At 42.0% G+C, this 72,089-nt stretch overlaps 2 pseudogenes; one reads left to right on the top strand and one right to left on the bottom strand.

Annotated features, from left to right (window-relative positions):
* Positions 1-31,246: 31,246 nt before the first annotated feature.
* On the top strand, positions 31,247-41,492 carry LOC109558344 (sorting nexin-6-like; annotated as a pseudogene).
* A 1,549-nt stretch (positions 41,493-43,041) lies between these two features.
* LOC139182978 (uncharacterized) lies at positions 43,042-71,067 on the bottom strand (annotated as a pseudogene).
* Positions 71,068-72,089: the final 1,022 nt, after the last annotated feature.

The raw sequence follows: 72,089 nt of genomic DNA, 5'->3' as shown, positions 1-72,089 counted from the left end.
GCTGCATGCCTTTTTGGTTTCTCAAAAAAACTTTTTTTTTTTTGCTTTTCTAATTCAGAGATAGAAAACCTTGAGGAAAATGAAGATGAAGTTTATTCACCTAGATGTGCACATGGAATTTTGTGATCAATTCTGATATGATTTTCATATCTAGATGATTAATCAAGGTGAATTTTCATATAGACGTTGGGTAAAGTCTTTATTCCTGATTTGTGGATTATCCACTTGGTGGGTTTTTGCAGACTCCATACTTGCACTGCCTTGGGTTTGGCAGAAACAGTGTGTCAGAAAGAACATCAGGGGGACTTCCCTGGTGGCCCAGTGATTGAGAGTCAGCCTTGCAGTGCTGGAAACATGGGTTTGATAATCCCTGGTCAGGTTACTAGGGCTTCCCTGGTAGCTCAGCTGGTAAATAATCTGCTTGGAATGCAGGAGACCTGGGTTCGATCCCTGGGTTGGGAAGATCCCTTGGAGAAGGGAACGGCTACCCACTCCAGTATTCTGGCCTGGAGAATTCCATGGACTATATAGTCCATGGGGTTGCAAAGAGTTGGACATGACTGAACAACTTTCAGGGGAACTAATATCTCACATACGGCGGAGCAATTAGGCCCCACAACTGGAGAGTCCATGCACTGCAACGAAGATTCCCGCATGCCACGACTAAGACCCAAGGCAGCCAAATAAATGAATTTTAAAAGCAAAGGAAAGACCATGAGGGGTAGACACAGATGGTATGTTTGCAAGTGTTTGTATGTGAGCAACTTTATGTAGATAAAGTAATATGCATATATTTCACTCACTTTTTTTGGTAATGTTAATTACATTTTGAGCTTATATATTTATTTGGGAGTCTGTTTAATAGTGGCCTCTACCCCTAGATGGTAAGCTTCGTGCAAGACTTATATTTATTTCATGCACCCTTTCACACTCAACATTTGTCACAGGACTGAGCACATAGTAGCCAGTCAACAAATGAAAGAATTCCGTATGCCTCTGCTCTTATCTACTGGTTTGGATAATGAGAAGTGCCTTTCCAGGGGCTGGGAGGAATCTGTACTATGGCAAGTGGAGGAATCAGAGATGAGCCACAGACTGAGATCAGATCTCTTCAGGTGAGGCTGGCAGCCCGAGGGCAGATCCCTTGTTGACATCCTCTGCCCATCACTGACTGCATCTTGTGGTAATACCTAGGGCACAGGCCAGGGAGTGATCCAGGGCTATCAGAATAGACATCTTATTCCAGCTGCAATTGTTTCAGATGTAGCAGGGTTCTCAGCCCACTGACCTGTTGGGCACTGGGGGTGGGGAGGGGGGGGGGGTTGGTGGCATGAGTCAGAGAGGAATGTGGGGCTGGTTGTTTGGGAGTTTCGCTCTGTGAGGAGAAGCTGGTTCCCCATGCTTGTCAGTTCTCTAATGGCATCCCCAGGGCAGAGCCTAGAAACAATCAGTTGAAGAAGACAGACTGAGCAGCCACACTCTTCTGAATCCCCCAGGATGTTGACAGGAGAAGAATTTAAATGGATATTAATGGGCAGAGGACAATCCATAGACCATGAAAGTATCATCAAGTGTTTCAATGGAAAGAATGCTTGAGAGCTCATCTTATCTATACTTCTGACTTCATCCCAGATAAATAAAAATCTTTTTCCCTTGAAGATTTTTTTGGCCTATAACATGGAGGCCTTACCAGGGCAGTGGGAGCTTGGTGTAAATTCTCCCAGGTCCCATTTCCTCTTCGCCCTGCTGGGACTGCATGAATGCACCAGACAGATCCTCACATCTACTCCCCACCTCTTCACACGGCATGCAGCGGTGGGCCATGGCTGCAGGTGTGGAGAGGCCCTGGTTCTTGGGTCTTATTGGAGAGGGGACCTATGAATCTTGTAAATGTGATGACATCGGCAATGACAGACTCTTCAGCCGCCTGCTAGTCTGTAATTGAAGCCAAGAATTCAGCACACGCTCGGACACACCCAGCCTTCGAGGCGGGTTCCCAGAAGCGGGTTCCTGCACAGCCACCAGGCTAGGAGGACCCTCACTGAACCAATGCTCCCTGACAAGCTCCAGGGCCTCAGAGCTGCCTCCTAAATCCCCAAACCAAGCGATAATCTTATCCCTCTTTCTGTTTCCATTCCCAATGGTGCCTAAATTGTTGCAAGTTATTCCCAGTTGTTAAATCCCCAATAAATGAGATTCAATCTCTGTGATAGCATCATGGGGTGTTCTTTCACTTTGATTTAGCTGAAAATTTTTTTGTTATAATCAGAGCCTAAAATTGATCAAGCCAGAAAGCATCTACACTGCTTTGAAGCCCCAGGCAAATAGGTTGGGGATTTTTCCTGCTGTTCTCCACCTCTCTCCATAATGAGATGCTTTGTTTCAGTGAATGAATCGGCCTTGATCCAGACTTTCAGACTCTATGACAGGACATTTCAACCCTCCCTCTGCCTCTAGGCAGGACTGAATTTAACCCATCCCAGACTGAAGGCTGTCTCCTCTAGACCTTGTTTCAAGATTTCCTCAATTTTCAGCATCTTCTGGTTGAACGTGCACAGCTCTTTGCCTTTGCTGTCTAATTTCAATTTCCTTTGGCAATTCTAACCCATACTTGTCACTGTGAAAAGGGAGATCCAGGGAATTCCCTGGCAGTCCAGTGGTTAGGAGCTGGCACTTCCACTGCTGGGGGCCTGGGTTCCATGCCTGGTTGGGTAATTAAGATCCTGTACGATCGCCTGGCGTACCCTGCCCACCCCCGCTCCGGCCACCCAAAAAGGGAGATCCAAGTGTCTCTTAGAACTTTTCGGCTGAAAGTTCTCAATTCTTTTATAAGGCTTCTCAAATGTTAGTGTAGTTTCATGTCTGTCTTCCTTGTACCAGAAGAAGAAGAGGAACGTTGTTTGAATGTTGCCTCACGACCCTGAGCACTGTCGACCTGAGCCGGTGGTCCTCATTTCTGTCACTCTGTCATTGTGGCCCACCCCAATATATCTTATCCTTTCTTTGGACTGAGGCCTCAGATGGAGTTTTCTCTGTCCGGGATGCCTTTCCATGTCTCATCATTCCTGACTTTCTGTGACTTTAAGGCCCTGTTCCATTTTCTCTCTCTCTCCCTATCAATTGCCTTTCCTAAGCACATCTGTGCTCCAAGTCCTTCTGATTCCCTCTCTCAGCAACGTGAGGAACTTCATTCAGCTGGCCTCAAGATCTGTGCTTGTCTTTACTGTCTTTAATACGAAGACAATATTGTCTTTCAGTTCATTGTCTTTAATATGAAGTCCAGATGAAAAAAGTCCTGAGGAGCAGACAGGGGACCGGTAGCAGAGTATTACAGGGGTGTAGAATAACACAAAAGTCAAGAACCGACCCGGGCTTCTCGTGTGGGTCTGTAACTCTGGGCAACTCATAACCTCTCTGGCCTTTCAGTTAACTGTTTGGACAGGGAAGTGTTGCATTAGGTCATCTCTGAGACCACTTTAAATATTATGAATTTGTGTTTTCCTTTCCTTCTTGGTCTCCTCCACAATTATTGACAGAACTCTACAAGCAGGGAAATCAGAGAATAAAAGAAACATAAATTCAGAGACATGATTGGAACTCACAGAGAAAGAACCATGTGAGGACCAAGGAGAAGATGGCCTCCTGCAAGCCAAGGACAGAGGCCACAAAAGAAGTTAACCCTGCCAACACCTTGATCTTGGACTTCCAGCCTCCAGAACTAAGAAATGAGTTTCTATTTTAGACAGGAAAAAAAAAAAAAAAGGACCAAGAGAGATACCTAACTAATAGGGATTTGAAAAAGCCATTTTAGCGTGTAAGTAGAGCTGGTGGTAATGACTGGGAATTTGTAGCAAGGACCAGGGAGGGCAATCTTGTATATAGAAATACCTGGGATATGTTTTAGAGGGTAGGGAAATGGCTTTGGCCTAAGCCTTACATCCTTTGTACAGTGACCCTGTATCCTAGAAATATGCTTATTCTACCTCAGGAAGATGGGCCCACCTTCACTAGAGTCACTAAAAAAGACTACATGTAGTTCTTACTCATTTCTTTCTTAGAAACCCCCAAGTCCTATGTGAGTAAATAAAGAAGACTAGTTCTTATCTGGAGCTAAAAAAAAATCTTCATTTTCTAAATGGAACTCAAATTTCTTCTATGTTATATTGGCTGTTATGCTTCATAACAATCCCTGTAAAATAAAAGAGCATAAAACCCAGTCATTTATAAGGTTATGTGGCTGTGTGTGTGTGTAATCCACGTGATTACTACTGTTGACTAGAAGAGGCCTAGAAAATGTCACACTGACCATGTCACTTACCCTAAGCAGAGACAGACCGACATTAGTTTAAATAACTGAACCACTTAGATATTTTTAAAGGGGATCCCTGAAGAGCTAAAGGAGTTGGGGGGAGATGAATATTTATGAAATACCTACTCTATGCTGGGTATTATTAAAAACTCTTTATATACCATTTTGGCCTAAATATAAGGTGAAGTTGTATCTTCCCAAAATAAGTTCCCAGAAAAGAAGTTGGTTTATATATGAATCCTCATAAAATAAAGTCTCATATTGTACAATATGTTTTTAATTTCTTGAATTTGAGAAATTAGGTTCTTTTTTGGGGAAGACACATCAGCCAGAAAAAACAACAAACAACACTCCCTCCCTCCCTCCCCCCCCAGATAAAAACAGAATCAATGCTACTTTGAATTGCTTATAGAGGCTATTGAATGAAATCTGTTAAAACGGACAAAACAAAACAAAAACCACTTCAGTTTCTGGAAACATGACAGGCTAGGTTATTTGAATCAAATTTCCTGCTGAAAACAACTAAAAATGCTAGATGAAATATTTAAAACATCTTAAAAGCGTCAAAAAGCTGACAAGATAGTAAGGAAATATTAGGCCAAATTTAATGAAAGGTGAAAATTCAAAGTGGTAAGTGGAATAAAGAGGCAAGTTCTGACCAGAAGGTATTTGCTGATAAAGGCAAACTCAACTCTGGTCTCAGAAGTTAAAACTCAGGATTGGCTAACACGGGGAGTCTGATAGGAAACCTTTCCTATAACATACTGAAGAATCAAAGGGTTACATCCTTAGGGTAAGGGTGAAACAGAAGTGCACCTACTTTTTCTTCTACCTCCTGAAGGACTGCAAGAAAGTGTCCCTGGTGCTGAACACAGCAGGGGGGAAATTCTGAGCAAGCCGGATTTGTAGCCAAATTTACATTACCTAGGTAATCAAAGAAAACCTCAAACCTTGAATTTTACAATAATGCCAAACAAGTATTTCCCTAGGCATCTGGCAAAGGTAAAACGCAAATCCTCCCTTGGTGAAAACACGTTAATCCTAACCTTCAAAACTGTCCACAAGTTATTCTTCAAAGGCAATGAATAAGCAAGCACAGGGGAGGGAAGGCACCATAAAAGAGAATCAGCAATAACCAGACAACAGAAACAGATTCATGACGACTTCAGATGCTGAAATTCTCAGGAATACAAGACAAGTCAGAAAACAGTTACAGGGAAAATATGAAAAGTGACCTAGTGGACTTGAAACAGAATTAAGTACAGTAAGTACCCTACATACAAATGAGTTTTGTTCTGAGAGTGCTTTCGAAAGTCCAATTTGTTCATAAGTCCAACAAAGTTAGCCTAGGTATCCAACTAACACAATTGGCTATATAATACTGTGCGTAATAGGTTTATAATACTTTTCACACAAATAATACATAAGAAACAAACATAAAAAATAAAGAAAACATTTTATTTATTTTTATTTTTGGTTGCACTGGGTCTTCGTTGCTCCACACAGGCTTTCTCTGGTTGCTGCAGGTGGAGCCCACTCTTCATTGCAGTGCACAGGCTTTTCATTGCAGTAACTTCTCTTGTTGTGAAGCATAGGCTCTGGATACAATGGCTTCAGTAGTAGTGGCGTGTGAGCTCCATAGTTGTGGCTCACGGGTTTAGTTGCTCTGTGGTGTGTGGAATCTTCCTGGACTAGAGATCAAACTCGTGTCCCCTGCACTGGCAGGCAGATTCTTATCCACTGTACCACCAGTTCAGTTCAGTCGCTCAGTCGTGTCCGACTCTTTGCGACCCCATGAATCGCAGCACGCCAGGCCTCTCTGTCCATCACCATCTCCCGGAGTTCACTCAGACTCACGTCCATCGAGTCAGTGATGCCATCCAGCCATCTCATCCTCTGTCGTCCCCTTTTCCTCCTGCCCCCAATCCTCCCAGCATCAGAGTTTTTTCCAATGAGTCAACTCTTCGAGTGAGGTGGCCAAAGTACTGGAGTTTCAGCTTTAGCATCATTCCTTCCAAAGAACACCCAGGGCTGATCTCCTTTAGAATGAACTGGTTGCATCTCCTTGCAGTCCAAGGGACTCTCAAGAGTCATCTCCAACACCACAGTTTAAAAGCATCAATTCTTCGGCGTTCAGCTTTCTTCACAGTCCAACTCTCACATCCATACATGACCACTGGAAAAACCATAGCTTTCATTAGACAGACCTTTGTTGGCAAAGTAATGTCTCTGCTTTTGAATATGCTATCTAGGTTGGTCATAACCTTTCTTTCAAGGAGTAAGCGTCTTTTAATTTCATGGCTGCAATCACCATCTGCACTGATTTTGGAGCCCCCCAAAATAAACACTGTTTCCGCTGTTTCCCCATCTATTTGCCATGAAGTGATGGGACCAGATGCCATGATCTTCGTTTTCTGAATGTTGAGCTTTAAGCCAACTTTTTCACTCTCCTCTTTCACTTTCATCAAGAGGCTTTTTAGTTCCTCTTTACTTTCTGCCATTAGGGTGGTGTCATCTGCATCTGAGGTTATTGATACTTCTCCTGGCAATCTTGATTCCAGCTTGTTGTTCTTCCAGCCCAGCGTTTCTCATGATGTACTCTGCATAGAAGTTAACTAAGCAGGGTGACAATATACAGCCTTGACATACTCCTTTTCCTATTTGGAACCAGTCTGTTGTTCCATGTCCCGTTCTAACTGTTGCTTCCTGACCTGCATATAGGTTTCTCAAGAGGCAGGTCAGGTGGTCTGGTATTCCCATCTCTTTCAGAATTTTCCACAGTTTATTGTGATCCACACAGTCAAAGGCTTTGGCATAGTCAATAAAGCAGAAATAGATGTTTTTCTGGAACTCTCTTGCTTTTTTGATGATCCAGTGGATGTTGGCAATTTGATCTCTGGTTCCTCTGCCTTTTCTAAAATCAGCTTGAACATCTGGAAGTTCATGGTTCACGTGTTGCTGAAGCCTGGCTTGGAGAATTTTGAGCATTACTTTCCTAGCGTGTGAGATGAGTGCAATTGTGCGGTAGTTTGAGCATTCTTTGGCATTGCCTTTCTTTGAGATTGGAATGAAAACTGACCTTTTCCAGTCCTGTGGCCACTGCTGAGTTTTCCAAATTTGCTGACATATTGAGTGCAGCACTTTCACAGCATCATCTTTCAGAATTTGAAATAGCTCAACTGGAATTCCATCACCTCCACTAGCTTTGTTCGTAGTGATGCTTTCTAAGGCCCACTTAACTTCACACTCCAAGATGTTTGGCTGTAGGTGAGTGATCACATCATCGTGGTTATCTGGATCATGAAGATCTTTTTTGTATAGTTCTTCTGTGTATTCTTGCCACCGCTTCTTAATATCTTCTGCTTCTGTTAGGTCCATACCATTTCTGTCCTTTATTGTGCCCATCCTTGCATGAAATGTTCCCGTGGTATCTCTAATTTTCTTGAAGAGATCTCTAGTCTTTCCTGTTCTATTGTTTTTATTTATTTCTTTGCATTGTTCACTTAGGAAGGCTTTCTTATCTCTCCTTGCTATTCTTTGGAACTCTGCATTCAGATGGGTATATCTTTCCTTTTGTCCCTTGCCTTTCACTTTTCTTCTTTTCTGAGCTATTTGTAAGGCCTCCTCAGACAACCATTTTGCCTTTTTGCATTTCTTTTTCTTGGGGATGGTTTTGATCACCGCCTCCTGTACAATGTCTCAAACCTCCATCCATAGTTCTTCAGGCACTCTATCAGATCAGCTAGCATCGAATGAACAGACCAGAAGAGTCTGACTTGAGGAGGGAGAGGAAGTGCGAGATGGTTGAACTGAAGGATCATCAGCAATAGGAGACAGAGGGCAAGCTGCAATTTTACTCACATCTGACGTTGATGGAACACGTTCTTATCTTTGAAAATTCACAATTGAAGGTTCACATATAGAGGACTTAGTGTAGAATGAAACTAACAGCAGATTGGATCATCCAATTGAAGAGAGAACTGGCAAACTGAGAGATAAGTCAGAAAAAGTCCAGAATGCAGCAGAGAGACAGAGACAAAAATATGAAAATATAGAAGAGAGTTGAGTGATATGGAAGATAGAGTGAGAAGACCTGCCATATATTAATTTAAGTCCCAAAACAAAAGGAGAGAAACGACAGAGCAGAGGCAATATTTGAAGAGTTAATCACCCTACAGAATTTTCTAAAACTGCTTAGTCGCTAAGAAGCCTAATGAGTTCCAAGCAAGTTAAATAAAGAAACTCCATACTTAACTAGTGTCAGTGAAACTACAGAATATGAAAAATGAGAGTAAAAGAAAATAAGAAGCCAGGTAAGAGGACTGCTTACAAGGAAAGAGCTGATTTGGAACGTATTCTCCCATTGTAAACACCTAGAAAATGCACATGAAAAGATATTCTCAAATACTGAGCCCAGAAGTGATGCAGGACTGTGATACCTGAGAGAGGGAAACAAACAAGGTGGGCCCTATCATCACCCTGGATTCCAGCCTGGAGGCAATTTGGAAACAGTAGCAGCAGAGACAGTAGGCATCAAGCAGAGTATGGGGGTCACGCCAAGTTGAGGTAGAAACTGGAGTTCAGGGAAGCTGAGACAGCTAGAATTGGTGGGTAAGAAGACTTTAGAGGAGGAGTTATGCAGAGAAAGAGCTCCAGAAGTCTGCCTACAACTTCCTGGAATTTTTTGGATTAATACTAATCTGTGCCTGGGTAGGGTAAAACTCCATGATGCTGAGCAAAGAACAACAGCAGATAAGTGTAAGTTGGACAGTTCTTAGAATTTACATGGGACTGGGAAACATTCAGATTCCATTCACTTAGACATCATTGAACACCTGGAGTAATCAGTGGAAATTCCAGAAGGATGATGCCTTAGTACCAAGGCTAAACTAACCCAGATTTATCCCTAACAGTGCATGTATGTTCCACAAGGACTTGAACACCAATTGTTCACAGCAGCCTTATTCTAATAGAGCTAAAACTGTCAACAACTCAAAAGTCCATCATCTGGTAAATGGATCACAAGTTGTGGGATACACACAATGAGATACCTCTCAGCAACAAGAAGGAATAAACTCTCAACACATGCAACTTCAGAATACTGGGAAGTGTACATTCATATCTGAGTTTCCTTACATTATTCAACTAGAGTTGTTACGCTTTCTTTATTTATTTTCAGGAGTCTCTTGCAAAGTCTAGATATATGCTACTCAGAGTGTGGCTCATGACCACAGCATTGGCATTACCCAGACCTTGGAAGAAATGGAGAATGTCAGCCCTGCGTTGGACCTACTGAATCAAGACCCACATTTTAACAAGATTCCCAGGTGTTCTTTTATGTATTAAAATGTGCCCCTTGACCCATTACTTCATGATTTAGTAAATATGATTATAGTAAATCATATCCTTCTTGACTTAAAATTTTTCATTGTATCCTTACCCAGCCAAATTTTATCTTTGTAAATAAAAATCACTATTGGCATCAGTCAGTCCGGAATTTCTTCCCTGGGCCATCCTTGACTTCATTTTGTCTTAGGGAGGAGAATCTAGGAGTGGATTCTTATCCTATGTGTGGCCACACCATTGTTTTATACAAAATCACATCTGAATGGTGTTCTGTAAGCATTCTAGTATTCTTGTGCTTCTAGTGCCAAGGAGCAGAGTTCTGCCCTCTGATGACAGGGATATAAAAGTACAAATGCACATGCACACTACTGATGCAATACATAAAATAGTGGCTCAGCAGTAAAGAATCTGCTTGCAATGCAGGAGACGCAGGTCAGGAAGATCCCTTAGAGGAGGACATGGCAACCCACTCCAATATTCTTGCCTGGAGAATCCCATGGATGGAGGAGTCTGGCAGGCTACAGTCCATAGGATTGCAAAGAGTCAGATACGACCGAGAACAAAAGCACAAAATGAGAACATGTATACCGCACAGGGAACTCTACTTAATGTACTGTGGTGACCTGAACGAAAAGGAAATCCAAAAGGGAGGGGATATATGGATGCGTATGGTCGATCCATTTTGCTGTACAGTAGAAACTAATACAACGTTGTAAAGCAACTACATCTCAATAAAAATTAATTTTAAAAAGTATAAACTTACTTTTCTAAAAAACAGAAGTAGAGTTACAGATGTACAAAAGAAACGAAGAGGTAAGGGGGAAGAGATAAATTGAGAGGTTGGGACTGATATATACACACTGCTATATATAGAATAGATAACTAACAAGGATCTACTGTATAGCACAGGGAACTCTACTCAATACTCCGTAATGGCCTATATGGGAAAAGAATCTTAAAAAGAGTGGATGTATGTACATGTACAATTGATTCACTTTGTTGTACACCTGAAACTAACGTAACACTGTAAATCAGCGTGTACACACTGCTATATCCACAAATGGACACTCAACAAGGACCTACTGCACTGCACATGGAACTCTGCTCAAGGTTGTGTGCCAGCCTGGGTGGGAGGGGGACTGTGGGGAGAGTGGATACATGTATGTGTATGGCTGAGTCCCTTTGCTATTCACCTGAAACCATCACAAATTCTTAAGGCTATACCCCCATACAAAATAAAAAGTTTAAAATTTGGAAAAAACTATGCTCCAACAAAAATTATTTTAAAAAAGAATAAACCAAATGATTAACAAGAAAGTCATGGAGTCAGTCTCTGACTTTGGGGATTTCCCAGTTTAAGGTCTAGTTTGGGAAAGTGCTCTCTCTCTCTCTCACACACACACACACACACACACACACACACACACGCGCGCGCGCGCACACACACACACACACACACACAGAGCAATAAAAGACTTAAGAACACTTAATAAGGTAATGTTTCAAAAGAGGCAAAGCAGCATAATGAAACTGTATTTGTAACTGCTGAGCAGTCACAGAGCAATAGAGTTGTCACTACTGGGATGAGTTAACGAGGGAAGTCTTCCTGCAAATAGGAAGTTTTATGTGGAGTTTAGGCAAACCAGAGTTTAAGTCATTACCGGGCAGTTTATTAGCCAGATAATCATGGGCAAAATGCCTAATCATTCCAAGTACCAGTTAACTCTTTTGTAAAATGTGGATAATTATACTACTTGCCTTAAAAGTTCTTTTAAAAATGTTGACTGAAGATGACATATGCAAAACCTTCAGCACAATGCCTGGCACATAGTAAGCATTAAGAAATCTTAGTTGTCATTATTTTTATGAGGAGAGGAATTTACATTACTGGAGAAGAGCATTTTTGACATGAAGTCCTAAGGTTTTGCATGAGTGTGTCAGATACGAAAGAGAGGAGGCAGGGGACTTGAACCAGAGAAGAGATTCCATTTAGAAAGCCATTAGACGGAGGGAGAGGGCTGAAGCAGCACAAGGGGTGAATTAAGCCCCAAATGAGGAGATTTGATTTGATGTGATGAACAATAGTAGCTACTGCATAACAAGGAGACCCTATTAAAATAATTTTTATGGATTTTTTATTTCTTACCAGTAACTGATTAATTGAAAGAAGGGAATATTACTCAGCCATAAAAAAGAATGAAATAATGCCATTTGCAACAATGTAGATGAACCTGGAGATAATCAACTAAGTGAAGTCAGTCAGAGTAAAACAGATATCATATGATATTGCTTCTACATGGAATACAAAAAAAATGATACAGATGAACTTACCTACAAAACAGAAATAGATTCATAGACATAGAAGACAAAGAGGATAGAGGGAGGAGGGATAAATTAGGAGTTTGGGATTAAAATATATATACTACTGTATATAAAGCAGATAATCAACAAGGACCCACTGTATAGCACAGGGTTCAGTATCTTGTAATAACCTATAATGGAGAAGGATCTGGAAAAGAAATATATATGTATAGCTGAATTACTTTGCTGTATACCTGAAACTAACACAACATTGTAATTCAACTTTGTTTCAATACAAATTTAAAAAATAAAGAAGGGAAAGACTAGACACAAGAAAACATGAAAGATGGCTAGGAGTCTGTTGAGATAGTCCAGACAACCAATTTGGTTCTAGACCAGGTTTAGGACTATAAACATGATAAAGGAGTATGCCAGATTCAGCCTCTGGCAGGGGTGTCTGTTGTTGCTGGGAGTTCAGGGAGTTCAGTCCCAGTGAACAAGGTCCCTCACATAACTTGCAGACACGCCCAGACTGGCCCACCTTATACCCATGCTCTACGTCTTTTGTCCCCTACCCTGGGGCTTCCATGCTGCTATTGATGCTTAAGAGGCTTGTGCACAGCGCACGCGCGCACACACACACACACACTCACATACATGAGATAGTAAACACCTCAAGGGACAGAAATTTAATAATGTGAGCTACAGTTAAATGTTTTCCTTCTTTCCCCTAGATAGACTGGGGATACAGTTGCTTCACATGGCTCATTTGAAGACAACTTCCCATGTGAAGCTACAACTTTTCCAGAAGCCGTGGTAAGCTATATAACGCAATCCTTTTATTTAACGTTTACTTTTTAAATGTATTGATTGGCTGTATCAGGCCCCAGTTGTGGCACGCCGGATCTTTAGTTGCAGCATGTGGGATCTAGTTCCCTGACCAGAGATTGAACCCGCGCCCTCTGCATTGGGAATACAGAGTCCCAAGCCACTGGGCCACCCTGGAAGTCCCAACACAATCCTTTTGATTTGCTCCTTCTTTCGCTTTGCTTTCCCCATCCTTCACTCTTGCTTTCCTGGAATCGTACTCCTCAATAAAATGTTATCACAGAAACTTCTACTTCAGGCTCTGATGTCTAGAGCCAAGAAATCAGAAGAGAAGAGCAGAACCTGAGAGAGAAAAAGGTGGAAGAACGTGAGAGGTTTGGTAATGGTTTGATTGTATAAGGCAAAGATTAGGGGGAATTTAAAAATTAGCTCCACATTTCCACAAACTGGAGGGAGTACTCTTCCTAGCAGTGAGGAAATGGGGGGAAGAGTTACTCTACTGCTTCATATGTGGGAGCATAAGGGGTCTCTACCACAAATAGATGGCTCCAAAGTCTCTGGTCTCAGGTCAGATTGTCTCCCTGTGACCTCTTAGCACTATTTGATACGTGTACATTTGCTATGGGGGTGGGACAAGCTGGGCTTGTCTCCCGATCCATTTTTATGATATAAAGTAATAGACTAAAATAGTAGTAATGCAGTCATGGTGACAGACTTAGGAAACCATCTACCCTAACTTCAGTTTAATATAGTTTGACAACTTAAAAACCTAGTGAATAGATACAACCAGGACTATTTCAAAAAAGGAAAAAAAGAGAGCAGACTGAAATAGCAAAGCTACATTCGTCTAAACTGGTCTATACTGGGTCCAAAGACACATGCTGCCCCCAATAAATTAGCAAGTTGTGAGGGAGGAGGTTTCTCTTGAAGAGCCTTCAAATATTTTTCCCCAGCCCATTAATCAACAACAAATATTAGCCCCAATTGTGAGTGGACCCCATCTGAGGTTCTCTGCAGATGGATACTAAAGAAATGTTAGACATCATGTATCATCTGAGGACATGAAATATGGTAGGAGGTTAAGGGTAGAGTAACTCTTCCCCCCATTTCCTCACTGCTAGGAAGAGTACTCCCTCCAGTTTGTGGAAACGTGGAGCTAATTTTTAAATTCCCCCTAATCTTTGCCTTATACAATCAAACCATTACCAAACCATTACATTAGCATGAAATAAAACAGAATACACAGAGTAGGCAAGGCTAGAACAGACTGATGTATCCAGCCACTGTCCACTCCCAAGTGGCTCATATTTTTCAAAATTCAAATTGGCCACCTAATGGGAAGAGCCAACTCATTAGAAAAGACCCTGATGCTGGGAAAGATTGAGGGCAGGAGAAGGGAGTGACAGAGGATGAGATGGTTGGATGGCATCACCAACTCAAAGGGCATGAATTTGAGCAAACTCCAAGAAATAGTGAAGGATCAGGAAGCCTGACACGCTGCAGTCCATGGGGTCACAAATAGTCAGACGCCACTCAGCAACTAAACGATGTCAACACCCATTTATTTATTTATTTATTTGGGTGCACCAGGCCTTAGCTGCGCCATGTGGAATCTAGTTCCCTCACTATGGATCAGTCCCAGGCCCCCTGCCTTGGAAGCACAGTCTTAGCCACTGGAACACCAGGGAAGTCCCCCAGGTAGCTCAAATTTAATGTGCTCAAAAGTAGAACTCATCTACTTTCTCTAAACTGCTCTATCTTTTGTAGACCCCCCTTCAGTTGGGGGCATCCAGTTGCCTCTACCAGAAGCCTGGTCACCTTTATTGACTCCTTCCTCTTCTTATCCCTCTCCACAACTGTTTAAATTACCAAATCCTTTCCTTTTAAACTCTTCTCAAACCTACCTCTAGAGCAGCAGACTTTTTGACAAAAGTCTAGGCTAACAGTCTTTCAGTTTAGAGATCACCATGAGGAGTCCTTTCAGACTCACAGTCCTTTTCTAGGTCAGTGACTACCTTGATTTTCAAACCTGACAAAACCAGAAGCTGATCTTCACCCATCCATCTACAGGAAATTAACATAGGCTTTTAAAGATTTTCCAGTAGTCATATACGGATGTGCGAGTTGGACCATAAAGAAGACGAGCATCGAAGAATTGATGCTTTCAAATTGTGCTCTCGGAGAAGACTCTTGAGAGTCCCTTGGACTGCAAGGAAATCCAACCAGTCCATCCTAAAGGAAATCAACCTTGAATATTCACTGGAAGGACTGATGCTGAAGCTGAAGCTCCAGTACTTTGGCCACCTACTGCAAACACCCAGCTCATTGGAAAAGATCCTGATGCTGGGAAAGATTGAAGCAAAAGGAGAAGGGGACAGCAGAGGATGAGATGGTTAGATAGCATCACTGACTCAATGGACATGAGCCTGAGCAAACCCCAGGAGATAGTGAAGGATAGGGAAGCCTGGCGTACTACCATCAATGGACACGACTTAGTGACTGAACAACAACTTAAAGATAGCTGTGTATGTCAAACCACATGGCAGATGGAAAAGATGGTTGAGGGGCCCAAAGGTCCTGCCTGATGTCCATACAGCTGCATTTTATTGGATATTTTTAGATTTTCCAAGACTCAGTGCTGCATATGTTGGTCTTAGGATAGTCAGCTGCCAGGCTGTGGGGAGCAGAAAACTGGAGAGATGAGCTTGATACTCAAGTAAAGTAGTTTGACACCTAAATTACCGAGATAATTGCCTCTTTGCGGTCTAGGGCTACCTGGCCCCCTTACTCCTGGAGCCACAGGAAATCTGAAAGTCATAATTGTCTGTGAGAAACCGAGTGGGGCGTCTGACAGGGGTGTCTGCCAGCATAGGAAACGAAAACAGACTGTTCAAAGTAGCAAATGAGTAATGTGCTCAATGTGGCAGGCAGGAAAACAGCCGCGATGGGAGTGAGCCGGGGGGCTCTGATGATTTTCTCACCCTGCCTGTTTTCCGAATGTGGCTTGATTCATTTGCAAGTAACTCTATTTAACATACCCTTATCCCAGGCCTGCCAATAATTAGATCTCCATCCTGCAGGAAGCACTCCCTAGTTCTCCTCATCCAATATTGGCTTCTTGTTTATTCTGTTTACATAGCACCAGGGGACTCGATCTGTGTTGTATTTATTTGCAGTATTTATACATTGCTTTGTAAGTGTTTTTGAGCCATTTTCTATATGTGGGCTGTGTTTCCTTAAGTGAATTTATGAAGAAAGTCTTCTCAGTAGCTGTTTTCCCTTTTCTTTCATTTGCATTTTACAATGCTGTCGTATGATATTGTCTCATAAAAATCTCCATGTAACTTCTTAATCCTTATCCACACATTGCCCTTTTCTTGCTGTTTACCACAAGTATGAAATCAATGGGTTTCCGGGTAGCTCAGTTGGTAAAGAATTCACCTGCAGTGCGGGAGACCCCAGTTTGATTCCTGGGTCGGGAAGTTCCCCTGGAGAAGGAATAGGCTACCCACTGCAGCATTCTTGGGCTTCCCTGGTGGCTCAGATGGTAAAGAATCCACCTGCAATGTAGGAGACCTGGGTTTGATCCCTGGGTCAGGAAGACCCCCTGGAGGAGGGCATGGTAACCCACTCTAGTATTCTTGCCTGGAGCATACCCATGGACAGAGGAGCCTGGTGGGCTTACAGTCCATGGGGTTGAAAAGAGTTGGACACCACTGAGCAACTAAGCACAGAACATGAAATCCATGCTACATGTGCAGTCAGGATATCGTACCTGTGTCATTAGGTTTTTGCTTTATGGATTGTCTGCTTTAGGACAACATCTTTAAGAAATCTTTGTACCTACAAGCCTGGATTCCTCGTGCATGCTCTGTGTCATTGCCCCTGTGCACAATAAACCCCACCTCTTCCTGTTCCCACGAACATCAGGGGCTTTGCCCTATTCTCCTTGGAAAACCCTGTCCCCTTCTGCAATGGGCAAGTGAGAAAGAACTCAGGCTTCAAAACCTAGCTCCTCCACCATCCCTTCTGCTCCCAGAGCACTTTATACAAACCTTTACTTAGGCCTATAGGCTTCCCTGGTGGCTCAGCAGTAAAGAATCCACCTGTACTGCAGGCAATGTAGGAGACATGGATTCGATCCCTGGGTGGGGAAGATCTGCTGGAGGAGGGCATGTCAACCCACTCCAGTGTTCTTGCCTGGAGAATTCCATGGACAGAGGAACCCAAGGGGCTACAGTCCATAGGGTTGCATAGAGTCAGACGTGACTGAAGCGATTTAACATCACTAAGGCCCATGCCTGAAAAAGGAAATGGCAACCCACTCCAGTATTCTTGCCTGGAGAATCCTGGGGACAGAGGAGCCTGGTGGGCTGCCATCTATGGGGTCGCACAGAGTCGGACACGACTGAAGCCACTTAGCAGCAGCAGCAGCAAGGCCCATGCCCATTTTATTGTCTTCACCAAAATGCATACCTCAAGACCACAGCTTGCTCATCATTATAATCACCCCACCACATACTGAATCCTCCACACAGTAGATCCTCATAAAATGTTAGAGAACAAATACTCAGGAATAACGTCTCCCATAGAATGTTAACAGCTCTCTGGTTTACGCCCCCATCCACCTGAGGAGACTGCTTGGATGAATTCTTCCAGCTTCGTTCTTCATATGCTTCCTCTTCCTCAAGTATCAGTCCAGCAGGTCCCTAGTCTTTCTTTGCCATCACCCCAGCTCCTCTATTAATTGGCCAAGCCAGAATGGGCCTGGGAGCTCAAATAAATCACTTATTCATTTATAAGTGCTTCCTTGGTGGCTCAGATGGTAACGCGTCTGCCTGCAATGAGGGAGACTTGGGTTCAATCCCTGGGTCGGGAAGATGCCCTGGAGAAGGAAATGGCAACCCACTCCAGTACTCTTGCCTGGAAAATTCCATGGACAGAGGAGCCTGGCAGGCTACCGTCTGGGGGTCACAGAGTCAGACACGACTGAAGTGACTTAGCAAGCACACAGGCATTCGATATGTATCTCACATCTACCTTGTGCCAAGCACTCTTCGTTCTAGGTGCTGAGGATACATCAGATAAAATGGTCAAACGCATTTTACAAAACGTTTATAAAATAAGATGGTCAAAATTCCTGCCCTCATAATGTTTATATTTTAATGGTTTAGTCTGAAGACTGCACTGAGAAACAGATTGAGAATAGAAAAGTGAGCTTTTTGCCCAAATTGTCTGACAAATTCAGTTCAGCCATATATATATGGCTTCGTTTTTCCACTTTAATTTGATAATTGAGCTCTATCTGCATGTGACTTTCTGTGATCATATTTCTCAGCCACAAACACCAACATACATAATACACACACCTGTCTGTAGCACCTATGCCATGCTGGATAGACATTGGCACCTGAGGACACCACTATGCTTCAGCAGTAACCCAGGGTATGCGCTCACTAGTCATACATTCACCCGAACAGCAAGCCTCCCCACTTTCAGATTATGCCACCTTCCCCTCCGCTAACACGTATCCACTCAGACACGTTGTCTAATGTGTGTACCTGCAAAGGTACACGAATGCACCTGCAGACCTCAGCTTCTCCTCCAGGCTCCTTCCTTCTCCCCTAGCAAGGTGAGGGATGTGGAAACATGCTCCCTTTTGTCAGGAGCAGAAGTGCTTTGGGAACTATCATGGATGTATATTGGACCAATTTTCGAAATGAGCTGGGCAAGCCCTGGGTGGAAGCATCTTCTCTTAATCATCAGTCTCCTTGCCCTCTTCTCCTGGACAAAGCAGGACCCTGAGGCTACTTTGAGGCTGAAAACTATTTAAAGTGGCACATTAGCCTACAGGGAAAAATGAGGAATTTCTATTGGAGAAGGTTACAGAAAAGAAAGAACGGATTAGGGAAACAATGGTCCTTCTGTCAAGGCGCTGCCGTCCTGGTTTAGAGGTTCTCTGTGATTCTCCCTGCCCTTCACACATGGCTCCAAATCTTAAATTGGTAGACTTCAATGTGTTCATGCTCCTGTCTCCACGCAGAACCCTGACCAGTAATAAGATGCAATGTGTCTTGTGTGAGGGGAACTAACACTCAAAGACCATCCTTGATAGGCCAGGCCTTGCATATATTTTATTTCATTAAAACCTTAAAATGGTCCAAATGGGAGATCATACTTACCTCCATTTTGTGAACAAGAAAACCAAGGTTCAAAGATATTAAATAATAGTGGTATTGGGATTTGAACTCAGTCCTGACTGACTTACGAGCTTTCTTATTCTCTTTCTTTTCCTGTGCTAGAACTGATCTGAAGTCAGGGAAGTTTGAGTTTTTAGGATTATTTTGGCTTTTTTATTTTAGCCGTGTAAGGGTGTTGTTCTGAGCCAGGGGCAAGAGTTATAGCCTATATTTGTGAAACAAAAACACTGACCTGTGATAACAGAGAGTGCATGTGTGCTCAGCCACGTCTGACTCTTTGCGACCCCCTGGACTATAGTCCACCAGACTCTTCTGCCCATGGAATTTTCCAGGAAAAAATACTGGACTGGGTTGCCATTTCCTACTCCCGTAGATCTTCCTGAGCCAGGGATTGAACCTGCTTCTTGTGCATCTCCTGCATCGGCAGGAGAATTCTTTACCACTGCGATATATTGATAGAACAATAATGATAAAATACTTTCACAGAGCTTCTAATGATAACATATATCTTTGTGTGTTTACAGTATCTAAATATTTCCCATCTATTGGACCCCTTTGATAGTCACACTAAGCCTCTAAGGGATGCAGTCCATACTCATTTTATATTTAAGAAAACTGAGGGGGGGGCAAAGAAAAGTGTCAATATTTACTGAGGAAATGATTTTTATCTCTCTGTCTTGCGTGCACACACACACACACACACACACACACTACCTACTAGGAACCTCTTGTGGGACTATGCATTTTCTCCCATGCCATCTCTGTGAAATAATATTATTTTGCCTATCTTACAGATGAGGAAATATTTGAGCTCTGCAATGAAACATTGCCTTTAGCACCATTTTCCAACAAGTTCAACTAACTGGCATCTAAGTCATCCTGATGGGTGAGTATCAGAAAGCCTGCCCTAAACACTACCAAGACGGGGGTTGCATCACTCAGGAAGTGTTTCCTCTGTCTAACTCAATCCTTGCTTCTATAGTTTCATTCTACTTCCTTGTGGTTTTTATTTCCCCAGAAAGAATGAAGAATGGCTGCCTGTGGTCCCACAAACAATAACTCTTCAGAGATTTGAAGCCCATTATGGTGTAGAAGACGGTGCTCTCCCAGTGCCCATCTTTTCATGTTAGGGTGGACTTAACTCGGAGTGTTCCTCAGCAGAGGCTCAAAGCTGTATGTAAGCAAGATCACTCTGGTTCATTCTCTGGACCCTGAAGATGTATTTCATGGGCCAAATAGCCTGGCAAGAAGCTACTGGCCTGCCCACCAGTGGGTGTGGGTCTGAATCAACTGGGAGAACAGAAGGCTGGTGACTTAATTTTCATCACACCTCCCTGTCTTTACCCTCTTACCTTCTTCCCCAGACTAGAGGTCCTTTCCTTGCCTCTCTGCACAGATCTAGGTCCACTGCTTTTCACCACCCTTTTCAGATGCCTTTTGCAAAACATACATAGAGACATATGCATGGCATCTTGTGTATATCCGTTCACGTTTCTCTCTCTTTTTTTAACTTTATTTTCTTATGGCATTTATTCCCAGAAGTTTTTGTTTCTTTGGTTTCTTCTGGGGTATCTTTTTCTTCTGTGCAACCCCGTCTTCTGGTTTAGGAACAGTGTGTTATTTTTCAGTAAGAACCATCTCAGTGTGGCAGGAAGAGCTCATGAATGGGTTGATCTGACCATGAGTGCCATATCTTGGGAGTTTGTTTATCTGAATGTGCTCAATAACCGGAGAATCTACGTCTAAGCCCTTAAGTTTGGCATTACTCTCTGCATTCTGAGCACGTGCAGTAAAAATTCTACACTCTTTTTGGGCCACTGACCCTGCATCTGGCCCCACTGTTTGACCTGGGCCCACCTCCCAACTCCACTTTCGTAATGACAGAGTGGCACTCACAGCTCTGTAAAGGGACATCCTTCAGGTACTTGGTGGCTTTTCAGAAACACATACCCTTAATGGCCTGGGCAGTTCCATGAGTATTCTCAGAGTGAACACAAAGATATGAACCTCGTGATTTGCATGATTTTGTGGGGTTTCCTGAGTCAAGTGAATGGCGAACCATTTTTAGAGGTCATTTCAAGCCTCTTGCCAAAAAAGCTATCCCTTCATGTTAATCTTTAGTCCTGATCTTGATTTTTCTCTTTCATTTCTTTCCATCTTTTCAGCACTTATCTCTGCAGCTCAGTAAAGTGCCTCCTGGTCTGTCTTTGTCTTTCTTTGCCTTGGCCTCTGTGTCATGAGTGCCATCCCGTCTCCCTGATGGGACTGGACTCCACCTGTAGGAAGAGGGTCTCCTGTCTCTGGATTTTCCTTCTGCTCCCTGAACACAAGGTGGTCACCTCAGAAGTCATTGATCCATAAGTCATCTGTTAATCCTCCAAGTCAGTGAGATATTTCTTAAATTCCTATTTTTAAAAAAAAAATATGTATTTATTTGGCTCTGCTGGATCTTAGTTGTGGTCTGCAGGCTTTTTCAGTTGCAGCATGTGAGATCTTTAGTTGTGGCATGTAAACTCGGCATGTGGGATCTAGTTCCCTGACCAGGGATGGAACCCAGGCCCTGGCGTTAGGAGAACGGAGTCTTAGCCACTGGACTGCCAGGGAAGTCCCTCTTAAATTCCTCTTTAAGATCTTGCTCTAATTCTGGATATGAATTCAGCATTTTTCAAGAACAAATGTTTCTTGCTTCTGATATTAGCTTAGAGTGACAGGGAAAGTGTGAGGAGAGAAAAGAAATATGGTGGTGTGGATGAACACAATTTCTTGGGCCAATTAACTGAGACAATTCACATGTTTACTATGTTTAAACTACTGGGTGATTAATTTAGGGAGCTTTATAAACAGTTTAATACTCTACCAGAATAAGGCATAAACCAGTTTATATAAAAGAAGAGAGAAACAACCCTGAGATATATCTACATCTGATGATGACTATGACAAATAAAGCTAGGAACATTAAAGAAATTTCCATAAATCATGTAGTCCAGAATGTGGGTACTTGGGATGGGAGATGGGAGGGAAGTTCAAGAGGAACGGGACATATGTATATTTATGGCTGATTCATGTTGATATATGGCAGAAACCAACAGAATATTATAAAACAATTATCCTCCAATTAAAAAGAAATTAATTTAAAAAAAAGAATGTGAGTACAAAGAGTCAACTATTAAATGTTGGCATGCCAACTATCTTTAGAGAAATTAAAAAACCTAACATGACTTTTCCTTTCCTGTCCACACACATCTTGGCTGCCCTATCCCAGTCATTCCCAAATCAGCATTGCAAACTCTTTCAAATGGGATTGCTTATATAAATCATAATTGCTAAGATGTAACTCCTTGGGCAAACCAAATTTAAAAATTTGGGCGGAGTTTCCTGGCAGCCCAGTGGTTAGGACTCAGTGTTTTCACTGCCATGGGCCCGGGTTCAACCCACAACTAATATCCTGCAAGCTGCACAGCACAGAGAAAAAACATTTTTAATCATAATTTAATATAATTTTTAATAATAAAAAATGTTCATTGTCCACTTCATTCTTATTAAGACAACTGATTAAGAGTTGCCTGAAATTAAACCAAGAATATTTACTGAGTACTTGGGATAGCTATGGTGATACGGCAGGGGTGACAATGTGAGGTCAGTTCAAGGCCACAAAAGAACCAAATCATATTACTTGAAAATGTGACTCTGGATCAGCCCCAAACCTTTAAGGCCTGAAATGCCCGTTCTGCTCCACACCTTTTCCCTCAGTGTTTCTGACCTTGCCTTGCCTATTCTCTTGTTTTTTCACCTCAGGCTTTCTGGGACAGCTGCACCTATCTACTCACATAGAAAAAGCCCTCTCCCTTCTTCGTCCTTCTCTTTTGATCACGAGATGCACGTGTATAATGCTAAAAGTGCCTTTTGGTGTTGCCAACTGATTTCAGTAGATGGGGAGCAGTGCTTTGATTCAAGTAGCCCAGCATAGACGTATCATCAGCTAGCTCTCTGTCTGCCTTTCCCTTTTTTGTCTCTCTCAGTAATCTTTCATGTATTCAACAAATATCTATTAAGTACTTACTGTGTGCCAAGAATTATATTTGTGGTTCGATAGTGACATGATATTGCTGCGTCTCTCTAATTACCTTCTCTCATAGCTCAGTCAGTAAAGAATCCGCCCGCAATGCAGGAGACTTGGGTTTGATTCCTGGGTCTGGAAGATCCCCTGGAGAAGAAAACGGCAACCCACTCCAGTATTCTTGCCTGGAAAAATCCCATGGACAGAGGAGCCTAGCGGGCTACAGTCCATAGGGTCGCAAGAGTCAGACACGACTTAGCAACTAAACCACCACCACCACTCTACCAGAAATTTTAAAAGCCTAAAGAAGGAAGTTATATCAGGAAAACAGCTATCACAGGAAGTTGACTTCCCTGCTTATTTCTGGAGGTTTTATTAATTGAGGGGAAGGCAGTGGTGGGAGGGTCAATATTTCTGATCAGAGATTTCCTCACCTTAGCTTCTGCCCTGGACTGTGGGGGTAGGGCAGGGTTGCCTGCACCCATAGTCCCTGCATACCTTCTCACTCTTATTTTCTCGCCCCAGTCCCCACATCCCCCATCAACCAAGAGGAGTCTGTCACTGTAATTATGCACTCTGTAATCAACCAAGTCCCATTAAGAAATAATGAGGCCAGTAATGCAGTGGGTGCTATTGATGGGGGATTAGTGAAACTCATGTGGTTTCCTACAACTCCCCCACTCTCTGAGGAAGTGGGGTGAGAAACTGTTGACTCGGCACCCTGAGCATTAAGCCCTGTGCTCCCTGCAACACTCCCTAATTAAACTCCATGCTAAAGTTGGATGTGTTGGATGGACATGGATCCCCAGGTGTGTGAGAGCTCTCAGGATCACCTCACAGTCATCTCTGCATTCCCAGAGCTTTCAAGCATCAGTGCCCAGTAAATGGTCCATGGGCACTGGGAGAGGGTGGGCTGGTAGCCCAAATCGAGCATAGACCTGAAGATTCTTACTCAACTTCCTTACATAGACTGTGGATCCATTAGCATTTGTGTAAATATCGTTGACTGATGGGGATCTTGGTCCCAAGAACTATAGTCTGTTTTCATACTCCTCTCATGTTGAATACTGCTTGTATTGTAATTACTTATATACAATGGCATAAGTTATTGGAGGACAATGACCATTGTATACAGCTTTATACTGTATATAACTTTATATAGCTTTGTATGTGGCATGTTTCCTAGCTGCAGTAAAACTCTCAGGCTTATTTCACAGCAGCAAGGATTGAGGCTAGACATAGGGAAAACTGCTATGTTGGAAAGTCAAAGGAGCGATCCCCCAAATATTCCTTTTTACTAATTTCACTGAGTCTAGTGAAACAACAAAAGCTGTATTGAGGAATAACCAATCTAGAGGCTCATGAAGTGCTTTATGTAATCTTCTGCAAGGGAGTTTGCTCTATACTAAGATATTGGTCTTCTACTTTCCCAAAGTGAATTCCACTGAGTCTAAAGAGCCTTCCCAGGTGGTGCTAATGGTAGAGAATCCATCTGCCAATGCAGGAGATGCAAGGGACGTGGGTTCGATCCCCAGGTCAGGAAGATCCCCTAGAGGAGGCGTGGCAATCCACTCCAGCATTCATGCCTAGAAAATTCCATGGACAGAGGAACCTGGGGGGCTACAGTCCCTGGGGCTGCAAAGAGTCACACACGACTGAGCGACTGAGCAGAAAGAGCCTTCTACGGTAAAGCAGAATGATCCCTCAAATCACCTTTCAGCCCAAGGTTCCTAGATGTGCACTCTTAGCATCTCTTGAGCTTGCAGTGTTTTGCATTTGCTTTTTTCCCTTTGGCCCATGGATTTGAGCTGGGCGAGCCAATCGGGCAAGGATAAAAGTTCATGAAGTCATTCCACTAGTTTCACAGCCTCTGAGTGTACATCCCCCTCTTAAGCAAAGAAGGAGTTTCAGCTTCTTTCCAGGTAGAAAGTTCTTCTGCAGAAGGAGGCAGTATGAGGTGATAATTAAAGGCACGAGTTTTGAGTCACATAGGTCTGTGTTTCAACCCACTCTCCTGCTTTGTAGGGCAAGTTACCTAGTCTCATCTCTGAAATGATGGTAACAATTCCCACGACAAAGGTTTGTGAGTATTATTAAAGTACCTGCCAGCACTGTGGCTGGCTGACAGTGAATGCTCAGAAATGGTTGTTAAGAAGAATAGAAGGAAATCTCTATTTCTCCCTTTTCCAAAATGTGCTGTGTAATTTTCCTAGATTTGTGTGAGCTGTTTGATAGCTCTCGTGTCTTTGTGTTTCGTTTCTCCACTAAACTGTAAGATCCTCTGGGCAGGGCCAGGTATTCTTTAATATTATTTTGCATTCTTTGATATTATTGAATAATTAATACCTGGCCTAAAACCACAGGAGATTTTAGGCCAGGTATCAAAAAATTATGATTGGCCCTTCTGCCATTTCAAGTTCATGAAATGTATTATTTTGATCTATGTCAGAGAAGCTTGCTCGGTATTAAGATATAATTCATCCATATTCCTTAAATGTATCCAATGGAGTCCAAAAAGCCTTCTATGTAGTTTGAAGAAAAAAGGAGATCAGGAACATAGGTGCACGGAGCATGTGGTAAAGAAGAAGAGAAAAAACCCACAGAGCAGAGTGGGGCTGGCAGAGAAAATTGGGCCTGCTTGACTTGGCTGAACCCACACTGAAGAGAACCTTCTCTTCTAGGACTGTAGCCATGTACTTTGCAAGTCTGAAAAGACAGCCTCCTGGCGTGAAACCACAGTTGCAGGGTGATCCTGGAGCTAGGTGTCACCTCCATAACGTCCTTCTCTTCCCCAAACTAGAGTTCCCTTTCTTCTCATTTCTTCTTCCAATGAGAATATAATTTTGGCAAGAGTTGATCATTTCCCACTTACTGTCTGTTCATTTTGCCATTATCTCTGTTAACATTTTGGAACCATTTGCGGCAGGTGTTTTGTCTCGGCCCAGCTTTTTCCTGTTACCCTGCATCCTTGGGCTTGGCCATCTCCTTGCTCTATCATTTGGTGCTGCTGCTGCTGCTGCTAAGTCGCTTCAGTCGTGTCCGACTCTGTGCGACCCCATAGACGGCAGCCCACCAGGCTCCCCCATCCCTGGGATTCTCCAGGCAAAAACACTGGAGTGGGTTGCCATTTCCTTCTCCAATGCATGAAAGTGAAAAGTGAAAGTGAAGTCGCTCAGTCGTGTCCGACCCTCAGCGACCCCATGGACTGCAGCCTTCCAGGCTCCTCCGTCCGTGGGATTTTCCAGGCAAGAGTACTGGAGTGGGGTGCCATCGCCTTCTCCAATCATTTGGTGAGAGTAGAACAAAACAAACCCCTCCTGATAGCCACTCCTCCTAGAGAAACTCTTCATGCTGGATCAGACCCCTCAAGGAACACCTTTCCATCTGTATCAGAAATCTCTTTTGACTGTCGGTATCTCGTTGGTTACCAGAAACGTGGACAGTTGAGACGATAGAATTGTCGTTGTTTAGTCTCTCAGTTGTGTCCGACTCTGCGACCCCATGGACTGCAGCACACCAGGCTTCCCTGTCCTTCACCATCTCCCAGAGCTTGCTCAAGCGCATGTCCATTGAGTCAGTGATGCTATCCAACCATCTAGTTCTCTGTCATCCCCCTCTCCTTCTGCCTTCAATCTTTCCCAGCACAGGGTCTTTTCCCATGAGTCAGCTCTTTGCATCGGTGGTCAAAGGATTGGAGCTTTAGCCTCAGCATCAGTTCCTGTAATGAATATTCAGTGTTGATTTCCTTTAGGATTGACTGGTCTCCTTTCAGCCCAAGGGAGTCTCAAGAGTTTCCTCAGTTCAGAGACAACAAAGAGCCCTTTCTAAAAAGGTGAAAGGCCTTGGTTCGATGGGGGTGGAGCTTAACCTCTGAGATTGTATGAGGGGTAGATAACCTTTCCCAACCTTCATCCTCCTTACTCCACAACATCAGCATTTGTACTTCGAGACTCTTACAAAAGAATATTTAACAGTGCCGTTTCCCTTCAACTGGCAGCTTATTGGCTGCTTCCATGACTTGTCCCACAAGGGAAGAGGTTGATTTAGACAGTAGAAAGCCTCTGCTATTTAGGATATGGGAGTGAGGGAAATGGAGCCAGAAAATGTTTCATAAGACAGTGAGAAAAGAATGAGAAAGATACCCAAAGTACTGCAGACCTGCTTAAAAGCAGGACATATTTAAAAGACCCCAAGGACTGAGGTGTTTGTAACATGAGTGACAAGTATTAAAGCCAAAAGTTCTCCGCTTTCAAATGGGCATATTCCTAAACCTACCAAGCAAAGCAGAACCCACAACATCCATTGTGCAATTTTATTTTGCAATTTTATTCATGTGTTGCTTTGTAATTGTTCTCAAGTTGCTTTTGTGTAAAAGGTAAACTTTTATTGAGTTTACCTTCATAGGTAAACTTCATTCTCTTCATTTTGAGGGGAAAGGGCAGACTCAACAGCAGAACTCAGGTCCCAGTTCGCTTTGTGTCTGAGCCTGTGAAAGGGGAAAAGAAGCGAATCTTCCCTGCGATGGCCGAGCAAGGAAGAACTAGCCTTAAGATTCATCGTGGAAAGAGGCTTTTCGGAGCCTTTCTTAGAACAACTCAACTCTTCCAGTTTAGTCTGTTCCTATTCCTTGCCTTTCCCACCTATAATTCTGTCTTGGCAAGAACTCCACACTGAATATTCTCAAAGTACTTTGTAGACTTTAATTAGTTTCATGGGAAGTAAGGCAAAACGCAGCCTTCACTCTGCCAACAGGGATGATGGCGGTGGGGGCGGAAGGAAGGCAGGGAAAAGATGGACGACCAGAGCAGCTTACAACCTACTGAAATCCATGTGGTACAGGACAAACTGAGGTTAAAATCCCTGAGTCTTAGTACAAATTTCTTAGCCTTCCAGATTCCTAAATAGGTAGTGGGCTCATCCTACTAACCTACTTTGCTGCGATGCTGTTGATGAATGCTTATAAACCCTATCCTAGATGATAGGTTTGGAGGATTGTTAAGGAAAGCATGTCATTAAGTCCATACTTACCCCCTCCTCGACAAATAGCCCTGGAGGGAAATGGGTGTTAGCCAGGACTGGAGGGACTCCACTTCAATGGGATGGTTGAGGTTCAACAACAGGAGGACTTTTCCAACCGTGAGGGAACTCAAGGGCATGTATTAGGGGGTGATGTTGGGGAGGGGACTGAGGAAGGCCTAAAATGGGTGACACATGGAAAAAAATGGTACAGAAAGATGATCAAGAAGTGACTGAATTCCACTCAAGTCACTGTGGATGGTCGCTTTCCTAAAATCCAGGATACAGTTTTATAGTAGTTTCCTTTCCTCTCTTTCTAAGAGAGTAAAACTTCTCCGAGGCCTACCACAAAAGAATTGGGTGTTTGCAAATTAGGGACATGTTTCAAGCCTGGGATTCATCTATGTTTCTCTAGAAGAAGTAATCTGAGCTTTGAAGGCAGAGACTTAGGTTTGAATCCTTTGTCACTTTCATCTGTTTGAATGAATTAGTTACTAAACTTCTCTAAGCCTTGATTTATTCATCTGTAGAATGGGCCCAATAATAGTTCTTAACTCAAATATTTGTTATGCGCATTAAATTAAGGTAAAGCCTTAGCACAAAGCCTCACATGTAGCAGCACTTGGTTCATTTTAGCCACTGTCATGGTCTCAGTTTTTTTTCTGTGGGGGTTATCCATTTTGGAGTTTACCCATGGTCTTTTTTTTTGATCAATTTCTGATGGTCTCCCTGGTCTGCCTCTTGGCTATCTCCTCCCATCCCTAACCAATGAGAAGGCAGGGAATACTAATACCAAACTCTTTTTCATGTCATTTAGGACAAAGCAGAATTAGGAAGGTTAACCAGCTACTGTAAAAAAGGATTACATAGATTAACATAGCTCTACACACCAGATATGTTCTCATAAAGCTGTTAAGTGGCTATTTTTATGTTGAGTAATTTTTAGATGACTTTCTTTATGCTTCTGAAGTAATATTCTCATAGAAATAAGAATCACTGTTAAGGGAAGAGAAGCTAATATTTGAATGTGAGACAACTTCCATATCCAAGTCTAATTGAATCTTCCTAGTCACCCAATAAAGAGGTCCTTATTATTCCCATTTTATGGGTTAAACAACTGAAACTCAGAGAGGTTAAATGATTTATTCAGACTCACTTTTCTAGGGATGATGGAGCCTAAATGTAGATATAATTCTGGCTCCCAAATCAATTCATTTTCTACTGTATCACACTCAAAGGAGTATTCCTATTTGTAAATGGCCAAATCTATGTGCATTTAAGTTTCCCACACAAATTCCAGAAGAACTTGATCAATAAATTCACATGATCGTGAGTATTAATTTAATTTTTAAATATTTCCTCTTATAATTTAAAGTAGATATGCATCCTCTTTAGGAAATTATCCAGGTCTTCCCTGATGGCTCAGTGGCAAAAAATGTAGAGACACAGGTTCTCTCCCTGATCTAGGAAGATCCCACAGGCCGCGGAGTAAACAAGCCTGCGCCCCACGACTATTGAGCCTATGCTCTAGAGACCATGCGCCAAAACAAGAGAATCCATCTCAGTGAGAAGCCTGCATACCTCAATTAGAGAGTAGGCTCTGCTTGCCACAATTAGAGAAAGGTCCACACAGCAACTAAGACCTACCACAGCCAAAAGTAGATAACTAAATAAAAATTTTTAATTTTTTAAAAAGAAATCATCCACATTTCCTTTCATTAGTCAGTCAAAAAATGACTGTTGCCAGGTAATAATGAGAACATATTTATGATTCTATTTATGTAGAACTCTAGAAAAAGGAAGCTATTCTACAGTGACAGAAGTTAGGTCAATGGTTGGCTAGAAGGGCTGAGGCTGGAGGGTAGAAGGCAAAGGGGCAAGAAGAATCTTCTGAGGGGGACAAATATGTTTATCTTGATTGTGATGCTGATTCTACAAACGTATTTTATGTTATGTTATTCAGTCACTAAGTTGTGTCTGACTCTTTGTGACTCCATAGACTGCAGCACGTCAGGTGGTCTGGTATTCCCATCTCTTTCAGAATTTTCCACAGTTTATTGTGATCCACACAGTCAAAGGCTTTGGCATAGTCAATAAAGCAGAAATAGATGTTTTTCTGGAACTCTTGCTTTTTTGATGATCCAGTGGATGTTGGCAATTCAATCTCTGGTTCCTCTGCCTTTTTCAAAACCAGCTTGAACATCTGGAAGTTCATGGTTCATGTATTGCTGAAGCCTGGCTTGAAGAATTTTGAGCATTACTTTACTAGCGTGTGAGATGAGTACAATTGTGTGGTAGTTTGAGCATTCTTTGGCATTGCCTTTCTTTGGGACTGGAATGAAAACTGACCTTTTCCAGTCCTGTGGCCACTGCTGAGTTTTCCAAATTTGCTGGCAAACTGAGTGCAGCACTTTCACCGCATCATCTTTCAGGATTTGAAATAGCTCAACTGGAATTCCATCACCTCCACTAGCTTTGTTCGTAGTGATGCTTTCTAAGGCCCACTTGACTTCACATTCCAGGATGTCTGGCTCTAGGTAAGTGATCACACCATCGTGATTATCTGGGTCGTGAAGCTCTTTTTTGTACAGTTCTTCTGTGTATTCTTGCCACCTCTTCTTAATATCTTCTGCTTCTCTTAGGTCCATACCATTTCTGTCCTTTATCGAGCCCATCTTTGCATGAAATATTCCCTTGGTATCTCTAATTTTCTTGAGGAGATCTCTAGTCTTTCCCATTCTGTTGTTTTCCTCTATTTCTTTGCATTGATCGCTGAGGAAGGCTTTCTTCTCTTCTTGCTATTCTTTGGAACTCTGCATTCAGATGCCTATATCTTTCCTTTTCTCCTGTATACTCATGTCAAAATTTATGAAAATTTATCTATACACAGAAGTAATGCCTCATTAAAAGTATAGTATAAAACAGAGCACCAGGGACTTCCCTGGGGTCCAGTGGTTAAGAACCTACCTTCCAATGCAGGGGATGAAGATTCAAATCGTGGGTTGGGTAACTAAGATCCTACATGCCATGGGGCAACTAAGCCCATGTGTGCCACAATTAGAGAAATTCCATGTGCTGCAAAAAAGGCAACACACAAAAAAGGAGCCCCCATACTGCAGTGAACAGAGCACAGTTTCCCTACATCTCATTGTGTATAAAACATATTGCCCCTCCTGCCTCAGAGCAGCCATGATGGAAGATCTGGACAGCAGCCCCAACTTCCTCTCAGGAAGGATCTTGGACCTAAAGCAATAAATGGAGATTTTCAAAGTGAAAATTTTCAAAGTGATGCTGCTTTATGGGTGGACATATCTGATTCTCTTAGTGAGAGAGATAAAGTAAAATTCATTGTTCACACAGAGTTCATTGCCAAATTTTAAATAAAATGAGTTTTCTGTTGTTGGACAGCATGAGAAATTTACCTGGCTTAATGATTCCTTTGTTGAAAATGAAGACTATGCAGCTTACATTATCCATCCAGCACTGCTGAGACCTGATTGTGATGCTTCAAGCGAAGAACTACAGAAACTTGGAAAAGGGTCTATGACAAAGGAAGAATTCATAAAGATGAAACAGGAGTTGGAAGCTGAGTATTTGGCAATATTCAAAAAGACCGTGGCAATGCACGAAGTGTTCCTGTGTCATGGGGCAGCACATCCTATTTTAAGGAAAGATTTAAATTTCTACATCTTCTTGGAATTTAATAAAGATTTGTGTGTGGAAGGAAAAAAATAAAAAAGAGAAACTTGAAGATTTCTTTAAAAACATGGTTAAATCAGCAGATGGAGTAGTTGTTTCTGGAGTAAAGGCTGTAGATGATTTCTTTGAGCATGAATGAATATTCCTTTTAGGATATCATAACCAAGTGGAGGGTACATCTACTAAATCTGATAGGATCAAGATCCCACAAAAGCGCTGGCTATGATTGCAATAGAATTGGTTCTTCATCATCTGCTTTAGGAACTCAGGATTCAACAGATGTATGCAAGTTTTTTTCTTAAAGTTTCAGAACCATTTGATAAAACAGGAAAAATAGAAGCACAGGTATCAGCTGATGAGGACCTCAAACTTCCTGATCTTTTAAAATATTACTTAATAGAATTCAAACTGCTAAGGATCTCCTCTATCGGAGATGTAGGTCACTAGTGGATTATTAAAATGCTAACAAAGCACTAAGTAAAGCAAGATAGAAAAATAAAGATCCTCTGCAGGCTGAAATGTCCCAAACAATTATGCTGTCAGAAACTTGAAAAAATATCTGAATCTGCAAAACAAGAATGTACAGATTTTTAAACAAAAAGAGTCACTGCATTTGGGAAAAAAAATCAGTGTAACTGGCAGAGAGAGAACTGAAGCACGAAAAGGGTAACCATAGTTGCTACAGAATTGCCTGGAGATGTTATGGAGACACATAAGCCACATGCTATCTTCCTTAAAAAGGGCTGCCTTCCTTCAGATTCAATTCTTTTAACAATTAAAACAATTTTTTTTCTATTTTTTTGGTCACACTGCGTGGCATGTGAGATCTCAGTTCCACAACCAGAAATTAAACCTGCTGCCCAGCAATGGAAGCACAACATCTTACCTGGACCACCAGGGAAGTTCCCAGATTTAATTTTTTTCTTAATTATGTTAGGTATTTACTGCTCACTGGAAACAAAAGAAACAGATGATAAAGGGCATCTACTCTCCTCTTTTTCTGAGAAACAATGGCCTGGTGCCACCCAGGGGACCTGCAGACCTGTGGACCTGTGCCTCGCGCCCTCCTTGTCTTCAGATACCCAAAGTGCTGTCTTTTTAAAAGTAACCTCTAGAGCTGTGTTTATTTTTTAAATAGTATCCCTTATGGTTGTCAATCTTTGGGCAGGAGGAGAAGGGGCCGACAGAGGAAGAGATGGCTGGATGGCATCACCGACTCGATGGACATGAGTTTGGGTGAACTCTGGGAGTTGGTTATGGACAGGGAGGCCTGGCATGCTGCAATTCATGGGATCGCAAAGAGTCAGACACGACTGAGTGACTGAACTGAACTGAACTGAATGCCTGAAGTTTAACCCTTTCAAAATACATTGCTCAAACAAGGTGAGATTGCCATTTTGAGTTTTTTTTTTTTTAATTGTTTTTTTTTTAAAAAAACATTGTACACCACCTTAGTTCACTCTTGTATCCTGGCAAAGCATCTTAATCAGACTTATTTTTAATTAATGGACATTTCTTAGGAGGTTTGGGACAGACTTTATGTAATTTTTATAAGTATGATTTCTGAAGAAAAGCAAATGTATCAGTATGTTTGTCTTAAACTTATAGACTAAATCAATTATTGTCAAATAAACAGTGGTAACAGTGAAATAAACAAACACCTTGCCTTCTACATTCCAGAGCACAGCTGCTTCCCCTAGTTGTCAGCTGCCCAGGGGCAAAGGCTGTGTCTCTCTGGTTCTTAATCTCTAGCATCTAGTACAGTACCTGGGACACAAGTTCTCAATGGGCAGTGAAGAGGACTAGGTATTTCCTCTGGAATTTACACTTTGGGAATTCCCATAGAATTCAAATGTTTAAGCAGCTTGCTAAACATTTATCAAATTGCCCAAAGTGGAAGAGCCATATCAGGAAGCTTAAGTTAAAAAAAGAAGTTTGTGCAGAAGTCAGTTCTCAGTGGTTCCAATTTTATATTTAACCTTTAAAAAAGTGAAGAAATTACATTGATTTGCTAACTGAAGTTGTTCTGATGTCAACCAACTTTGAGTAGCATGTCTACAGGGAAGAAAGAAGCTCTAAGAGAACAAAGGACTAGTAAGAAGAACATCTATGAAAATAGCAAGCTCTTAAGCTGTAGATTGCAACTGTGGGCTTAGTATTATGACTTCATTAATACATATAGTTGGGAGAGTGCATATAATAGTGTATTCTCACAGCTCACATCGCTTGTTCACCTTTGATAGATGATCTTTCCTCCTACTGCCCCCTCCATTAAAACCAGCTAATGTTAACACTCACAACTTCCATTCCCTTGGTCTCTAAATTTTATTATAACCAATAGCCTTTCCAAGTTTCTTATGTTAATCAGGGGCTTCCCTGGTGGCTCAGAGGTTAAAGCGTCTGCCTGCAATGCAGGAGACCTGGGTTTGATCAGATATGGCCTTACTGCTTTCAGATGAACTTCTCCACTTCTGTTCTCACCCCATCTCCTTCCTCTTTCACCTGTCCTTGATCCATGTTTTCATTTTCCTCACCCCAAATAAATCTATCCTTGAATCTCTTTCTCCTAAAATGCCAATCCCCTTTCACTCTTCAACCCATCATCTTTCCAAAGCTTCCTTCTCTGGTTTTTCCTATCTCAGTTTATGGAGTCACTGTCTACTCAGTCTCTCAAGCCAAAAACTTTGCAATTATCTTTAAGTCCCTATCTCCCATATCAAGTTGATCTTCCAGGCTTGTGACCAGTTGAATTGTATTTCAGAAATATCTTGTGAATACATTTCTCTGCTATCTCTTCTCTTCTCTGTTTTGGCTTAGACCATGGTCATCACCCTGAACTATTCCAACAATCACTAGATACTTCTTTCTACCAGGCATCTTCCATTCTGCAGCCCAGACTTCTACACCTGCCCCACCACTGCCACCACCAGAATTATCTTTCTGGAATATGAATCCAGTTGGGTCACTCCTCTGCTCAAACTTTGACTCTGCATTGCCTATAGGACAGAGGCCAAGCGCTTGGGTGTGGCACTAACTGCCCATCATTCAAACTCCACATCACTTACCCGAGACTGCCGCCACGTTGACTTGCCTGTTGTCCTGTGCTCTGTGAAGCCACATATGTCTTCATATGTTGGTTCTTCCGTCTGAAATGCCCTTCTCCTTCTGGAAAATTTCTACTTGTTCTTCAATGCAGCTTAAGTATCACCACTTCTGAGAGGGCTGTGTTCCCCTCTAAAGAGTTGGGTGGTCCCTCCTATATGCTCCTGGCATTTTGTTTATACTTTCTTTTTTTAAAAAAGGGTTTTGCCTCTTTAAAAAGTTATTTATTTATTTATATGTATTTGGCTCCACCAGAGATTAGATATTAGGCATGTGGGTTCTTTCATTGCAGCATGTGGGATCTAGTTCCCTGACCAAGGATAGAATCCTGGCCCTTTGTATTGGGAGCCTGGAGTCTTAGCCGTTGAAACACTAGGGAAGGCCTTGTTCCTATTTTCATCTTAACGTTTATAATGTTGTTTTAAAGTGTTTTGAGAAATCAGTTTTCCTCTACTACCTCTCTATAAACTAAACTGATTCAGGACAGGAATCAAATTTACTTGTCTTGTATCTGCTATGCCCAGAGCAATAACTGGCATCTAGTAGAGACCAATAAACATTTGATGAGTGAGTGACTGAACCAGCAGTAGTTTTCTCTTGGATAGTACCAGGCAGCTTGTGTGAAGTTAATACTACTTCTTCAAATGTGCAAGAGAAAGTGCATTGAGTAGATATGCTAGAACTGCAGGGTAACACACCCCAAAGACAAATGCAAATGATATTTGCTCTTTTTCGATTATTTGGATTAGCTGATGTTTTAGATGAACTACTATTTAGGATGAACTCTACCTCTACCTTCTCCCTGTAATGTTGATCTAGGTGAGTATACAATCCTTTCCTTAGATCATCCACACCACTGTACCTCTCGCCCAGAACAAATCGTGAGGTCATAAACACTGCCTCATTCTGAGATAGCAGATTTAGGTGCTGTTTCCTGGACTATTGTGAGTCATACTCGACAGAAGTTGGCACAGATTTACTTACAGTTTTCCTGGCTGAAAGATTTATTTTAAATGTTTGCTGTTTTCACCTTCTAATTCTGAAATCCGTTTTTTTTTTTCTTTCTGTTTTTTTCACTCCTACGTCTCAACCCTAGGAATAGGGACTGGCACATAGTAGGTATTTGATAAATAGTTGTTGAATGAGTGAACATTTTTAAAATTTTCAGACACATCATACTTCCCTGGGAGCTCAGTGGTAAAGAGTCAGCCTGCCAATGCAGGAGACATGGGTTTGATCCCTGATCCAGGAAGATCCCATAGGCTGCAGAACAACAAAGCCTGTGTACCACAGGCTGAGCCTATGTGCCACAGCTACTGCAGCTCGAGCACCCTAGAGCCAGTGCTCCGCAGCAAGAGAAGCCACCACAATCAGAAGCCTGTGTAGTGTAACTAGAAATTAGCCCCTGCTCTCCACAACTAGACAAAAGCTCACACAGCAACAGAGACCCAGCATGGCCAAAAATAAATAAATAAAATTATTTTAAAAAAATATATATATAAACTCTTAAATAAATAAAACAGATGCCCATGTACATAATAAACAGATTCAGCAAAGTTGCAGGATACAAAATCAAGACACAAAAATCAGTTGCATTTTGATACTCTAACAATAAACAATCCAAAGAAAATAATCCCATTTGTTGTTGTTGTTTAGCTGCTAAGTTGTATCCGACTCTTTTGTGACCTCATGGAAGTAGCCCTCCAGGCTCCTCTGTCCATGGGACTTCCCAGGCAAGAAGACTGGAATGGGTTGCCATTTCCTTCTCCAAGAGGTCTTCCTGACCCAGGGATCAAGCCCAGGTGTCCTGCGTTGCAGGCAGATTCTTTACCACTGAGCCACCTGGGAAGCCTAATCCCATTTATAACATCAAAAATAATAAATCACTTAGGAATAAATGTATTATGTGTATATATTTAATGTATATAGATAAATGTATCTTTTTATATATTAATTTTTCCCTGTATATTATGATGTTTTGACATCTTAAAAGACCTTTCTGGCTGGGTTGAGACTGCCCTTCCTGGGCTAGCCAATTTTTAGAGAAAGTAAAAAAAAACCCAGCTGGAAGCATGCCTTTGGTATGCAAACTAACCACTTGGCAGTCCTGCCTCCTCCATCTAGCTAGTGCAGATATTCCTTTGCCTTATCATTCCAGGACTAGATACCAGGCAACCAGAGACCATCTCTATAGCCCAAAGTCCACCAAAATTACTCGAACTAACCAACCCTAAGTTGCTTACCTTTCCCGGCCTTGCCTTTTCCATGGATATCCCAAGAAATTCTACAGCTTAAACTTTCCTCTCACTCCTGTCTTCTGCCTCCTGATCACCCTGGTGTTTCCCCATGTGGTCCCATGTGGGGTGCCTCCTGTTTCTAGCATGGGTGACTATAATAAACTTTATTTTTCCTGAGCATATCCTCTATCTCTTCTTGTGGTTACACCTGAGTGACTGTCTTATCAATAAAATGCAAAACAAGAAACCTAATCAAGAAACTAAAGACTTGTACACTCTAAAACAATGCTGAAAGAAATTAAAGAAGACAAATCAGAAGATGTCCCATGTTCATAGATTAAAAGACTTAATATTGTTGAAAAGTCCATGCTACCCAAAGTGATCTACAGATTCAATGCAATAGCTATCAAAATCCCAATGGCCTTTTTTGCAAAAATAGGAAAAGAAACTTAAAATTCATATGCAATCTCAAAAAACCCCTGAATGACCAAAACAATTTTGAAAAAGAAAAACAAAAATGGAAGCCTTGCACTTTCTGATTTCAAAACATATTAAAAAGTTGCAGGGGCTTCCTTGGTGGTCCAGTGGTTAAGAATTCATCTTCCAGTGCAGGAGATGTAGGTTCAACCCCTAGTCAGGGAACTAAGATCCCATATGCTGGTGGGACAACTAAGCCTGCACACCACAGCGAGAAAAGCAGCGCAATGAAGATCCAGCATGGACAATAATTAAATAAAAGTTCATTTGTTACAAAAGAGGAAGAAACTACAGTAATCCAAACAGTATGGTTTTGGCATAAAGACAGACATATAACTGATGAATAGAATAGAGAACCTGCTAAAAAACCCTCAAATATATATATAGCCAAATAATCTTTGAAAAAGGTGCCAAGGCCACACAATGTGGAAAGAATAATGTCAACAGATGGTATTATGATAGCTGGATATCCATGTGCAAAAGAATAAAATTGGACCCTTACTTTACACCAGATACCAAAATTAACTAGAACTTAATTAGATACCTGCATATGAGATCTGAAACTGGAAGAAAATATAGAGGAAAGCTTTATGAGACCGGATCTGGCAATGGTTTTCTGGATATGGCACCAAAAGCAAACAGAGACAAATGGAACCACATCAAACTTAAAAACTTCTGTGCCGCAAAGGAAACAATAAACAGATTGAAAAGGCAACCTATAGAATGGGAGAAAACATTTGCAAAAGACATAGCTGATAACAGATTAATATATAACATATATATGAAGCTAACAACTCAACAATAAAAAAATCTAATTAGAAAATGGTCAGAGGGCTTTAATAGATATTTCTTCAAAGAAGATTTACATATAGCCAACAAGGATATGGAAATATTTTAAGCATTACAGTCATTAGGGAAATGCAAATCAAAACTATAATCACCTGACACCTATTAGGAAAGCCACTGTTGAACCACAGCAAACAACAGAAAATAAGTGCTGGTGAGGATGTGGAGAACTGGAGCACTTGTGCCCTGTTGGTGGGAATGTGCAGCCACTAAATGTAAATATAAAATCATATGGAGGTTCCTTCAAAAATTAAAAATAGAACCATCATGATCTAGCAATCCCACTTCTGGGTATTCATCCAAAAGAATTGAAAACAAGTTCTCACAGAGATATTTGCACATCCATGTTTCTTGCAGCATTATTCATAACAACCAAGAAATAGAGACAATGCAGTTGTTTGTCAACAGATGAATGGATAAAGAAAATGTAGAATGTAAATACAATGGAACATGACTCAGTCTTTATAAAAAGGAGAGACTCTGCTTTGGGAAAGCAAGTGTTCTTACTTGCTGCAGGTAATAAATCCTTCCTTCTCTGGAAAAAAAAAGAAGGAAACATTTTCTTATGCTACAGAATGGATGAACTTTGTAGATATCATGTTCAGTGAAATAATTCAATAACAAAGAGAAAAATACTGTCTGATTCCACTTTTATGAGATATCTAAAATAGTCAAACTCTTAGCAACAGAAAGTAGAATAGTGGTTGCCAGGGACTGGGAGAAGTGGGAAAGAATTGTTCAGTATGTAGTTTCAGTTTTGCAAGATGAAAAAGTTCTAGAGATGTGCTTTGTGCATATAGTTAACACTACTGTACTGCACACCTAAGGTTAAGATGGTAAATTTTTTGATCTATGTTTTTGATCACACACACACACAATGAATAGAGTTGCTGGCTGATGTGTATCTTCAACTTTAGAAGATAAAACTGAATTGTTTCCAAAGTGGTTGTGCCGATTATACTCTATCCAGCAGTATATAAGAATTTTGCTCCTTATCCTCACCAACATTTGGTATTGTCATCCTTTTTAAATTTGGCCAATCTATGGATAATTTTAATTTGCATTTTATTGATTACTATAGAGTTTGAACATCTTTTCAGATGTTAATTGACTATTTGGATTTCCACTTAAGTGAATGACCTATTCATGTCTTGCCCACAATAAAAAATGATTTTTAAATCAATTCTTTATATATTCTGTCCACAAATTCTTTGTAAGTTATTGAATAACAAATATCTCCTAGTTCATGGCTTATCATTTTTTTGATGAAGGCCTTTAAAGAAAACACATTTTTAATGTAGTCAAATTTACCCATCTCTTCTATTATGGTTTACTCTATTTACATCTTGTTTTAAGAAATTTTTCTTTACCCGTAAGTCATAAAGACATGTTTTGTGGAATTGAGTTTTGAAGAAGTGCAAAAATGGAATAAGAATCCATCAAAAGAGGGACTTTTTCTTTACATAGAAGGCGGATGCCAAAGGTGGTCCATCTACACAGAATTAGAGCTGATGCTGCTTCAGAGAGAGTTGATCTAACCACAGGAAGGGTTTCCTATCTATGATAGCTTATTGAAGCAATGGAGTCTATTTCACTCTGCTTGGGAGTGGTAGTGGTTGCTTGGGGGTTGATGAATACTAGAGAGATAATTCAACTGGAGAGGAGAGACTAAGAGTCAAAGGACAGACAAAAGAATTCTCCAGTTCTCAGTGAGCCTAAATATATCACTAACAAGGTGCGAGGCACAAACTGAAAATAGAGTGTACCACCGTATCCAGGTCTCCCTGTCTCTGCTGGCATCCTTACCCCTCATCCTTCGCCTGGAACTTTCTATCTAGTGAAAATAAAACAATCTAAAGAGAACATGGCCAAAACCACAGTGGAAAGGATAAAAGGTAAAGCTTTGAGAGTTAGAAATACTCTTCTTGAGGAACAACAGAAGTGTGGATTTATCTTCCCTGGAATCTTTAAAAGTTACACTAAAACAGCTTTGAGTGGAAAAAGGAGGAAACCTCTGGAGCTATTTGGATCCCTGTGGAGGACTTTTATTAGAGCAGAGGGCCAGGGAGGGAGGGAGTCTCATGATTGGATCAACTGAAAAGTCCTTCTCCTTCAACTTGACCCAAGGTGGCTGCCCCAGTGAGGAGAACATTTCAGAAGGAGTCAGCGGACAAGGTTTGGAGAAGAAGAGGAGACAGACAGAAAGACTGGCCTCTCGAGCTCCTAAAGCAAAACAGAAGGAGTGGAGTGAGAAGAAAAGCTCTAGAGGGGTAGACGGAGAGAGACAGGATGAATGACATTCCTGGCTCCTCCAAAGGGATGTCACCGTCAGTCTTTAGTTTTTCATCCTAGGCAAGAAGGGGAGCAAAAGAGGAAGGACGATGAAATGTAAATTATTACACAGCCCTTGGCTTTCAGAGTCCTGCCAGTAAAAGAGGTTTATGGAGTGAAGCTTCGAGCACAGAGTTCTAGAAAATGCTCACACCACCTTCAGGCACATTTCTTTACATTTGTGCACTCGTGCATGGACCCCCTCCATGTGAATACTCAAGACATTCATGTCCATAGAAAGAACAGGTATGCAATAGCGTGCAACATAATTTCACTACACTTTTCAGATACAATCCTGTCCATTCTTGTGTTTCCACACAGGCTCCAGGCTAGATCCAACCACTGACGTGGGTTTTATTCAGGTTTGCATGGTTGAGAGGAGCAACTATAAAGGTGATGAGGAGTTGCAGAAATCTCCACTAAGCGTTCCAAATTGAATTCAGTAAACGATTGTTCTTGAGGAAGGACGTGAGGAAAGCAGTGATTCACACAGACTATTTTAACTATGTAGATGGAGTTAAATTTTGATTCACTAGAAGCAGAGACTGGAGAGGAGGCAATGCTGTTGAACAGACACAAAAGATGAGTCTCGGAAACATCAGATGAAAAATTAGGGCTGTGACAACAAAGACCAGACAGGTTGAACCTGGGGTAATGTCTATCTGTCTCCTGTTTCTTTCTTTCTATTTCCAGATTCCTGGGAGTCAGGATGCAGCCAGGAGCTGGAGGAAAGAGATCTTTGATCGTATGCTTCTTCATGCTCTAAGGACGCCCTGCCTGGGTTTCTCAAGAGCTTACTCAGAGGCCTGCAGGTAAGTACCTTGGAGCCAAACTGTAGCAAAGTCCTGGTTGTTGTGGGGCAGCTTCTGAGACAAGCTGAGAAAGCAAAGGAGAAGGGAGACTCGGGCTGTTGACAGGGCAACTCCGTCATTTCCCCCCTGCAACCCTGCTGTGGTTGGCTCTTACACCACCTACACTATTGTGACCTTCCTTTCTTCACTTGATTTCAGAGTTAATGGTCAGGAAGGAACTTCAGGCATTCATGCTTCAGTGGTAAGAACATCTAGGACAAGCATGCAGAAGTCTTCCATACATTTAAAAGCAATGACAGAGTCATCATTGAGCCTTGTCATACGATCATTTTAATTGTATTTGTATTTCTTAGCCATTTATTGCTTGAACCATATGCAATTGCTGACGTATTTGGCCATTTTGGTCTACAAAAACCATAATCTCATAGATTTCAACTGAATATTAAGAACCTTTTGTGTGCTTAATAGGACTAGGAGGCGATTTGGTGTAGTGGTTAAAAATCAGAGCCAAATTGCTTTCCTTCTCCCAGATCAGCTCCACCATCTAATCTTAAATAAGTTGTTTAACTTCTCTGCATCTTCATTTCCTCATCCCTAGACTAAAGATAATAGTACTTCAAAGGCTTGTTTTGAGGGGGTTTTATGGTGGCTAGTGGTTAGGATTCTAGGCTTTCACTGTTGTGGTCTGGGCTTAATCCCTGGTTCAGGAACTGAGTTCCTGCAAGCTGTGGGACACAGCCAAAAAGAAAGAAAGGAAAAAAGCTTGTTTTTGAGATTTAAATGAGCTATCACATATAAAGCACTTAGAACAGCACTCAAACCAGACTCTATATAAATAGTGACTATTTTTATACCCTAGTCCTTATCTCTTTTTTAAAAAAATTGCTTATTACCTTTAATAATTCTATTATTTATAAATCTTCCACAAAGGGGCATTATAGTTCTTCAGTTTATCGCAAATATATCTTTAAAAAAGTCGGCCCTACTGTTGAAGCTATAATACAAATTATTTTAATTATCAGCACTATACTAAAAAGCACAGTGGAGAACATCTTATTTAAATAAAATAAGGATAATATTTCACTGGGGAGTATATCCAACAGAATTTTTTCTCTATATATATCTACAGCCAGTGGTGGTGTTTATAGGCAAATTTTAAACAACTGCAAATTTTTTTAAAAGCCATGTTTTGCTCAGGAATACTTTTATACACATACTCTATTGGTTGTTTTATACAGTCGTGTCCAACTCTTTGTGACCCCATGAACTACAACCCACCAGGCTTGTCCGTCCATGGAATTCTCTAGGCAAGAATACTGGAGAGGGTTGCCATTCCCTTCTCCATACTAGATACTAGTCTGCCAAATTTCAGATGGCAAAATGCTAAGCTGTGGGTCTGGTATTGTCCAGCTAGTTATTTCTTGTCATCCTGGAAATGTGTCATTGAGAAATGTGGAGATCATGTTGTCACCACCACTTCTCAGAGGTACCCCACCATGACAGAACATTCATATCCTGAAGATTCAAGGCCTAGCAAAAAGCCTCCCACAAATCCACCGGATATCACAAGGTTCTGTTTGACAAGTTCTGTTGCTGATTTCAGGGGCTGCCTTATTTGCTCATTTCTTCATCTGTCTTTTGGCTTTGTTTACGTCTTTCTCCACTCCCTTCTGGTTGCTCTGCACACAGCCACTGCGGCTGGCAATCTGAAGGAGAAGAAAGCCACCACCTACTCCAGTTGCTGCAAGTTTTCCAACTTTCTGGAATAAAAATCCCACACACCTGTCACTCACTTCATCCATTACAATCTGGGTGGCTACTGCGTAACTTTCTACAACAGGTCCAGAACTGTGGCCAAACACTAGACTCCACCAGTGGTGTCTTCTTACATACTCAGTTAAATCTAACATGTCAGAAAAGTCATCACCACTCTCCTATTCTTTGGGAGGGGAGTTCTGGGCCCTATTATTAAATTATTAAATATTTCAGTCATATAAAAAGTACATATTATAAGAAAATTAACACTAAGTGCCAACTTTTCAGCTTAGAAATAAATTACAAAAATAAGGAAAACCCATGGATAATCTTCTCCTATCATATTAGTGTTCTTCTTTCTCAGAAGTATCCTCCATCTTGAATTTGGTGCTTATCATTACCATGGAAGTTTTCAAAAACTTTTATTTCATATGTATGTAACATAAGCTTTATACAGTATTGTTTTATATGTTTCTTAATTTTTATCAGTGGTATCATACCATACTTATCCTTCAGCTAGCTTTTGTTGTTCAATATTGGTTTTGGTATTTATCTGTGTGGCTACAAGAAGCTTCCTTTATTTATTTAACTGCTGTAGAGTATCCTTGGGCTTCCCTGCTTGCTCAGTGGTAGAGTCTGCCTGCCAATGCAGGTGACGCAGATTCAATCCCTGGCTGGAGAAGATCCCCTGGAGAAGGAAGTGGAAATCTGATTCCAGTATTCTTGCCTGGGAAATCTCATGGACAGAGGAGCCTGGCAGGCTACAGTCCTTGGAGTTCCAAAAGAGTTAGACACAACTTAGTGACTCAACAACAGCAATAAGCTAGAGATGTAAATTTAAGTTATTAGCATAATAATTTTTATTGTATTTTCCTCTAATGGTGTTACACTTCTGCTTTTCACCTTTACTTCTTTAATCCAGTTGGAATTAACTTTTTGTTTAGTGAGAGAAAAGGATTTAATGTCCCCCCTAAGGGAAGCCCATTGTCCCCAGCGGCATTAATTACATAGTCCAGCATTTTCTCTACTGGTTTGAAATATCAGACACCAGATTTAAATAGCAGAGGTCTGTTTGTGGGTTCTAGTCTTTTAAATTAGTCAATCTGATCATCCCTATGCAAATACCACACTTACCTGGTGTTGTTGTTCAGTCACTCAGTCATGTCTGACTCTTTAAACAACCCCAGGGACTGCAGCATGCCAGTCTCCTCTGTCCTCCACTATCTCTTGGAGTTTGCACAAATTCATGTCCATTGAGTAGGTGATGCTATCTAACCATCTCATCCTCTGCTGCCCCCTTCTCCTTCATTCAGAGCTTAATGTAAGGACAGAAATAACCCCAGGTATTCTAAGCAGAAAGGAATTTACCACATTGATGCTCGATGTACGATGCTCACAAAACTGTTGGAAAGACTGAAAGGAGTCAGAAGGTACCACTAAACTTGTTGGTTGAAGAACATACTGCTGTGGTTGTAATCAAGAGGCCCGGAAGCTGCTGCTCCCAGCGTCATAATTGTCAACACCACCCACATATGGCCCAAAGCTTCTGAGAACAAGGCTGTAGCTGCTACTTATAACTTTCTTAATCAACTACCCATTCCATGTTATTTTTGTCTTCAATCAGCACCTAGCTGGTTTGGGTTCCTAGTGGAGAGGCCCCAACCTTTATTCCTGAAGGAGCTAGCCTTTAGGGGTTCCGTCTACACTTGGGGTGCTCCAATCTTCCATCAGCTCTACCTTAGTCATGGAGCTACTGTGAGGCACCCCAGAGGATCCCCTGCTCTCACTGCAAGCAACCACTTTCTTTCACCCCAGCTGGTTCAAGAACCCCTTTGCCTGTTGATTCAGTGGCATAAAGGATATAAAAGTTTCCTAGGAATGAATACCTCTAAACCAGAATCTAAGTTTAGAGGGATGAGAATCAAGAAAAATGTTGAAGTTGGTCAGTATGTGTAACAGTGAGAGAAATCGGGGCTTCTCCACTCAGTGGTAATAAGAATCCGCCCGCAAAGAAGGAAACGTGAGTTCAATCCCTGGGTCGGGAAGATCCCCTGGAGGAGGGCATGGCAATCCACTCTCATATTCTTGCCTGGAAAATCCCATGGGCAGAGGAGCCTGGTGGACTGCAGTCCTTAAGGTTGCAGAGAGTCAGACACGACTGAAGTCACTGAGCATGCGTGCACATACATGAGAGAATTCCACCCTACATACACTTCTTAGTACCTAGACCCATACATTTTGGCTATAGGAATAATATCTCCAACCACGGCCCTCTCAGTCAGTCTTACAAGACAGCACCCCAAACTCACAAAGTATCATCTCCCAGGTGGCTCTGTAGTAGAATCTTCATTAGACCCTTCTATCATTTCATAAAGTCCACTATCTATGGATAATAGAATACATGTTAAGACTGCTGAATCCTATGAGCCTGAACCCACTGATTCACTTCTTTTGGTGTGTACTTTGGATGGGAGAGATACAGTATGGGTTATCATAATGGTGAATAAGGCACTTGGTAAGTTCATGGATGAGGGGGCTGACAGAAGCATTATGGGCAGAGAAGGCAAATCTGGAGCCAGAAAAAATGTCTGTTCAAGTGAGGCAAAACACGACCTCTCCATGTTGGAAGGGATCCACTATAATCAGCCTATCTTAGCTGATTCCCTCAGGCACAGTATCATATGGCTCGTTATGGTCTGTGCGGTTGGCAGATTATCCTCAGGAGGTATATGGTAGCCAGATCTACTTTGATGAGAGAAAAATCTGTTTTGTTGCATAATTTCCAACTTGTGCCCATAGCTACTGTATTAAGAGTTCTCTATCTCCTGAGCATTTTGATAGAGAATGACTGACATTTAAAGACCCAGGTGATACCAACCACCTCATTATTGAGACTTCTTGGAACCCTTTGGTGAGTGAGCACTTACCAATCTGTAGTTTTGTTGATTGTCCCTATTGTATCCTTGTTTTCTAATTTTAACTTTTACAATTATTATTTCTTACCATCTGCTTCAACTATAGGAGAAGTTTTGTGACTTTTTTTTTTTTTTTTTTTGTAATTTCTTGAGTTGGAGAAGACTCTTGAGAGTCCCTTGGACTGCAAGGAGATCCCACCAGTCCATTCTGAAGGAGATCAGCCCTGGGATTTCTTTGGAAGGAATGATGCTACAGCTGAAACTCCAGTACTTTGGCCACCTCCTGCGAAGAGTTGACTCATTGGAAAAGACTCTGATGCTGGGAGGGATTGGGGGCAAGAGGAGAAGGGGACGACAGAGGATGAGATGGCTGGATGGCATCACTGACTCGATGGACGTAAGTCTGAATGAACTCCAGGAGTTGGTGATGAACAGGGAGGCCTGGCGTGCTGCAATTCATGGGGTCACAAAGAGTCAGACACGACTGAGTGACTGAACTGAACTGAACTGAGTTGGAACTTAGCTTTTTGTTTCTTTTTCTTCTTTTCTAATGTGTTAAGACTATAAAGGACTATTCTAATGCTATGTTAGCTATATCTTACGTATTTTGAATGTATGTTTTCTTTATTAGTCTAAATATTATCCAATTTCCATTATTAGTTATACTTCAAATTTTTTCATGAATTTCCAACAATATGGGAATTTAATCTTTTTTTATTATTGCTATCTAAATTAATTGCTTGCATGCAGAGAAAAATGGTCTGTATAACACATTCTTTTTTAAAAATTGGAGTATACTTGCTTTACAATGTTTTGTTAGTTTCTGCTGTACAGCAAGTGAATCAACTCTGGGTGTACACATATCCCCTCTTTTTTGAATTGTCTTCCTGTTTAGGTCACCACAGAGCACTGAGTAGACTTCCCTGCGCTATGTATAACACCAATTCTTTTTATTTGTTGAGATTTGTTTTGTGGTCCAGTATGCGGTCAGTTTTTGAAAGGTTCTGTATATTTTTAAAACATAAGTGTATTTCCTAATTGTTATATAAAGATTTGTGTTATTCAAATCTCCTATGTCTTTACTAATTTTTATCTACCAGTGTGCCAATTACTAGAGAGTTGTAATTTTAAATCTCCAACTATTATGGTAAATTTATAAACTTCTTATTATAGCTTTGTTTTATGTATTTAAGTGAGCACATAAAAGTAAATGCTATATCTTCCTGGTAAACTGTTGTTTTCATGATTATATAGTGATTACATTTTAAAATCTTAAGGTCTAATTTTTTAATTGTGGTAAGACAGACACACCATAAGACTTACCGTGTTAACCACTGTTAAGCATACAGTTTGGTGGCATTAAGTACATTCACATTATTGTGCAATTATCACCCCTCTCCATCTCTAGAACTTTTTCATCATCCATCACAAACTGAAAATTTGTACCTATTAACCAATAACTTCCTATTATCCTCTCCCTGAAGCCCACAGTAACCACTTTTCTGTGTATCTTAAAGCTGATTTTGTCCCATCTTAATATAGTAATATCAGCTTATTTGGTATTTTTCCTATTCTTTTAATCTCAAACATTGTATGTCATTATGACATATAGCAGCACATAACTAAATTTTAAAATCCAGTCTGACAATCTCAATCTGTTAACTGCTGATCTTAGTCCATTTATATTTGATGAGCTTACTGATAACTTTTGTTTTATATGTACCAGATTATTTTGTGCTTATATTTTTTCAGTGTCTCTCTTGCTGCCTTCTATGAAGTTGATGAAAGTTTTGAAAAATTTTCCTTTTCTCCTTTACGAATTTGAAAGTTGTATATTCTATTTCTATTCTTTTCATGATTATTCTAATTTTTAAATAGTAATCTTATTGGCCTAAGCAATATTCCTATTGTCTTCCCAAATAACGCAAGAAACTTGGAACTCTAATTCTGATCGTATCTCTCTCATTGTACACGTTATTGCTGTCCAGTATTATAACACCCCTTATTTTTCTATCTCCAAATTAGTCACTATTACTATTGTCTGCCTAGTCAACGCTTGTTTAGATATACCACATGTTTTCAGTGTCTTTACTCATCGAAACTATTCTCACAATTCTTATTTTTATCTCACTTCCTCCTCCTGGGTTGAAATTTTCTTTAGGAAATTCCCTAAAGAAAATGTCTTCAGTGGGAGATCTATTTGTGTTAAGAAACCTACTGTGTTTGTCTGGAAATTTATCTATTTCATGCTTACTCTTGAATGATAGTATAGCTGACTAAAGAATTCATGCTGAAAAATATAAGACTTTAGAACTTTGAATACATTTTTTCTTGTTATCTAGTCTCTTTTGTTGCTTTCAGAAAGTCTGCCGTGAATAAAATTGTTGTTACTTTGAAGATAATGTGTCTTTCTCTCTGTTTGCTTTTTAAACTTTCTCACTGTAGTTGGAATTGAATAGAACATTCATAGCAAGGTATGTGAGTATGGATTTAGTTTAATCAATCCTGCTGAAGATTTCTGCAATTTGAATCTGAGGACTCAGGTCTTCAATTAATTCTGGAAAATTCTCAGCCATAATCTCTTTGATAAAATGTGTCCTCCTCCCAGTCTCTTCATTCTCTCCTCCAGAACTACTATATGTTGGACCCTCTCATTCTCCAACTCACCTTATAGTCTCTAATATATTCTTTTTTTTTCCTAATATAGTCTAACTCTTTATCTCCTGCATTACCTTCTGAACAATTTCCTCAGATCTCTCCTCTAGCTTTATAATTCTCTTTTTACTTATACTTAGATTTCTGTTTATTCACCCACTTAGTTTCTTTTTTAAACTTAAAAAAATTGAAGTGCAATACATACACAGAAGTGTACACAGAAAAAGCATTGTTGAATTAATTATTATAGTTACAGTAACAAATCAAGAAACAGAATGTTGCCAAATCCCAGGTGCCCTCCCGCTACATCTTCCCAATCACACTGTCTTCCTCTCCACTAGAGGTAACTACAATCCTGATTTTCATGGTAATCTCTGTCTTGTATTAAAAAAAAAAAAAGCTCTACCACCTAAGTATGTATTCCTAAACAATATAGGTTAGTTTCATTTGTTTTCAAACATTATAAAATGAATACTGTATGTAAAATTTTCTCTCCTTGTCTTTGGACTAATATTATACATTAAATATTTACCTACTTTATTGTGTTTATCTGTGGCTCATTCATTTTTGTGTGTATGTTTATGTACTATTCCACTGTCTAATATACCAAATATTTAACTATTCTACTACTATGAACATCTCATTGTTTTCAATTGGGGCTGTTATGAGCAATGTTGCTATGAACATTATGGTTCATGTATACTGGTACATACATATGCATTTTTGTAGGTTATATACTTAGAATAGAATTCCTGAGTCCTAAGATACGCATACCATCAAACTTACCAGATAATGCTACACTGTTCTTCAAGAGGTACTAAATTATACTCCTATCAGCAGTATATAAGCACCCCATTGCTCAGCAACCTCACCAATACTTGGTATTATAAGAAGAATTTTTTATTTGAGCCAATCTGGTGGATATCTAATAGTATCTTATTGTGGCTTTAATTTACAGCTAATAATTTAACTTGCAATTAGTGAAATGATACACTTCTGTCCATTTGGTTTTTATACTTGGCCACCCTCATAGATATGGTCTGCTGGAGCTGAAAATCCCTTCTCATTCCCTTATCTTTTCATAAAAGAGAATCTAGTAAGCAAATAAGTATCTACCTACATTTCCCAGGTTCTGCATACAAATTAGATTCCATCCAGAAGATATATGCATGAAAGATTTGGAAGGCAGAGCAGAGGGACCACCTTTCTCTACTTTCAGTGATGAATTTATCTTTGTGAAAGGAGGTGTGATAAAGAATGAATTGACTGAGGCTTCCGCTCCTCTCAGTTCAGTCAGTTCAGTCGCTCAATCGTGTCCTACTCTTTGCGACCCCATGAACTGCAGCACGCCAGGCCTCCCTGTCCATCACCAACTTCCGGAGTCCACCCAAACCCATGTCTGTCGAGTCGGTGATGCCATCCAGCCATCTCATCCTCTGTCGTCCCCTTCTCCTCCTGCCCCCAATCTTTCCCAGCATCCGGGTCTTTTCAAATGAGTCAGCTCTTTGCATCAGGTGGCCAGAGCATTGGAGTTTCAGCTTCAACATCAGTCCTTCCAATGAACACCCAGGACTGATCTCCTCTAGGATGGACTGGTTGGCTCTCCTTGCAGTCCAAGGGACTCCCAAGAGTCTTCTCCAACACCACAGTTCAAAAGCATCAATTCTTTGGTGCTCAGCTTTCTTCTCAGTCTAACTCTCACATCCATACATGACCACTGGAAAAACCATGGCCTTGACTAGACGGACCTTTGTGGGCAAAGTAATGTGTCTGCTTTTTAATGTACTGTCTAGGTTGGTCATAACTTTCCTTCCAAGGAGTAAGCGTCTTTTAATTTCATGGCTGCAGTTAACATCTGCAGTGATTTTGGAGCCCAGAAAAATAAAGTCAGCCACTGTTTCCACTGTTTCCTCACTTATTTGCCATGAAGTGATGGGACCAGATGCCATGATCTTAGTTTTCTGAATGTTGAGCTTTAAGCCAACTTTTTCACTCTCCTCTTTCACTTTCATCAAGAGGCTCTTTAGTTCTTCTTCACTTTCTGCCATAACAGTGGTGTCATCTGCATATCTGAGGTTATTGATATTTCTCCTAGCAATATTGATTCCAGCTTGTGCTTCCTCCAGCCCAGCGTTTCTCATGATGTACTCTGCATATAAGTTAAATAAGCAGGGCGACAATATACAGCCTTGATGTACTCCTTTTCCTATTTGTAACCAGTCTGTTGTTCCATGTCCAATTCTAACTGTTGCTTTCTGACCTAGCCCATTCAGTAATTTGCAAGGACTTAGTTCCTTGATTTCTTCCTGTTTAAAATCCCTAGGGAGATTTTTTTTTTCCAGTCCTGAATCCTAACTCATACAATGACTCTTATACATCACATAATCTAAGATGATATCAAAGGTAAGAAGCATCATTATTTTACTGAATTAAGAAAGCCATTACTGCAATTAAACTAAGACAAATACTTTATTAACACAGAAATTTTTGCTATCTATTTAAAGAACTAGTTCAGATTTCAGACATAGATTTTATAGTTTATTACTCATGTATTCATTAGAAAAAAATAGGAAATTCCCTGACGGTCCAGTGGTTAGGACTCCACACTTTCACTCCCAAGGGCCTGGGTTCCATCCGTGGTTGGAGAACTAAGATTCCACAAGCTGCACGGTGCAGCAAGTAAAGAAAATACATATATAAGGGAAATAAATGAATTAAGGCACTTCTAAAACTTCTTCACCTTTGGAGTCCATATATTCTGAATGCTTTTTAAATGCCATGCATTTGCACGGAATGGCATCCTCTGTGATCTCAAGGGCATTTCCTAAGAGTGCCCCGCATGGGATCCAGAATTTGTTCAATGTTGCTGTTACACTTCTTAACTAAAGAATTCCTATACCATGCACCACTAATAAAAATTTGAATTCCCAAACTGGCATGAAGAGAGGCAAAAAAAAAAATTATATATATACACACACACACACACATATATATATCATAGGAGAATGTGTTTTGATATGTTGCAATTGTTTTCCAGACCAGAACCCAGACCAAGACAAACTTCTTTGTTCTTTCCTTTACTAAGGAGCAGATATATTAGTTGCAGTATAGTTGTTTTATAATTTTTTTCAGGGAGCAGATATTTTTTCTACTCTTCCTTTTTATCTGGGCCAAATTTTGATTCCTATTCTAATAGGACCATTAAAATCCTAAAAAAAATAAAATAACAATAGTGGGTATTGACTGGAGAAATGGAATACAAATTACTTAATCTAATTAAACATATCAAATTGGAAGAAATAAGCAAACCTAAATAAATCTAAAGTTTATATTTGTTCCTGTATTTATAATATTTATTTATATTCCTGTATTTATAATATTTTAAAATTAACATTCTGATTGGTGTTTAACTTTAAGAACAAAACAAACAGAAAAAAAACAATCCTTTGATTACCAGAATCAGCAATCACTCCTAAATACACTGTAGAAGAAGCTTCAGGCTCAGTTCTCACATTTATGGTTCAAGTTTTCAGTTCTCTTCTTATTTTTGGTCCCTTAGGAGAATTTTCTTTCTAACAAGTTCAGCTATATGTAGTTTTTTAATTTATATTTTATCCAGTATTTCTAAGTGGTTTATAGTAAAGCATTTTTACTTGCTATAATTCTGGAAAGAAAAGCCCATTTCATTAATATGTTCTACAAAATTTCCATTTAACAAATGAGAAAATTAAGTCTCAAGGAGATTAAATCATTTCCCAAAGCTTACACAGATAACAAATGGTAGAACCAAGTTTAAACCTGAAGTCTTGAACTTCCTTGTTGAATCAGTGGATAAGAATCTGCCTGCCAAAGCAAGGGACACGGGTTTTATCCCTAGTTGGGGAAGATTTCACATGCCTCGGAGCAACTAAGCCCTTGCACCACAGCTACTAAGCCCACACGCTCAATAAAATTTCTAGAAGAGAACATAGGCAAAACATTCTCTGACGTAAATCATAGCAATGTTTTCTTAAGCTATTCTCCCAAAATGATGGAAATAAAAACAAAAATAAACAAAAGCTAATCAAACTTATAAGCTTTTGCACAGCAAAGGAAACTATCAACAAAATGAAAAGACAACCTACGGACTTGGGGAAAATATTTGCAAATGATGAAACCAAAAGAGCTTAATTTTCAAAATAGGCCAACAGGTAATACAAGTCCATACTGGAAAAAAAAAAAAAAAAAAACCAAACAACCCAATCAAAAAATAAGCAATAGAACCTAAATAGACATTTCTCCAAAGAAGACATACAAATGGCCAGTTAGGCATATGAAAAGATGCTCAACATTGTTAATTGTTAGAGAAACACAAATCAAAACTACAATAAGGTACCACCTCACACTGGTCAGAATGGTTATCATTAAGAAGTTTACAAATAATAAATCCTGGGACTTCCCTTCTGGTCCAGTGGTTAAGAATCCACCTGCCAATGCCGGGGACACGAGTTTGATCCCTGGTCCAGGAAGATTCCACATGCAGTGGGACAACTAAGCCCGAGCGCCACAGCTATTGAGCCCATGCTCTAGAACCTGACAGCCCCAACTCCTGAAGCCTGAACCATCTAGAGCTTGTGCTCACAACAAGAGTAGCCACCACAATGAGGAACCCTCTCATTGCAACTAGAGAGTAGCCTCTGCTCGCTACAACTAGAAAAAGCCCACACGTAGCAACAAAGACCCTGCACAGCCAAACATAAATAAATCAATTTTTAAAAATACATGCTGGAGAGAGTGTGGAGCAAAGGGAACTCTCCTGCACTGTTGGTGGGAATGTAAATTGGTGCAGCCAATATGGAAAACAGTATAGAGGTTCCTTAAAAAACGAAAAATGGAGTTGCCATATGATCCAGCAATCCCACTCCTGGGCATATATCTGGAGAAAAAGCTAATTCAAAAAGATACATTCACCTCAGTGTTCATAGCAGTACTATTTACAAGAGCAAAGACATGGAACTAACCTTACTGTCCACCAACAAGTGAACAGATAAAGAAGATGTATACACAACAGAATACTATTCGACCATAAAAAAGATTGAAATAATGCTACTTGCTGCAACATGAATAGACCTAGAGATTATCATCCAAAGTGAACTAAGTCAGAAAGAGAAACAGAAATGCCCTATGATATCACTTATATATGGAATCTGAAATATGACACAAATGAATTTGTTATAAAACAGAAGCAGACTCACAGACATAGAAAACAAATTTATGGTTGCCAAAGGAGAAAGCGGGTGAGGGAAGATAAAGCAGGAGTTTAAGATTAGCAGATATAAACTACTATATATAAAATAAATAAACAGCAAAGTCCTACTATACAGCACAAGGAATTATGTTCAATATCCTGTGATAAACCATAAAGGAAAGAACACAAAAAAGACTATATATATAAAACTGCATAACTTTGCTGTACACCAGAAACTAATGCAACACTGTAAATCAACTACAATTAAAAAAATTTTTTAGAACAAAAAACAAACCACAGTGGAACGTTGATGAATTTTTGAATGTTCTATTTTTAAAACTAGACTTCTGGAGACTTCCCTGGTGGTCCAGTGGTTAAGAATCTGCCTTGCAATGCAAGGACACAGGTTTGATCCCTGTTGGGGGAACTAAGATCCCATCTGCCTCCGGCAACTAGGCCAGTGTGCTGCGAATAGAGGGCCTGCAAACCACAGCGCAAGATCCTGCGTGACACAACAGAGAGTCTGCAACTATGACCTGATGCAGCCAAATGAATTAAAATAAATAAAATTATTCAAAAATAGACTTCTGGGCTTGAAAGCCACTTTAAAAGGGCATCTTGTCCATCCCCCTGCCTCCAGGCAGAACCACCCTCCAACCATTATTCACAGTCTTTGCTAGATGATAATTTCCCTGGGATCTAAGGTGCTACAGAAGACAAACTATAAATCCTTTTAGTCGAGCTCAGGCTTAGTGAGTCTCCCTGGCAGGGTTTTCTCCCGTGTCTGAACTCATTCTCTCCTTGTGCACCTTCAGTCATTCCTATTCACTGGGGAGAGACCAAAGAGCTTTCCTTGTCCTCTTTAAAATAGCATCTCTGCCCTCTCCCCAATACCCAGTAACTGCAACTGCAAGCCCCTATTGAATCACTCAGATCCTTTAAGCTTTCCCTTCTTTCTTCCATTTGGGTCATGAATTTTTTTCTTAGCTATTACTCCTGGTGAGTTATCTCCCATTAATGATGCTGACATACAGAACACAGATAAAGTACTATATAAATGCTAAGTAATCACACAGGCTTAGCTTGTGATACAGGTTATCTCAGACTGTTGTGTTATGGGATCAGCCCCCTGCTGACATTCAGGATGAAGTTTACCAGCTGCAGACTTTATTTATTTATTTATTTGCAATGGAATATTATGGCAAGTGCCAGGGCTCTAATAGGAGCCTTCAAAAAAAGAGTGTGCTATTATTTGCTGGTCTGTATGTTTGACATGCATAAGTGTGTGGATCTTTAAAGTATGCTAATAGGTTTTCAGAATTTGGCTGCTCTGGGAGACCAGAGCAAAGTCTTTGTGTTCAGTATTAATCAGGATAAAGGTAGAGAGAGATCCAGAGAGAAGAGGGCCTGAACACCAATTCTGGAGGAAATGGGCACACATCCATAACACAGACACTCAATCTGCTTAAAATGTTAAAAAAAAAAAAATGTTTTGACTACATAGTGCCAAATGGCCAACATAACTGATTTTTCATTGACTTAACTAAAGCATTCCATTGTGTAACTGCAGTCAACCTCCAACATTTGGGCAGAACAAGTGACTATAGACCTATTCATTCTCACGTTCATTATGTGACACCAATGCAGCTGTTAAAAAATGAAACTTTCAGTCATTAACCCCTTACAATATCAAAAGTCCTCACAATATCAAAAAATTAAAATTTTGTCATTAGAAAACAGAACTAAAAATTTATTTGGGCATTTTGTGGACAACTATGGTCATCTTCGGAGAAAGCAATGGCACCCTTACTCCAGTACGCTTGCCTGCAAAATCCCATGGACGGAGGAGCCTGGTGGGTTGCAGTCCATGGAGTCGCTAAGAGTCGGACACGACTGAGTGACTTCACTTTGACTTTTCACTTTCATGCATTGGAGAAGGAAATGGCAACCCACTCCAGTGTTCTTGACTGGAGAATCCCAGGGACGGGGGAGCCTGGTGGGCTGCCGTCTATGGGGTCGCACAGAGTCGGACACAACTGAAGCGACTTAGCAGCAGCAGCAGCAGCAGCATGGTCATCTTCTGATCTTCTTTTTCACCAAACTTTCTGGCCATTTGGATAACACTACATATGTGATATATGTGTATTCTGACTATATCTAAGAGGAAGCTTAGATTTTATAAACAACTTTCACACTTAATGGATGAAGAAACAGAGTCAGAGAGAAAGTAGCTTACCAAAGGACAGTCTGCTATTAGGTGATAGGTATGGACTAATAATTCATATATTTTTATTCCTACAGGATTCAGTGCACTTTCCTCTATAGCACACATGCTAGTGGCAGTGAGATATTGGACTAATTTGTTGTAGTTCGTTCAAAAAAAATTAAGCAGTATGTTGCTTGAAGTAGTTGGTTAGCTGATATTCTTTCTTATAGACAAAAAAAAAATAGATAAGATGATTTAAACACCATTTAAACTCTACTGTTCTCTTAATTTTTTCTATAGTATATGAAATGGGTAGCAGTTAATAGCACTTGTGTCTCTGTGTGGATCTGAAATGGTGTATCTCCATATATGTGCTTTTCTAATACAGATATATATATATATTAGAAACACATATAAATATATATATATATATGAGTGTTATTCAGCATGTGTGTGTGTGAAGGGGTCAGTGCTACACTTTCTTCCACGGGATATATGCTTCTCAAGCTCTCTCAGCAGTATGCCTGCTAATCTATTGCACTACTATATTTGTTGGTGCAGTTTCTGCATACTTTTTCTAAAGGGTTCCAGAAGAAACACAATCAGAACATATAAAGACATGTACCTGTAGCCTTAAACACTCTGATGGAGACATACAGACAGGCACATGCTGCCACACATTCCTTAGCTCTTCCCTGGATGCTCCTGCAGTAGCTAGAAGATATTATTGCTACTTCAGGCTGGAACTGAGGAAGCAGCTTGCTTTTTCTGTTTATCCTCTGTTGCTGACCAAAGATGACTGCATTGCCCTCCTTTGCTTGGATTTTACTTCTTTCTGAAAGGTAGCCAGGGCAAAATCTTCCTCCCTTGTCAGCATTACAGCCACAAACACCTTTACCCAGAAATTCAAGTTTGGCCCATCTTTTCCTGCCAGCTTTATAATTCAACAGCTTCCTAGCCTCTTCTCCCATAACTTCCTGTTGCAAAATTTCTGTTCAACCAGACTCCTGCACTCTGCACATCAACACACTCTCCAGTCTCTAAACTGCACAAGCCATTGCCCAACCTGGGGCACAAGCCGTTCCCCACATCTGCCCTCAGCCCCATCTCAGCTCTGAGCGACGTCCCCTCCTTGAGGATTCCTCTCTGGCACATTCCTCCAGCCTCTCTTCAGCTCCCGCTCCTCCTCCTCCCTGTGCATGGACGTCTCTGTCACCTCTTCTGTCTCTCAGTCTTCTCATCTTTTTTTTGCTAGGTCCTGAGCCCCTGTTCCACCTCCACGCACAGATTGGATAAGTCTCCCGCTGTGCAGGAACCCAGCCTCGCCTCTTGTGGTGTCCCCGCCCCCCGTGTGGGCAGAGCCTTGCTCTCCATAGGGGTGTTGATTGACAGACTGGCTACGGTAGAAGCTCAGCCTTGATACCTCTCCTATCTCTTTTCTCAATTAATTTGATGCGTTTGGCATCCATTACTTGAGAGGTATTTTTGAGGTGGAGAGGAGTGCCAGAGGCTTTCCTCCTGTTCTTTCCCTTCCCAAATAGACTAGTATTTCAACCTGACAGCTCCCAGCCAGTCCTCTGGTGATGGGGCACTAAGGGTTCACTTTCCTGATGTTTTCATTCTAAAGTCTTTGCCAGGGTCATGTTGTTGAAGTCTGCCAAGTGACAGCAGCCCCTGACCCTGCTACTGAATCCTACACATTTTACAGGTACTACCGTTGTCAGAAAATTATAGAAGCCAACAGCAAAAAAGAGGGAAAAAAAGGGGTCTTGAGAGATCATCTTGGACATGCTCCTGTCTCTGGTCTAGTACTCATCGATTTCTGCTCAGGTAAATTAGAAAAGATCTAGTATTCAAAGTGATACACAAGGAAACTGGCTACATACTCTTCAATTCCCATTCCATTGTCTAACAGCCCTCACTGTATGTAAAAAAAGAAAGGGACTTTCTTTTGACTGAAAGTCCCTTCCCACTTTGGCTGTTCTCAGAAAGTGGAGGATAGTGAACATAGCTTACTGTACACTTGAAAGTGTGAATTAGAAGACTGGACATGATCCAGAGAAAATGGGCCAAGTGGCCATCCACAATGGATTATTCAGTCTTTAACCCAATCTGCCATTATTTCCAAAGACCAGGCTACTTTCCAGACTGTTTTAGTTGCTCTCTGTAGACATCTGAAATCCCTCCGTGCTGACAATTGTAAGCAGGTTTCTTAGGTGGTAAGAAATGGTAGGCAAGATTTCAATGCCTTTTGTCTACCTACATCCCACTCTATAGCTCTTCCCCTAGAGCAGGCTCAGAAAATGCCACTTAATAAAATGCACACTTAAAAGGTCTCTGTTATGCCAAGCAACTGTTCCTAAGCAGGAAGAAAATGTCATCTGGTTAATCCATCCACTCACTACAATATATCTAGATATTTTGAAATAACCCAATGAAGGGTTGAAGTTTTCCTTTATCAGCATGTAGACAGCCCTAAAAACTTATAGCCAAGCAGGATCCACATATAAAGTAAACTGTATCATTAACACTTCTGCACTTGGCATGCTGTTGCTGGACAGGCTTTCTCCCCACCTGGTGACCCCAAGGCTGGCCTGAATGGCTTGGCACTGGCTATAAAGAGGGATGCCAGTATCTCAAAAATGCCAGAGTCTGGCAGGCATTTTAACTATCAGACAACTGCTGTGATTTCCATAAAAGAAGTAAAATGCAAAACAGAACTGCAGAGAGGAAAGGGCTCAGTTCCTAATATTGGAAAGGGCCAAAAACCAGGAATTCATTCTCTGAGAGTGAGCCTAGTCTACAATCTAGGCAAGAGGATGGGAGAAGTTTGGGTGAATTAATTCAAAACAATGTATTCTCGTTACCTTTGGAGAAATGCTTACATACCAGCCATTTTTGCAGGAGACCAGTGGGGGCCATTTCTACAAAACCTAGTGAATGAATGGTGATTCTTTACTCAAATTTGGAAACACATCAAACTAATAATTCAGAAAATCTACTTAAAAATCATAAATTGTCTAGACCTCCACTCTCTATATATCCAATTAAGTAACTAATGGCCAAAGTTCTGCTTCATTTGGTGCTACGTACCACTACAGTAGCCCTAATCTGGTTAGTTTATCTAAACTCAAAGTCACTGGACATTGTTCAAACCAATCCCCCACTGTCTCCACCTCTCAAACCACTAGTTGATCTGAAACAGCAGGTGAGGATAGGGGGAGGGAAAAACTCAATGCTAAGTAATAAGTCAAAACTACCCCCTCCTTCCCTCTACAGGCATCTAGACTGAAGCAATCCTGAATTAGGGAGAGGAGAAGATATCACATTAAATCAAACTCAGTGCCTTGAAGATACACCAGACTGAATATTCTAATTACAGATTTGAAATTGTATATATGACTTGAAGTTGTTATCAGACTGTCACCTAAGAAGAGGCAGAAGAATCTTGGAGCCTCTTGGAGTTTTAATCCCAATAAAGGTGACCTAACATCCATTGACATTTATAAGGGACGATTTTGTTTTTAAAGAACATGTTAGTCAATAATAAAATCCAAAATGTACAGTGGATCAAACACAATAGGTTATTTCTCCCTTGGGTAAAGTCCTAGGCAAATGATACCTGCCAGTGGGCAGTTCTTCCCCTGAGAATCTCCACTGTTCCCTAGGGCCTCAAGATTAGCATTAAACAGAAGAAGGAGACAGAAAGCATTGGGGGAGGGGATGGGGGCACATCCACTTATTAAAAGCTTTGGCTAGAAAATGGCATTTCATTAACAAAAACTTGGTCATGTGGCCACATCAAAATGCAAAGGAAGCTGGGGAATGTAGTCCAGCTGTGAAGAGCTACCAGATTTGGGGGAAATAATTGCTATAGAGACCAACCTGGAAAATCCTCAAGAAGAACCAATGGTTCTACAGCACCTTTGTAAGAATACTTCTTTCTACAAAAGGAAGAGCATCACTCTCCAAAGAGATCTTTTTTCCCAGATGGCCTGTGTTGGTGAATGGGGTAGAGAAAAGATAAGGAGGAAAAGAGAGGACTCCTGTGAAAGAACAGAGGGTACTGCAATCAGGTGGCCATGAAGATGGACAGGGTCCTGCAGCTTGCCTGCCCAGACCTTCCACTCACAAGAGACCGGGTTCTTCTCCCATGGAACTTCTGGCCTCTTGTGTAATGAAGATGTGCCTAAAACCCCTAGGTCTTGGGAAGTGTGGAAGGGAACACAACCCTAAAAAACTTTTTGTTATTGAAAAGAATCCAATAAAACTTAACCCTGGACACAGAGGCCATAAAAATCCAGTGAAAGCAGAAGAACTGCCTGGTCTCTCAACCCTAAACAAAATCATATTTTACACGAGGGTAATTCCAAAACTGGATTTAAGTTTTTTTTTTTTTTTAATGCTTCATTCTGGTAGGATCAGAAGACACATCTGGCAGAGATGAGGTCATCTCAAGAGGAGTTTGAATATTTACAATTAAAAACAAAAAAAAACTTGCCTCTCTTGGCGTCTCACTCCTCATGGGAAGCAAACAGCTTCTTCACTGGATTTATCACCTAAGGCAAAGTTTCCAGCAACTTGTTATCTAAATTTCAGGCCTCTGGCTTGCTATTAAAAATAAAAGGGCATCTCCGTTCTTCACTAGATGTTCCATTCTGCAGAGACACTCATTACCTTATTCATGTATGTGTGAAGAGAACGTTTTCCTGTTCCCCTAGTTTCACCGGAGTTTTACGTTAAGCACCCTTCCCCGCTAGGTTTCTTGAAATAATCTGAAAGTCACGCAGGAAAAGCACACTGAGGGAGACAGGTCTGTCAAATCCCAAAGCAAAGAGCAGCGGAGGCTTTCTAAGTAAAATGAAACAGACTTAGGGAGGAAAGAATTCGTTGCTGCTGCTACTGCTACGTCGCTTCAGTCGTGTCCGACTCTGTGCGACCCCATAGACGGCAGCCCACCAGGCCCCGCCGTCTCTGGGATTCTCTAGGCAAGAACACTGGAGTGGGTTGCCATTTCCTCCTCCAATGCAGGAAAGTGAAAAGTGAAAGTGAAGTCGCTCAGTCGTGTCCGACTCTTAGCGACCCCATGGACTGCAGCCTACCAGGCTCCTCCGTCCATGGGATTTTCCAGGCAAGAGTACTGGAGTGGGCTGCCATTGCCTTAGTGGGTTGAATTTACTCCGGGTCCCCGCAACGCCGTGAAGGAGTAGAACGTCGGTTCTGGGAGTTCCAAAGCTGCGAAGTGAGGTCTTTGGAGGCGTCCGGGATCCGAAGGCGTGGAGGATCTGGGGTTCCCGGCGCAGCACCCCGCGGAGGCGGGAGATGAGTACCCGCCTGCAGCGGCCGAAGCTTGCACACTGCCTGGACAAGGAGGTGAACTTCTGGAAAACGGTTTTGAGGAGCGATCAGTCCTGGAAAGGCGAATGCGGTTAAGTGATTCGGTCCCCTGCAGTGGAGGTGCTTCGGCCTCGGCTTCTGGGAAGGGCGGGAGGCGCTGGGCGGATGCCGGGCCCTAGTGAAGCGCCCATACACACAAGGTCCGCTAGGAATGTTTGAAAACACGTTTCTCCCCATTCGAGGATTTTTTTTTTTTTCTTTTCTTTAAATCTGTTCCCCTCAAAAAAACAAAGATGTGAATGGGTAGATGCCACCTGGTCTGGGAACTGAGATTGTGACTCGGGCAGATTTCGTTTGGTTCAGGCTGAGAAGAAAAGGGTCTCCAGGCCCCAGGCTGGGAGCGTGGGACGTCTGTCTGAAATGGTGCAAACCGTCTGAGGCTCCTTCGAGAGGGGCGCGCGACCCCAGCTGCCCAAAGACTCAGGAGGTTCCATGGAAGCAGGCGTCGGGACCGCTGGATCCCAGATCCCCATGGGGGAGTCACAGCCCGCACCCCTCGAAGTCACCGCCCGGAAGGCGCGGGTCAGCACACGAGGCCGCAGGGCGGAAAGGGGAAGGATTCTCCTGCTCAACTGCGGCCATTCTCTCCGCCTGATTTCATCAGTTCTCCAGGGAAGATGAGGAAGCTGCTGGGGAATTAGATAGGAAGACAAGATTCGCGAGCAATTTGAAAGGCCCTGGGAGAGAAAAAAAAATTAAATAATTCGGCTGAAGTTTAAATAAAGGTCTGGAGCGAGATTATGACCCCGCCGGCTTTTCCACTGAAGACCCTCCCCCATTAGTCTGTACCCCCTGAGCTCGCTCCTTCAGGAAAAGGTGCCTTTTCGGCCTTGAGATGGGGGACTCTCCCCCACAGTTTTAGATTCTCGAAACTGAAGCTACCTTGTCATCAAGGCAGATTTTGAAATTTCACAGGTATGTTTCCTATTCAAATAGCATGGCCCACATTCTCCAGGTTCACCGTGTGGGGCGGGTCATAGACGCAAGGTTGTCCGTGGACGGTGCGTGGGGAGGGCAGTACTAGAAAGCATCATCGCGATGAAATCCTGAAAACATTCTCACAACTCCTCCTCTCACCTTTGGATTGATTATTTGTGTAATTTAGGAAGAGGAGAATTCTAATTGCTTGTGGAGACTCTCCTGGATGGAGAAGAAAAAGAGAGAGGAAAAAAAAAGGAAAATCTAATAGAGACCAGAGCAGTGTGCTCCACAATGGTGGAACGGGTCCTTTGTGCATTTTTCCTGGCTTAAAAGGACAGAATCTGCCTTTCCAGGGCACCAGTTCCTCTAAGGATATGGCTTCTGCTGCGATGAAAGGCATAGAACTAGACACATTTGTCAGAATGCATATATGATATAGATATGAAAGAGAAAGTGAGCAAGAGGGAGAGAAAACATGGGTTTTCTCCTTATGTCAATGAAAAACATATTTCTTGGACCTCCAGGGTTTTTTCCAGGTTGATCACAGCTGGGTAGGGCTAGCCCCCTCCACAAATGCAATCGCAAAGTGAATTTGGGGCATCAACCCACTTGAACTGGTACATTCAGATCCATATTCCAAACTGGGCAAAACATCTGAGAGATTCCTGCCCAGCTCAGAGCCTAAGGAGTGAGCCTTGAGAGGCCAGCATGCAGAAGGGAAGGAAGTCTCTTCTGTTTGCACCCAGACAGCCAGAATCCAGGGACTAATGGAGCAGTCATTTTGAGGGAAGAAGGGATGGGACTGTTCTTTCTTCTTCCTAGGACAAACACATTTGGGAAACTTTTTTTCCGCCCAAGAATGAGGAGGCTAAACTTTAAAAGGTAGTGAGCCTGTTCTTCTTACTGGCAGTGTTTGAAAAGAGAAGTTTGCCACTGCTTATGAGCCTGCCCCTGCCATTTGAAGGACAGTATTCTAAAGAAAAAACTTAGTATTCAGATATTTGTAGGCCTATAGTATATATGCACTAGGTTTAGAAGTACAACTGAAACATATCCAGTTGGAGGGGATATTGTCTTCGTGAGTTTCTACATGAACGCATGCATGACTGTGCCACTTCATACATATTATATAAGCAGATGGTGACAAATATGTAAATAAGCAAATGGCAACAAATACATAGCCACCCAGAATTTAATACCAAGATCCCTAACATCTGAATATTTGCTTTCTTCCTTTACCCTAAGGCAAATTAACATTTAGGAAGCTTTGCAGAAGTCTGTTCTCAGGGCTTCTCTGCCTCTGGCCTCCAGCCTTTCCACCCACCCATCCACCCACCCACTTAACCCCACTTTTTTTTTTTTTAAACCAGGGATTCTCTCAACTCTTTGGGAGAAATCTTTGTAAGTGTATGATTTTTTTAGAAGACCACTTTCCTATCCCAAGATTGGACACAGGGCATAGAGAATAAGGGGAGGGGTTTCTTTCTCTATTTAGGAGGTACCCTTTCCACAGGAGCAGGCAGGCAGACAGAAAAAGGCAAAGGAAAGCTGGCTGATTCTTGGACATGGCAGTGGTGGTTATCAACAAAAAATCCACAGTTAGGATGCGTCCCTTCAAATAAGCACAGGAACCCCTGGAGGCGCAGGGACCAACTTCCAGAACCATCAGATCGCAGCAGCACGCCCTAGAATTCCAGGCACCCGCGCGGACCCGCGCCTCCCCACACGCCCAGAGCTCTCTGGGATCTCATTAGAGTCCGCTCTGCCCCACAGAGAAGTGTACTCACCGGTGTGCTCGGCCATCAGTGCCCACGAAGTGCACCCAAGTGCATCAGTCGGGATTACGGGTGTGAGTTGTGACTGTGACTGTCCCCTGGTTCTGCGCTGGCGCCACGGGGAGTGGAGCGGGAGCTTGCGGGCGCGTGCGCTCGTCCAGCTCTCCTCACAGCTCGGTCATTGATGCTCCCGGGTGAAGCGGCTTTCGCCAAGCTTCAGTTTAGTCGGAGTTAGTGAAATCAAATACTAAATAATTATCATGTAAAAAACACAAAATCAGCCTGTTAAAATTAACGGAAGAGCTCTCGGAAGTCTTGGGAGCAATCCACAAAGAAAAGAGAAAGGAATTAGATGCTGGTGCCGCGTTCCCGGCGGAGCCAGGCGGCAGTGATTGCTCTTACTGAGGGGACTAGCCATCCAGGTTCCAAAAGTGACCCGAATCTCCTAAAAATCTGTGCAGAGGGAAAAAATACTCTGAAAGAACAGTGCCAACGCCGGGACTCTGCCAAGTTTGGCTAGATGGCAATTTGGTTTCTGGCAGGCACGTAATTCCGCTAAGTGATGGCTGGGGTGAAATGGGTCTGAGAATTATATACTGCAAAGTTCATCCTGGATATCATCAGACATGGTGTCTTTATTCTCTCTTAAATAGAAGGCTTTTAGCAAAATTGTTAACAAGCATTTCTGCCTACATACATGCCTGAATACCATCTCTGCTCAATAGCTAACTGCATCAGAGAAAACACTGGTGAAGGTGATTATCAAACCCATGTGTCTGTCTCAATATGTTTTTACCCACCAAACCACAGGTCCACCAGACTCCCCACACACATCTCAGCACTGGCATAAAGACAATTAAAAGCTTGGCTTTCAATTTTAAAAAATTTTAAATGTGATTATGTTGAAACATATTCAAGGGAAACATTATTAATTTTTTTTACAAAGAGTAACTAATTAGATGGAGATGGGTATCTGAGGGTATATATCTTATGTTAATATTGATCTAAAGTTCCCTTAACATCTAACAAATCATATATTACATATTTATTTGTTTAGTGATGATAGGTCTATAATAGATGACAGAAATATATCTATAATACTTCTTTGGAGAGAAGTTCATTAATAAACCAAGCACTGAAAAAATTACTAGTGCTTCAAATCACAAATGCAGATTCTAGCAGAAAAAAGGTTGTCCTAAGTCCTCAGAGTAGGAGAGGAATTGCACAAGGTTTCCTTAACCCCTTAGAAATAGCATTTCTGTGGACATAAGGATGATCTTTTCTCCCATCCATTTGCTTACAGTGGTTCAGCTAAAGGAGAGAAGACCACCACTGTAGAGAGCTGGAGTCAGAGGATCCTCTTGGGGTCTCCCCAAGCTCAGATCCTGTGTTTCCCTTTCTTTCACCATCCTCAGCCTACCCCCACCAGCACCTCTGTCATGATCAACCTGTCTCCATGCTAGCATAATGCATAGCCATCGCCGTGCATGTTTCCCAGCCTGTGTACTATCCAACAGTATTCAAAAATCAGGACCCTACAGTCATGCTCCCCAGAAATGCTGAAAACCACCATGTGCAAGAAGTCTAAGGTGTTCTCTATACCTTGAAATATACTTTTTCTTATCTAAGTTAAAATTCCTCTGACTATGCAAATGAGTGTGGTAATCTTTCAGAAGAGAGAAAATGGATGTCTGAATCCTCCTTTCTAGTTCTTTGGATGTCATCGACTTTACTGCGTGCATGTACAAGACCATAACTAAGAGAGAAAATTCTTCTAAATACATTCTAGAGAAGGAGAAACTGGAATTAGAAGGAGGAGACAGTGAGGGAGAGAAAATCTAGCAGTTCCCTACTTACAGATATCATAGGGACAGTTTCCTTCCAGTCACTAATAGTTCACCAAATTATATCTTTTTAGGAAAGTGGAATTAATTGCCACCAGCAGAAATCTTGTCCCAAGTACCTACTGAATCTTCTTCCTGCCTTTTTGCTCCATATTTCTCAAGCACAAACAGCTATTTTAGCAAAGAAGTGTTCTTCCCCCTTTAGCTGAGTCTTGGGTTTTCATTTCCCTCTTTTTTGGAGATAGGAAAACTACATTTTCTTTCGTTTGGTGAGGGATCTTCTGAAAGTTCTTTAATTTCTGGTGTCCAGCTCAATTATTTTCAAATTAGAATGATTAGAATGCATCTTCTGATGTTACTTCTGAGGGTATCTGGTCATTGGGAGAACTAGGCTGTAATCCATTTAGAGTATAATTTCCCCCATTCCTCATAATGAAATATACATACAACCTCTTACCGTCTCTATCTAACTCTTAGGAGCCACTAAATTCCAGGTGTCAGCTTCATGATGGAATTGAGGGCAGACTTTCACCTAGTTAGAGAAGAAATGTTCAGCCCTTCAGCTATGCCTTTTATATTTATTCTTTATTTGGGACAGGAAAAACAGTCCATTTTGATCCAGAAGAATGCTGTATTGAGGTCTACAATCCTTTCTCAGAAAAATGTTATTTTCCATTATCTTCTTTTAAAGTAATCTGAAATCTTAAAGAAACACACAAAAAGGCGAGGGGGAAGGGAAAGAAGGGAAGAAAAAAAGAAGAGAAGAGATGGTCTGTCTCCTTTCTAGAAGCCCCAGATTTAAACTTTAAAAGATGGAAGAAATTATCAAAAGTGATAAATACCTTTTCAAGCGTTCGTTTGTTGGTTTTCTGACCAAAAGAGCCTGTTGTTAGATCTCTGCAAGGAATTCAAATACAGCCCCTAGCAAACACTACTCCACCTCTTCCCCAACCCCCCTCAGCTCCCTTGTCTAACTTGAAAATGAACTTGGACTTCCCTCTCAGACAGGCCCTAAAACCAGGAGAGATTTTATTTGTCTGTTTCTAAAAGGTTTCCAAAAAGGAGGAGGTGTTTGGGGGAAGAGGAGGGGGACAGGGGGCTCTCTTCCACTGCAGAGATGGAGTAGGGGTAGGGACTCTGGGCCGTAAGAAGAGGGAGAGATACTTTGTTAATTTTCTTAACTCTGTTTATTCCCAGAACTTCTGTCCATGTGGGGTGGTGGGAGGGCAAATGACTGGCAGAGATGCTGCTGAAAAAGAAAAAGGGAATAGGAAGAATGAAGATAGAAAAGGGGTGGGGCTGAGGAAGGAGAGGTTGAGGAGGGTTGGAAAGGGTTTCTGTGAGGCGCCTGGCAGGGCTGAGAGGGCCAGGATGCGAAGCAGTGGAAGAAAGAGGGCTGAGGCAGGAATCCTGGAGCCCACTGGAGGAGGCTTCCTGAGACTTCCCCAGGGAAGTGGCTACCTGATCCCCCCCACTCAACCACAGAGCACAACAAGCAGGGTCTGTGATTGAGGGCAGGCTGGAGGAGAATCCAGGAAAAGATTGGAGATGGCAGCCTAATCCCCCACCTTCCTGTGGATCCCTGCAGAACCAGAGAGGAATGTTTAACGTGACTTCCCAAACTTTCAGCCAGCAATGCAACCCTAAATTGACAAAGAGGGTAGGTTTCCCTAAGGTCTAAGACAGGGAAGTGAATAGGGCCTGGAGGAAAGCAAGTTTGGGTTTGAGAGCAGAAAGCAAGTTAGGAGCAAAGCAATGCTTCGACCCATCCTGGTCCTATCTTCCTTCAATTGAGCGGCCCAAGGAGGGAGAACAATAAAGGTGGAAGATGCCAGGCTGGCAGCTGCTGTCCAGGAGGTGAGCTTCAGACTGGAGGAAAGGTCTGGGTGGATCTCCTCTGAGTCCAGGCTGTGAGGGTGGAGAGAGAAAGTGGAGAAGGTTCCAAAGGAATCCAGGAGCCTGGGAGTGGCATCTGCATCTTCATGCTAGAGCCAGGGAGATGAGGGGAAAGGAGTCAAGGAGGGAAATGGGCAGGGCCAGGGAGTCACAGCATCAGTCACTTTTCTTTCCTTCCCTACCAGTATCACCCTTTGTGACCCACTGGGAATTACCGCTGAATGTGTGGAAGGCTCTCCCATAGCCCCTGCTCCCCCAACTCCCACCCCTTCCTGTTTGTGGCCTCTCCATCCCCCAAATCCCTTTTTTTCCTAGTTAGCTCAAGTCCCATGTCCTCTGTCCTCTACAAACCTCCTCTTCCCTCCTGCCTGCAGCTTGTATCCTGGACCTGAAAGGGCCCCCCAAACTCTATGCCCGCCCACCAAAGCCCCAAGTCTGGGCAAGAATCCAGACCCCATGGTGGTAAGGCTCTTTGTTCTCTTGCAGCCTCAACCCACTCCCTCCTCTTTTTTTAAAACTGGAATTTCTCCCATAAAAAGGGGGGGGGGGAGCAGGAGCTTCAGAGCTTCAAGCTCTTTTTTTTTTTTTCCTTCCCCCTTTCCTTTCTTTTTTCTGGAGAATATAGAGGAAATAGAGGAAAGGGTGTATGGGAGCAGGGAAATTAAGGGAAATCAACTGACGCTTGATTTCCAGAGAAAGCGATCTGGGCATTGAATACGGGGCACACAAACTTCATTTCTCTCATTCCCTTCTCCCTAATCTGGTATTCTAGCTACACCCAGCCTGCAGTGTGTGCGGCAAGCTTGAGAGCTCCTGCTCCAAATGCTGCTAACTTACCCCTCCGATTTGGTCTCTAACACAGCAGGCCAGGAATTTCACCCCTCACCTTGAGAAAGACACAGACATCTGCTTTCTCATTTTCCTGGTATTCTCCTGGAGGTGTCTAAGTAGAGAGCAGGATAAGCATATAAACTGTGTATCCAGAGAAAGAGACAGACCAGCAGAGATCTTTATTTGCACAGAGAGGATTCGAGCCAGATATCTTCATGCATACATTTGGGCTTTATCCACAAGAACATGTGCTGAAACAGTGCATGGAGCCTGCCCACAACCCCAGAACCACAAGGCCAGGCATGTGCACGCACCTACACCGCGCGCGCGCACACACACACAAACACACACGCTTCCAGTAAGGCACATCGAATATCTCTTTTATATATTGGAGCCTCTGAAAACAAGAATTTCAGAGTTGAACTTAGCAGTGAACCCAGTCCATAGAGGACGCTGAGCGAAGAGTGGCTCCCGTGGCCTCCCCATCACAAATGTCCCTTTGAAAAAAAGAGCGGAGCGCGCAGCCCGGGGCTTCTGTACGGGGCTAGAGGATCTGTTTTCCATTTTCCTTTAGTATGATGAAATGCTCCGTCCTTTCCTCCACACACCAACATCACAGTTAGAGACCGAAGGGTCATATTCCTATTCATTCCTCTTGACTTCCTGTCAACCGCAGTCCAGCTCCATCATCCGTCCGCGAAGCCCCGGGCGGAGCGAGGTGTGGCTGCGTGGTGGGGGGTGAGCGAGCGCCCGGCCTGAGGATTTCAGCGCCTGGCTTTCTAGGGCGGGATCGCTTCATCGCCTCTGAGATGTAATTACGCTTCCAGTAGTGCATATTCTCCTGGAGTGCTTAATTTGCTTTTATTTGTGTCTCAGTGAGATCCACATTTTTTTTTCCGGGTGAGGAGGGAGAAGCGACCCCAGGCTTAAAGTTAGTTAACCAACAAGGCTTTACTTTGAGCCTCCTGCCTCAGGCTCTCTCCTCGAAGCCTCGGTCCCCACTCCCGAGGCGCCCCACTCTTGGAGTCGGCAGTTTCAGGTGCAGAAGGTCTTGGGGGAACCGAGGGAAAAAGAGTGAGGGATCGTTCAGAGCCTGCGGACGCTTCTCCAGTGCTTTCAACGCCCTGAGTCCTGAACTTTCGCTGCAGCCTTCCCACTTTCTCTAGTCTCTTGGGGGCCTACATCTTCGGCCGGTCTTCCTTGAAGGAAGGGGACTTTTCCCTCTCTTTCCACCAGTCGCTAAATTTTGGCCGCACAGCACCGCTAATAAATGGAATTGTAAATTGTAAATTTGCTGGGTTAATTAAATCTATATCTCACTGCAATAGGAATAGTTAATATAAACCTGGAAAAGAACATACTATTAATTTTATTTATTGCTGGGCCGCCCGTACCCAGAGCCTTTCGCTATTCTGCCCCTTATTCCCAAAGGCTGGAGGGACTCGTCTGTCTTTGGGTTCTGGAGCGGGGAAGACGCGTTGGGCTAGACCATTCCCCGTACCCTGGAGTGAGTCCTAGGAATGGGGTTGCCATTTCAGGCCCTTTGTTTCTCCCGGCTGCCCCCCATAGCCTGGTCCACCTCGCCCGGGGGTTCTCTGCGGGGACCCGGACCCCGCACTTCAGAGGAGGGGAAACCAGGGCCTCTCACCACCCCAACACCTGCCTCTCGGAAAGCGGCAGACTTCTCCACCCACCCACCCCACCAGCCAGACAGCAGGCAGACTCGGGGTCCAAGGTCACAGGACCCAGTCTAGACTAGCCAGGCCGTGTTTGCTTTCCTCCTTTTATCTTGACCTTGGGGGCCCCGAGAAAGAGAAGCCAGTTTCTTAGCCAAGAATTGGCTCCCAGCAAGACCCACCTTCCCCTCCACCCGGCTCTCTTCCCTCCACCATCATTGCCCTCAAAACGCACTCAAGCTAGCCTGCTGACGTTTCCAAGATTCCTGATATATTTTTCTTCCTACTGTAGCTAGCCCAGCCCGAAGCCTTCTTTCTGGAATTCTGAGGTGGCCTGTCCGAATCAAGATCACACAGATAAGGATTACAGCTCTTATCCTAACTCACCCACGCCAGGGCGCTCTCCATCGTCAAACACCACCTTGCCCCTACAGGGAGAAGGGAGGCGGCTGGCCCATGGGCCAGATCTCAGTACAGACCTGGCCACTTGCTCTCCTCGAGTTGGAGGGATCCAGTGGGTTAGGCTTAGCCGGATGCTATTGCCTCAGCACGGCCTGTGTGCTGTCTGGACAGAAGCACCCAGCATTGAAAATGTTTAGCAGCGACAGGGAAGATGGAGATGCCACAGCCCCTCTCCCCTCTTTTTTTCTCTGTTTATTACCGCTTCTCCTCAGGGAGGCCCTGTGCTGAAAGGGAACATGGCTCAATCCCACCGAAATGCTCTCTGGAAAGGGGTATCCAAACTGAGCACAGAAGTCCGACAAGTCGGGAAATTGGGAGGAGGGAAAAAGGTGGCTTTTTAATTTTTTTTAGAAAATTAATAAATTGGTGTTGATTTTTTCTTGAAAGATTAGGTAATTTCAAAGCATTGAAACACTTCACATTAAAAGGGAGTGACCCCAAGAATGCTCTGGGAGCTAAAGTTGGGGTTATCCCAAAGCTGGGAATTGCGTTGATCCAGACTCTGCCTGGCTCCTCAGCTTATGGCCGAGGGCGGCGACGGATCCGCGGGGCTGGGGTCGGGCCTCCTGGGGTCTCCCAGAGTAGCGCCTGGGAAACGTTCCTCCAAAGGGGCAGCGCTGCCTACTCTCCCTCATGCCACGTTCCTTTTGTATATGGATCCGAGAGCGCGTGCTCTGGTTCGCATCCAGGGCTTTTCAGCTTTACTAGACCGAATCCCTGCTCCTCCTCCCCCTTTCCTTTGAAAAATCTCACTCCGAGGCTTTTAAACTCTACTGTGTATTGAAATGCCTCCATTTCTCTCCTTTATTCTATCTCAGTTTTTCATTGAGAGCATCCTGCCCTCGGTGTGATGATGTTTGTGTCTGGGAGTTATGACATTCTCCCAGTTTTCTGCTCCGCTGGAGGAAGACCTGCGGGCAACCAGACTAGAGAGGGTCCCTGTCAGACAACTGGAGCTTTGGAGAAAG

Source organism: Bos indicus, chromosome 5, assembly GCF_029378745.1.
Source record: "Bos indicus isolate NIAB-ARS_2022 breed Sahiwal x Tharparkar chromosome 5, NIAB-ARS_B.indTharparkar_mat_pri_1.0, whole genome shotgun sequence".
Classification (NCBI taxonomy): domain Eukaryota; kingdom Metazoa; phylum Chordata; class Mammalia; order Artiodactyla; family Bovidae; genus Bos; species Bos indicus.
This window is presented reverse-complemented; position numbering and strand designations above follow the sequence as displayed.